This window comes from Psittacula echo, assembly GCF_963264785.1.
Source record: "Psittacula echo genome assembly, chromosome: 13".
Taxonomy (NCBI): Eukaryota; Metazoa; Chordata; class Aves; order Psittaciformes; family Psittacidae; genus Psittacula; species Psittacula echo.
This window is the reverse complement of record NC_137749.1, coordinates 15063998-15133847: the sequence shown is the minus strand read 5'-3', so window position 1 is coordinate 15133847 and position 69850 is coordinate 15063998. Positions and strand designations below refer to the sequence as shown.

At 55.1% G+C, this 69850-nt stretch overlaps 4 protein-coding genes across 4 annotated transcripts; 2 read left to right on the top strand and 2 right to left on the bottom strand.

Annotated features, from left to right (window-relative positions):
* Positions 1-28922: 28922 nt before the first annotated feature.
* On the top strand, positions 28923-31308 carry PLA2G3 (phospholipase A2 group III; the record flags this gene model as incomplete). Its single annotated transcript, XM_080628377.1, is given in 13 exon segments — positions 28923-28931; positions 29030-29135; positions 29138-29205; positions 29209-29232; positions 29234-29330; positions 29418-29769; positions 29903-30189; positions 30192-30235; positions 30239-30282; positions 30519-30607; positions 30610-30637; positions 30772-30906; positions 31104-31308. Coding segments are annotated over 13 exon segments (1488 nt in total).
* Positions 31309-32384: 1076 nt separating this feature from the next.
* On the bottom strand, positions 32385-41964 carry INPP5J (inositol polyphosphate-5-phosphatase J; the record flags this gene model as incomplete). Its single annotated transcript, XM_080628881.1, has 12 exons — positions 32385-33005; positions 33138-33242; positions 33477-33569; positions 34016-34153; positions 35719-35908; positions 36246-36355; positions 36742-36853; positions 37409-37584; positions 37655-37771; positions 38551-38659; positions 40177-40287; positions 41210-41964. The coding sequence occupies 12 exons, from the start codon at positions 41962-41964 to the stop codon at positions 32385-32387; spliced, it is 2637 nt and encodes an 878-aa protein (XP_080485007.1).
* Positions 41965-44729: 2765 nt separating this feature from the next.
* Positions 44730-45873, top strand: SELENOM (selenoprotein M; the record flags this gene model as incomplete). Its single annotated transcript, XM_080628834.1, has 5 exons — positions 44730-44843; positions 44921-44956; positions 45042-45076; positions 45491-45569; positions 45661-45873. The coding sequence occupies 5 exons, from the start codon at positions 44730-44732 to the stop codon at positions 45871-45873; spliced, it is 477 nt and encodes a 158-aa protein (XP_080484960.1).
* A 1731-nt stretch (positions 45874-47604) lies between these two features.
* On the bottom strand, positions 47605-69201 carry SMTN (smoothelin). The gene is made up of 21 exons (XM_080628799.1): positions 69074-69201; positions 64100-64260; positions 63766-63859; positions 63590-63668; positions 63159-63496; positions 61347-61449; positions 60867-61117; positions 60693-60756; positions 59300-59398; positions 58466-58810; positions 57374-57468; positions 53987-54145; positions 53822-53897; positions 53380-53544; positions 52768-52830; positions 52568-52631; positions 52081-52251; positions 51882-52005; positions 51658-51809; positions 50222-50393; positions 47605-47734 (listed from the first exon to the last, which is right to left on the bottom strand). The coding sequence occupies exons 1-20, from the start codon at positions 69122-69124 to the stop codon at positions 50249-50251; spliced, it is 2799 nt and encodes a 932-aa protein (XP_080484925.1). The 5' UTR covers positions 69125-69201; the 3' UTR covers positions 47605-47734; positions 50222-50248.
* Between the last annotated feature and the right edge of the window lie 649 nt (positions 69202-69850).

The window sequence follows — 69850 nt, the reverse complement described above, 5'->3', positions numbered from 1 at the left end:
GTGTCTATGGGTCACTGTGGAGGACACAGCATGGCATCAGCAAGCGGTCTGGGGTGCAAGATTAAAATCACAATCCTTTTGCCCCAAGGAGCAGCTTGTTACTTCATTCTTTTCATAAGTGCCGTTTACACAGACCCCTAAGAAAAAGGGGGCGCTCTGCCTGAAAAGAGACTAGAGGGACAACACCCCCAACCCGCCAGTGGCCGCCATGCCCGTCAATCCCTCCCGGGATGACACCCCTGCCTCTACCATTGGCCACCGCTCCCGTAAATCACGCCTGAGACAGACAGACAGACACACACACACAGACACACACACACAGACACACACACACAGACACACATACACCCCCACTGCTCCCATTGTCTGCCGCGCCCAGCACCATCCTATCACCACCACCTGCAGTACTGAGTTTTGGACACAGGACATCAGCAGCACTACCAAAAAAATCCCAAACAGCATGTTTTTCTCCCCAAAAAATTCTGCAAATTCCAGCCCCCACTGCCTTGCAGATCCAGAATCTGGGGGTCTGGAGTATTTTGGGGGCACCACAGTGTGTTGAGCATCATGAAACGTTTGCAACAAGTCAGCCGAAAACCAGAAATCCCAAATTGTATTTCTATATGTTAAAAAAAAAAAACAAACACAAACCTACCAATGAAACAAAAAAACAAAACAGAGGCTTTTACTGTACAAAATAAAGTCTGTTTCTTCTGAACAGCTGAACTCTTACAAACAAGTTTTTTCCTCTTTCGTTGCAAAACTATTTTCTCACTATCATTTAACAGTTAATCACACAGGCATTTCTTTCAGGAAGAGAAAACTAAAAGAAGCTTTGCATAGGCATAACATGCTCCACAATGGACCTTATGTTGAGAATTTGTCTTTAAATCTTTCATAGAAAAAAAACAGAGAAAGAGACTGGGCACATTCTTTATATCATCTTCAAATCCCATACTACAAGCACCTTAGGAAAAACACAGACACACATCATAGACATACCTTGCGTCACAGACCATGATGGATTCCAATTCTTCCCTCTGTTTTGTCCTTCCATGGCAAAAGAAAGGGTGACCATGGTGAAATGGTGGCAGTTGACATCCAGCTGGGAGAGAAAACGTACACCAAAACCAAAACCTTTAGCATTAACCTGGGTGGGCTTCTGTCCTGGGTTCAGCTGTAGCAGTCATTTTTCCCCTTCTTAGTAGCTGGTGCAGTGCTGTGTTTTCAACTTTAGTCTGAGAACAACGCAGATAACACCAATGGTTTTAGTAGTTGCTAAGTAATGTTTACTCTGACAAAGGGCTTTTCAGTCTCATGCTCTGCCAGTGAGGAGGGGCACAGGAAGCTGGGAGGAAGCAGAGACAGGACACCTGATCCAAACTAGCCAAAGGGGTATTCCATGCCACAGCATGTCATGCCCAGGATAAAAACAGGGGGGGGGAGTTACATGGAAGGCCCAGATCACTGCTCAGGTCAGGCTGGGTATTGGTTGGTGGGTGCTGAGCAGCTGAATTGTGCATCACTTGTGTTTATTCTTTCCTTTTCCTCTTTCAGTTTTATATTCTCTCCCCTTGTTATTTGCCTTATCATTATTATTATTGGTGGTAGCAGTACTGGTTTTGTGTTATACCTTAGTTACTGGACTGTTCTTATCTCAACCCATGGCAGTTACATTCTTTTGATTCTCCTTCCCATCCCTCTAGGAAGAAGTGGGGGGGATGAGCAAGCAGTTGCATGGTTCTGAGTTACCAGCTGGGCTTAAACCACGACAGAATCTAAAGCTTCCTTTTTTAATAAAGGCTACAAATGAGCAGAAGAAAAAAGTATTTTGCACCATCTCTGGTACGGTTAATGAAAGAGAAATGGAGCAAGAAAATGGAGGGTGCGGGACCAGGGCATAAAGATGTTGGAGGGTGGATGGGGAAGGAGAAGAAGAAGGGAGAGACGAGGGCAGTGGTGGGGCACAAGACATGTGGACAGAGAGAGAAAAAGAAGAGAAGGAAGAGAACAAAGGGATTAAGAAATAAAGAAAGGGTCAGATCTGTAAGAAGTGACCAAGAAGTAAAAAATCTAAAACCAGAAACTGGCCAGAGGACAGAAACAGAGGAAGAAAGAAAAGGGTCCAGGGAGCAGGACAGAGGAGGAGAGAAAGGGAAAAAGAGAGAGCTGGCTGGACGGAAAGGCATAGCAAGGAATGAGGGGACAGGCAGCAGGCAGACAAAGAGAGACAAATAATGTGGACAGGAAACAGGACAGAGGGACAGTGAGCAGGACAGAGGTGGAGAGAAGCATCAGGGCAGAAGGAAAAGAAAGGCAAAGACAAGGACCAGGACAAGGCTATACAGAGAGATTAAAAAAAGGACAGGGAAGCAGGATAAAGTGTAATATAGGGAGCGGGACAGAGACTAGGTTAAGCCTGTCAGAGGCATCAGAACAGAAAGGTGGAGAAGGATAGGCTGCAAGACAGGGAGTTATTTCAGCAGTTACTGCTGAAGCTGCTCTTCCACGGCTGCAAGTACTTTGTGTTTTATTCTGTGCAAAATGCGCTGGGGAAGCAAGAGACTTGCAAAAACCACATTGCAAAGCACTGAGGTGAATTGATCCTCAGTCAGCCTGTGTGGTCATTTCCATGTCAGTGACAGTGCCTGGTATCCTGAACACACACAGCAGTACCTTAGTTCCAGCTGCAGAGCCCTCCTTCTCCATTCAACCGGAAGCCTCACTAAGCTTTCTGGAAATGTCTTCTCTCTGCTCCCCTGAGGAGAATAAACAATGCTCCTCCTGGTAAAGCTTCTCTTGCAAAGAACAAAACAAGCGCTCTCATCAAATACCACTGAGCGTGGAAGCATAAAACCACCCATCACCCCCTTGCAACCGGGCTGGAACATAGACTCTTGGAGTGCTGCCTGCACTGGCCAGGAGACCCTCACTCAACCCTCCCACATCTGAGCTCCTGCTCCCAATGTTACCAGGAGCATGGTGGTAACCCAGCAAGTATACAGGCACGTGCACATCAGGTACGTGATGGTAAAGCTGTAACCACGGTAACTTCACATGCACTTAACTGCACAGCAATGGTTCTTGAGAAGCTGTACCTTCTTCATAGCCTGATTGCAAGCATTCCAAAACGCCTGGGTAGGCACACAGAAAAGATACTGTGAACCTAAAACTTAACATGTTAGACACACTTCGGGAAAGTCTTGCATTTCTATCAAGTCCCCGTGGGCTTAGCAAGCCTAGAGGTAGCAGAAAAAATGACTGAAAGACGAAAGCTGAGCTCTTCAAATCATCTCCCCCCAGCTCAAACAACTCTTCTGCATTCAGATCAGCCAATCTGCATAAGTTATAATGGTACAACGGGCCACTAAAAACTACACTGAGAGCATTGGGTGGTGGGACTTTGAAACATTGGGATACACATTTACCAAAAGCCACCTGGTTGGTCATACCAGGGAATCTGCCAGCAGTGCTGGCGCACCCCAATCAGAACTTTCACATACTGTAGAGAGGCATAACATTCCTGTGGTCCACATAAAGAATCTGTTGGGGAAGACAGTCTGGGTTATTCCTGCTTCAGGTAAAGGCAAACCTACCCGTGGGATTGCTTTTGCTCACAGACCCAGATACACTTGGTGGGTAATGCGGGAAGATGGGGAAGTCTGCTGTGTACCTCAAGGGGATTTAACTTTGGGGGAAAACAGTAAATGAACTCAATTATATGCTGTTGCCTGCTATGTAATACTTCCATAGCCCATCAGCTAAATGCCCATCTCTGCCATTCTGGGCTTTGAAGAAAAGAGGTGTCCCTGCCCATGGCAGGGGGGTTGGAACGAGATCATCTTAAGGTCCTTTCCAACCCTAACTATTCTATGATTCTATATGGGCTGTCATGGTCATCAGCAGAGAATAAAGTCATAGGAAAAGCCAGCAGCAACAGCAGAACTGTCCTCAGATCACCATCAACTGACCCTGACTTCCCTCCGATTATCACCCCAACAAAGAATGAACTTTGATGAAACCAGACGAGCTCAGCAGCGACCAGACAAGTTTGACAGCGTCGTCAGCAGGCAATAACCTAATACTTTAGTCTGGGAACAGTGCTGATAAGTCACCGATGTTTTTAGTTCTTGCTGAGTAATGTTTACTCTGATCAAGGACTTTCTGGACTCATGCTCTACCAGTGAGGAGGGGAAGCCGGAAGGAAGCAGAGACGGGACACCTGACCCAAACTAGCCAAAGGGGCATTCCAAGTCACAGCACATCATGCCCAGGGTAGAAACTGAGGGCAGTTACCCAGAAGGGCAAGATTGCTGCTTGGGTTTTGCTGGGTATCGGTCTGTGGGTGGTGAGCAATTGTATTCTCTCCCCTTGTTATTTCCCTTATCATTACTATTATTGGTGGTAGCAGTAGTGGTTTGTGTTATACCTTAGTTACTGGACTGTTCTCATCTCAACCTGTGGGAGTTACATTCTTTCCATTCTGCTCCCCATCCCTCTAGGAGCAGGGGTAGAAAGAAGGGGATGGAGTGAGCGAGTGGCTGCCTAGTTCTCAGTTACTGGCTGGGCTTAAACCATGACAAGAAGACACTTCTATCTGCTCTCCTGGCCTTCTCATTTCTTCATATCCCTCTCTTCCCTGGGTCCCAAAGATGAATGACTCCAAGCGTTGGCTGATTTCTCTCTTTCCTTTTCTCTAGATCTCTGATCGTCAAGTCTTGGAGTCTAGTATGCAAAGAGAACAGTAATCAAAGGTAGCAAGTGTCTTTAGCTGAGCAGCACATCATACACATAAGCTTCTGATGACAGCAGCGCTACATGAGCCACCACCATTCCAAAGCAATTCACTTCCTTTACCTGGAGCTTTAACCCAGCAGAGCCATTTCAAACACCCTTCTTAATCAAGCTCTTCACGTCGTCCTCCAGCAGGTAGGGCACATCGTTTACACCCAGTTCCATGGGGATCTCATGGACAAGCTTCTGCTTCTTGAGTGCTTTGATCTTCTTCCTTTCCTCTGTTTCGGTAACTGTGCTGTCACCAAAACTTTTGGATGATTCTTCCTCTTTCGCATTTTCTCTATTTCCTTTGGGATCCTGTAAGAGGAAAAATACATTCTCAGGCAAGGGAACAGATTTGTGGGTTTTCCAGATTTTTTCTCAGGCCAGGGGACAAACAGGGAAAGAAGAGTTCACCTGCAGAAACTCTGTGCGAGAAACAGTGTTGTTTTCACAATATCGGGGATGGGGCTTTGCAATATTAAGACTTTGCAATAGTGGCGCCGGAGCTAAGTTACTAAGGAAATGAAACAAAGGGTTTGAAATATGATGACTTAAACAGACACACTCTGTGGTTAAAGACAATGTCATCTTTGGGCGACAGACACACTCTGTGGTTAAAAAGAATGCTACCTTTGTACAACCTATGAAACTTAGCTGGTGCAAACTGGTTCTGTAGTTAAACAGTAATTTGGGGTACCACATGTCTGCCAGAGAGTTATGAAATTGAACCATAAAAGGAGATTAATAAGAGGAAGGGGCATACGAAATAGAATAAGGGAAGGTGTGACCAGAGGCGGGACAGTTAGCACATAGATTATACATGTCAGATACGCTGTAAACCTTGGAGTCCCCAACCAATGGGAAGATTTGGGAAAAGGGAGGGAACTTGCAGACAGGATAGGAAAAAACAAATCAAAGTTCTGGCTTTGCTGTGTGTGCCTACTTGCAAGGCCTGCCTGAATCTAGAGACCGTTTCTCACAATTCAACTTCTCAGACACCAAAATCCAAGACCCATTCCCTCAGCGGGATGCTCACATGAGACTCCAGCTTCTCGCTTTCTTCCTTTTTCTGGGATTCTGCTCTGGGAGGGGCAGTTTCTGCCTGACCTTGAGACTGCTGCTTCCCTTCTCTCTGCTCTTCACTGGCATCTTCTGCACTGCTTTTCTGGGCTTGCTTCTTCTCCCTTCTCTTCCTTACCCACCTCTGTTAGGCATTCTTCTTCTCCTTTCTGGTCATCACAGGCAAGCAAAGGGGAAAACAAAACAGTTGTGCATTTTTTTAAATATAGAAATCCCATGCAAGCGTTTCACAGAATACACAATCCCCTGCAAAAAAACACGTATGTAAGAAAACCAGCACTCTCAGCGATTGCAGCCATTAGCAAGGGCCTGTGCTTGAGCTGCAACAGTAACTAAGAGTCACTTCAGCGCAGGATGCAACTCCGTGACAAAGCATGGAGCCTGCTGAACGCCTGCACAGACAACACACGGCCAGGAGCCTGTCCACAGAGCACCAGGACAACCTGGAAATGAGAGACTTCCCCAGAAAGAAGTCCTGGAACATTTTCAGTTCATCCTGAAATAACCTCCTGTGACACCACACTCATTTTCAGCCGCATGGAGTGACCAATAAGGTCATATATATTTTGAACAGTAGGGTGCTGTATGCATAGCCTGTGTACTGGGCCATCCATAGCTATCTCATATATTAAACAAACTAAGATTTAAAGTGCAATTGTAGAGCTTTAATGCGATAAAGTCCGTTTAGTTTTTAGGCAGCATAATTTTTAGATAGCATAAAATTAGGTGAACAAGCCTTAGATCAACTGCTCCTAGATCTAAAGCCTTCACCTCGATGACCACAGCAAATTAGCAGCACAGTAAATAAATATTCTGCCCACTCTCAACAGACTGAGACTTGAAATGACTTGGCATAAAACAGAGAAGCCCTAAAGCCACCCACTCTGGTAACTCGATGCATCTCCTGCTACAAGCACCTTGCAACACAGATGGAATTCTGGATCAGCTCCCTCACAACGCTGTCTCTGTATCTAGAATAGTAATCATTCATGAAGAAACCTAATGACTTTATTACAGCAAGGCAGGTGTCCAAACAGTGGGAAACCAGGAGAGCAGCAGCAGCAACTGAAATCCCTGCTGACAATCTCAACAGAAAAGCTGTGATTAGCTGGGGTCCACCAGTGCACAACACATTGAGGTCTATTTGCAGAACAAAAGGAGGGCAATGAGCCCTGCCCCTGCTGCAGACCTCACTGATTTCATGGAGAGAGAATTTCAGTCTCCAGATCTTTCAGCATTTTAAAGCTACGGTGATCAGTCTCATTTCCAAAATAACTGCAATCTTAGAATGGAAGCAAGAAACAGGAAACTCCTTGGCTAGTTTCTAAATGGGTATTTTCATCTTCGCCCCTTTCCCTATGAATGAAGGTGCAGCGTGAATTAAGGACCTGTCAGGTGACTCCCCCAGTTTCTTTACTTCTCTCAGTACCGAGCACGACACGCTGTGGTATGTAGGGAATACTCCTTTGGCTAGCTCAGGTCCAGTGTCCTGTCTCTGATACAGGGGGCTTGATATGAGAAACGCTAGCACCAGGAAGTCTGTGGAATTTAGGGGTCCCACTAAACATGAATTGTCTTCTACATCCTCCTTATCAGTTAACCATTCTTCTCCTTCTCCTCACCACATCTACATATCAGTTGCTCATCAGTTAATCCAAAGACAGACAGATATGGCTGGTTTCAGCTACTTGCGTAATCACTGGGGCATCCAGATGTGATAAAGGTGAAAAGTTTAAGAAGAGGAAGACTCGTTTACTTCATCCTGAAGACCCCTGCCCACAAGAGGAAGACTCATTTACTTCATCCTGAGACCCTCACCCATGACCTCGGGGAGGCACTGCGCATGTGCAAAGGACTTTTTAGCTCATTATAATACGAAGCGGGGATAGATCATGAATATGTATAGGCGTGTAACTTTGGAGGATAAATGTAGCGGGAAAACGACACTGAGGTGTGCATACTTTGGAGGAGCGATCCCGATGCACCTCAGCGCTGAATAAAAGCATACCTACTTTACAACTTTAACAAGTTGTGGAGTCAAGCCGCGTATCAATTTGGCGAGCCAGGCAGGAGATCGTCTGTTCGACTGCAGGATCGGCTGAGGGGCGGATATCCTAGGCACCCCAGGCCACTTGCCTGGAGGAGCTCCGCTTCTTGCCCGCTCACTGCAGGAACAGACAACAACCTGTGCAGGCTGCGGAAAACGGTATGCTTAGAATCTGTAATTTTTGGGGCCTATAGGTCATAATTTGGGGGCCTATAAGTCGTACGCGTGGCCCGGGGCTGCTGGTAAGGCGTGCAGAGACGTCTGGCGCACAGCGAAGTTCCCCTTGGTAGGTAGGGCTTGCAAGCAAGGGGCTCGTCGACCGATAGAGCGGCTGCTAGCGATCCTGAGAGCGGATCGGGCGAGTCCGGGTTTTCGCTGCATCCCAAGTTTTGGGAGCCAGGACGGACCTGCTAAGGGAAGCAGGTGAAGGGTAGGCGAACCCACCAGGTCTCCGCTGCATCTCAAGTTTTGGGAGCCAGGACGGACCTGCTACCGTAGAAGCAGGAGAAGGGTAAGCGGAACCACAGTGTGAGTGTGTGGGATCCCGTGTGTAAGTGTTTGTGCGTGATTGAGACGTAGCATAGCTACGAAGCGAGTGTGAAGTCCTAATCCGCGGTTCCGTGTCTCCGCGAGGAGAGCGGCCGGAGACGGACGAAGCGTCTATGTTTGTCTGCCCTGTGTGTCTTGTCTGTGTCAGTCCTGTAAGCAGCATAGCAGCCGGAGCTGCCCTGGGTGTCAGCACAAGCCGGAGCTGCCCAAAACTGTCCTGTGTGGTTTTTTCTGTGTGTGTAGCAGCCGGAGTTGCCGGAAGTGCCCTGTGTGTTTTGTTTGTGTGTAACATAGCAACCGGAGCAGCCGGAGCTGCCCTGTGTGTCGTGCGTCAGTTCCGTCAGCAACATAGCAGCCGGAGCTGCCGGAGCCGTCCTGTGTGTCTTGTCTGTGTGTAACCATTAAGCGGCATAGAAAGTGGGGGAGGGTCCGGCTACCCCTCCCGCAGTGGATAGCTTTACGCCAAATAGTAGAACTCGAGCCTTTAATAAGATCTGCAGAATGTGCATCTAGATACAAGAACGAGGGGTTTCCCTGTGTGCCCTGTGGGAGTGTAACTGTATATTACAGGTGGTATTTCACGTGAATATTGTGGCAGTACTCTCGGTGTAAATTCCACTTTTACAGCCACTCAGGGTACCAGTGGGGGGGAAATTATAGTCTCCCAATCGGTTATTCTTTGGGACCAGAAATAAAACGATTACTTTGTGGAGTAAGCCACAAAGTCCCGGAGGACCTCCGGGAAGTTAGAAAGGGAAAACCTGGGAAAGGTTTTGTAAAAAAAAAAAAAAGTATCAGAGAAATTTAAGGAGGCGTGGTTAAAAAGAGGAAGATAAAATGGGAACAAACCAAAGTAAGGAAATATTAAGAAAAAGCCCCTTAGGGTGTATTTTGGTACATTGGAAAGAAATTACAGGACCTGGGGGCACGGAAAACAAGAGAACCCTAATTAAGTACTGTAATCAATGGTGGCCTCTCTATAAATTAGAAGATGGGGCAAAGTGGCCACTTAATGGGACATTGGACTATAATACTATGTTACAACTAATGTTATTTTTAAGGAGGGAAGGGAAGTGGGATGAAGTATCATATGCAGATATGTTCTTCACTCTCCGAAACCACACAGAATGGCAAAGAGCCTGTGGAATGATACCGCCCCAGGATCCCTTGGTGATGGCCCTGGAAAGGGATGGGAGAGGAAATAGAAACAAGCCCAAACGATGTTGTTCATCATGCGATATTGGTCAAAGGTGCACTAAACAGGATAAAATTCACCAAGATACAGAGCAGGAATTAGTAGATATATTCAAACCCCCACCAAAAAGACGGGAGAGTATGGATTCGGATGATGCTGTTACTTCTCCAGGCAGTCCGGTCGCCTCGCGAACCCGGCAGAAGCCTGTCCTGCAGGCACCTCTTAGAGAGGCAATAGGACCTGAAGGAACCACAATGCTAATTAGAGTACCCTTTTCTACCCTGGATCTAGAAGCATGGAAAAAGGTTGCAAAAGATTACCGTAATGACCCTGTCGGTGTTACAAGGCATTTGCAATTTCTAGTGAAACAACACAATCCAGATTGGAATGACATACAGTTGCTGCTAGAAGCAATGACAGAAACGGAGAAACAATTAATATTAAAAACAGCAGGGGATCTAGCTGAGGACTACTATCGAGCGAAACGACAGGATGTAAAGGAATTTTTTCCGCTCCAAGATCCTAAGTGGGACCCAAATCGATCAGCAGAGCGGGAAAAACTACAGGCATACCAAGAATGGATTGTTAAAGGGGTAGAAAGGGCCATCCCGAAAACTATAAATTGGTCAGTCTTGTATGAGGTAAAACAGGGCCCCTCAGAATCGCCATCCGAATTCCTAGATCGCTTAAGGGAAACAATGTGCCGTAATACACCACTAGATCCGGGCTCAGAGGTGGGAATACAGCAATTAGTGTCTCTCTTTTTGGGACAATCTACGGGGGATATTAGGAAAAAACTTCAAAAACTACGACCAACAGAGGGAAGAAATTTAGAAGTTCTCTTGGATGAAGCATGGCGAGTATTTAGTAATCGAGAGGAAAGTTACAAACAAGGAATGCGGAGATTAGTGGCAGTGGTGGAAGAAGGGGGAAGAAGGGAACAAAAACAAGGGCCTCGACTAGGCAAAGATCAGTGTGCATTGTGCAAGAAATTTGGACATTGGAAAAGTGAGTGTCCGGAAAATAAAAGAAACTGCCGTACAAACAGAATCAGAAAGGGGAGAATGATTGCACATGTGAAAGAAGAATGACGGGAACCGGGGGAATCTTCCCTAGCAGATCCACTGGTTATAATGAAGCTAGGGGATGAAGAGGAAGTGGAATTTTTGATTGACACGGGCGCAACATATTCGGTTTTAAATAAAGCCCTGATACCTTTAGGGAATGAATATATTACTGTAAAAGGGGCAACTGGCCAAAGTGAAAAGGCGTATTTTTGTAAACCATTAAAATACCAATTAGGGAAACAATGGGGCATTCACAAATTTTTATATATGCCCAACTCCCCAAAAGCCCTCTTGGGAAGGGATTTATTAGAACAATTGGGAGCAGTTATCACCTTCAATGAAGGTGATATCACCTTAAAGGTAAATGACCAGCAATACATAGAAGTACTAAGTTTAACTTTAGTTACACACCAAACAGAGGAAAAGATTAGAGAGGATGTATTAGACCAAGTATTTCCAGGTGTATGGGCTACAGATATACCTGGAAAAGCCAAAAATGCACCCCCGATACAGGTCAAGCTCAAGAAAGGGAAACAGGCAGTTAGGATCAAACAATACCCTTTGAAAAAGGAAGACAGGGAAGGAATCTGCCCTATAATTGAAAACTTCTTGCAGATAGGGCTATTAAAGGAGTGTCAGTCTGATTTTAACACCCCTATTTTACCAGTCCGTAAACCTGACGGGACATATCGGATAGTACAGGACTTAAGAGCTGTCAACAAAGTAACCGAAGATCTTTACCCTGTGGTAGCAAATCCATATACCTTGTTAACATGCCTAGCACCAGAGCTAACTTGGTTTACTGTTTTAGATTTGAAAGATGCCTTCTTTTGCCTCCCTCTCCACGAAGCCAGCCAGAAAATCTTTGCATTTGAATGGGAAAATCCTAGGAGTGGACGCAGAACTCACCTCACATGGACGGTGCTGCCTCAGGGATTCAAAAACAGCCCCACTCTGTTTGGAGAACAACTGGCAAAAGATCTAGAATCCTGGGAGGCCCCACCTGAAGAAGGAAAACTATTGCAGTACGTAGATGACATCTTAATCGCTACCCAAACAGAAACAGCCTGTGTGGCTTGGACGGTAAGCCTTTTAAACTTTTTGGGACTTCAGGGATACAGAGTATCCAAGAAAAAGGCCCAAATAGTGAAACAAAAGGTAATTTATTTGGGCTATGAGATAAGTGCTGGACAGCGAACTTTGGGGCGGAGCCGTAAAGAGGCAATATGACAGACCCCAAAACCTCAGACAATAAAAGAACTACGAACCTTCCTGGGAATGACAGGATGGTGTAGGCTGTGGATTTACAACTATGGGTTACATGTAAAGCCTCTATATGCACTCATTGCTGATGGTAATAGAGATCTTCAATGGACAAAAGAGGCTACTCAAGCCTTCAACCAACTAAAGAATGCTCTCATGTCAGCTCCGGCCCTAGGACTTCCAGACGTGAGTAAACCATTCTTTTTGTTTTCTCACGAGAAACAGGGAATTGCCTTGGGAACACTAGCTCAGGACTTGGGCCCATATCGGCGAGCAGTTGCTTATTTTTCTAAGCAATTGGACTCTACAGCTAAAGGGTGGCCTGGATGCCTTAGAGCAGTGGCGGCAGTTGTGCTGAATGTCCAAGAAGCACGCAAATTCACCCTGGGCCAGAAAATAACAGTGTTAGTGTCCCATACAGTGTCTGCAGTACTGGAAGTAAAAGGCGGACATTGGCTCTCCCATCAGAGGTTCCTGAGATATCAAGCCATCATGGTGGAACAAGATGATATAGAAATAGTAACAACTAACATTGTCAATCCAGCTTCTTTTCTCAGCAGAAACGAAGGAGAACCTATACATCATGACTGTCTGAAAACCATTGAGGACACATACTCCAGCCGTCCAGACCTGAAAGATACCCCTTTGGACAACGCAGAAACCTGGTTTACTGATGGAAGCAGCTATGTCATCAGTGGGAAACGACACGCTGGATATGCGATCACCACTTGCAGAGAAGTAATAGAATCTGGACCACTACCAATGAACACTTCCGCACAAAAGGCAGAACTGATCGCACTAATTAGAGCTTTAGAACTAGCAAAAGGAAAGGATATAAACATCTATACAGACTCAAGATACGCATTTGGAGTTGTGCATGCACATGGAGCCATCTGGAAAGAAAGAGGACTGTTGAATTCGCATGGAAAAAACATCAAACATGCACAAGAGATAGTGAGATTGTTGGAAGCAGTCCAGCTACCTGAGAGGGTAGCAATTATGCACATTAAGGCACACCAGAAGGTGAGTTCGAAGCAGGAAGAAGGAAATGAGCTGGCGGACAGAGAGGCAAAAGAAGCAGCAAAAGGAGAGGTAATTATTGAAGGAGCCCTAATTTCTGATGGGAAAATTCCTTTGGAAGGTAAGCCAAATTACAGTAAGGAGGATCAGAAACTAATTACAGATCAGGATGGAATACTAAATAAGGAGGGGTGGGCTCACACACCGGAAGGGAAAATAGTTGTCCCCTCTTCTTTGTTATGGGCATTAGTAAGAAATGAGCATCAGAAAACACACTGGGGAGTGGATGCCTTACATAAGTATCTACTAAACAAAATCATGGCTAGAAATTTGTATGCTACCATTCAACAAGTAACTCAACAATGTGACCTTTGCCTTCAAACAAACCCCAAAAATACCCCCAAACTTAAAATAGGTCAAATTGGAAGAGGTAATGGACCAGGTCAACAATGGCAGATCGACTTCACAGAACTGCCACGAAAAGGGGGGTATAGACATTTGTTAGTCCTAACAGACACCTTTTCAGGTTGGCCAGAAGCCTTTCCAACAAGAAGTGCAAAGGCTCGGGAGGTAACTAAGATATTGTTACAGGAGATAATACCGCGATACGGAGTTCCAGCCACTATATCTTCAGACAGAGGACCACATTTTATTTCAAATGTGGTACAACAAATTAACAAACATTTAGGTATCGATTGGCAACTTCATACTCCCTACCACCCTCAGTCAAGTGGTCAGGTGGAGAAAATGAACCATTTAATTAAACAACAAATTGTGAAATTGGGTCAGGAGGCCAGTCTACCTTGGCCCCAGGCACTTCCATTAGCTTTGCTGAGAATTCGAACTAAACCAAGAACTCGAGAAGGATTAAGTCCTTTCGAAATTCTGTATGGAAGACCATATGGGGTTCAACAGGGAACGTCTCCCCAAGTGGGAGAAGAAACTATGAATAACTATGTAATAGAGCTAGGAAAACAACTCAGAAAAATTGAAAAACATGTGGCTGGAACTCGAAGCAGAGGACTGGATAGTCCCGTACATAACATACAACCTGGAGACTATGTGTATATAAAATCTTTCAGACCCACGGGGGAATTAGATCTCGAGCCAAGGTGGAAAGGGCCATTCCAAGTATTACTCACAGCTTTCACAGCTATCAAAATTAAAGAACAAAACGCCTGGATTCATCATACTCGAGTCAAGAAGGCTCCAAAGGCACCTTGGAAAATCACATCAAGTGGTAATAACGGACTGAAACTAAAATTAACTTGTGAAAAATAGAGTGTTCTATGGATGTTAGCATAATGTTATGATTGTAATCAGAATATACACCTGGGTATCACTTAAAATGAAATTGCTGTTTATATTAACCCCTTATATCCATACCATGGTCCAAGCCATAGAAAAAGAAACATCAATACTGGGGTCAAATACGAATATTTGGCTCACATGGGCAAACAAAACGGGGGTTACTGATTTCTGTTTGACCTTGGCACGGGTGGGAAACCCTTTTCAAACATGCTTAATTGGTGTACCATACCTGAGTCCCTTTGATTTTCAGGGATGGGTAAGGGATGACTCGATTCTAAATTTTACCAAGGTGACCGAAACGGTCAAAAGGGTTCGAGGAACCAGTTGGACAGTTGCGTCAGCCCAAACGGGTGGAATAATAAAATACTTAAACCATTCCACTATCCCAATGCAAGAACTCCAACTCCTGGGATCTGACAGAACCAATCAGAGCTGCATAACTTTTAGTACATGGTCAAACGAAGTCCCTGAGACTAAGGTAACTAGCGGGAAGACATGGTATCATAATATAACCGCTTACTGCTCAGGATCATCTCCAGTGTTACGATACAATGATGAAGTACCCAAAGCTCTACCCCCAGGATATTTCTTGATATGTGGAGACCGTGCATGGCCAGGAATTCCTTCCAAACCTTTTGGGGGACCATGTTATCTAGGTAAATTGTCCCTGTTTGCAGCCTCCAAAAGACATTTAGTCCAAGACATAAAAAGCAGCCTCCGTAGAGATAAACGATCCATTGAGCAATTAGGCCCGAATTGTGACTCTACTTTAAACCTTTGGAACCACACAGCAAGATTTTTGGCAGCATTATTTGTACCAAATTTAGCTGCCGGAAAAGCACTGGCAGACATACATCACTTAGCATGCTGGGCAGCTAAACAGTTAAATATAACTTCAGACGTGATATCCTCACTTGCCACAGACCTAGATAGTGTGAGACACGCATCTTTACAAAATCGAGCAGCAATTGATTTCTTATTATTAGCCCATGGACATGGGTGTGAGGATTTCGAAGGTATGTGCTGCATGAACTTATCTGACCATTCTGAATCAATTCATGCTAAGCTACGAAAATTACAGGAAAATATGCAAGAGCTTAGAATTGTTGGAGGCGGACTGGATAAATGGCTAAATAGCCTAGGAATTACTGGATGGTTCAAAGACATACTTAAGCAAGGTCTTCTAATCTTAGTGATAGTATTATTCATTTTAATGATTTTACCGTGTGTAATACAATATATATTGAAGCTATTCCATAAATCAATAGAAGGAACATGGATAGCTCTGTCATAAATAATAATCATAAAATAGTAAAAGAATTTACTCACTTTATAGAAAAGGGGGGACTGATACAGGGGGCTTGATATGAGAAACGCTAGCACCAGGAAGTCTGTGGAATTTAGGGGTCCCACTAAACATGAATTGTCTTCTACATCCTCCTTATCAGTTAACCATTCTTCTCCTTCTCCTCACCACATCTACATATCAGTTGCTCATCAGTTAATCCAAAGACAGACAGATATGGCTGGTTTCAGCTACTTGCGTAATCACTGGGGCATCCAGATGTGATAAAGGTGAAAAGTTTAAGAAGAGGAAGACTCGTTTACTTCATCCTGAAGACCCCTGCCCACAAGAGGAAGACTCATTTACTTCATCCTGAGACCCTCACCCATGACCTCGGGGAGGCACTGCGCATGTGCAAAGGGCTTTTTAGCTCATTATAATACGAAGCGGGGATAGATCATGAATATGTATAGGCGTGTAACTTTGGAGGATAAATGTAGCGGGAAAACGACACTGAGGTGTGCATACTTTGAAGGAGCGATCCCGATGCACCTCAGCGCTGAATAAAAGCATACCTACTTTACAACTTTAACAAGTTGTGGAGTCAAGCCGCGTATCATCTCTGCTCCCCCCTGGCTACTTGTGCCCCTCCTCACCGGCAGAGCACGAGGGACCGAAAAGTCCTTGATCGGGTGTGATAAACACATAAATGTATTGGCTTTCGCAAATCATAAGTGTTGTTATGTGGATATAACTGTATGAGTTCGCAAAGCTTGCTAAAGACACAAGATTAGACAACAAGTTGAAAATGTCCAGAACTCTTGAGCAAAATGGAGTCACACACCAAAAGAATTTGTAAAGGTAAAAGAAAAGGGGGGGGGCTTCATATGAGAAAAGCTAGTACCTGGCAAACACAGGGTTAAAGTACTTTTAGCTTAACTTAGGTCGAAGATAAAGAACAATGTTTATGTTGTAAGCCTGCGGAATTTAGTGGCCCCACTAAACACGAGTAAATTATTTCACACCATCCTTCTACTTATCAGTTAGTTTAGACAGTGCCTCCCGAACATCTGCTAGCTTGGGATACTCCTTGTCTGCCCATCCTGCAATAAATTTTGCAGGAAGGTCACACTGTTTCTAAATCTTTGCCAGCTAACAGAAAAATTATGGATATGGCTGGTTTCAGCTAGTTTTGTGATTACTGGGGCATCCAACTGTGCCAAAGGTAAAAAGTACACCATGAGGAAGACTGCTTACTTCATCTTGAAGACCCCTGCCCGCATGAGGAAGACTGCTTACTTCATCCTCAAGACCCCTGCCCCCAATCACCAGAGAGCAGTGCACAGACGCCAAGAGGAGGAGATTTATGATAATAAGTTCCTGGAGCTAGTTATAATATTCCCTGCCTATACGCGGGAATTATGAATATGTATATGGCTAATGCAATAGTGAAAGCATACAAACCTGTAACAAATGCTAATCAGTGCGCTTCTGGCTACGGTAACGTGCCCAGCGCTGTTGCTTTATTGACTATGTCCCTCAATAAAACCCTGTTATCTCTATTAAGAGGAGTGAGCTCGTATTTCACATCGGGGTAGCCGAGCAACAACTGAAACATAGGCGCGTTGCCAGCATTACTCTTAGCGTAAAGGTGAAACACAGCGCTGCACCAGATCCTAGGAAGAGAATTAACTGCTACAGCTGAAACCAGGGCAAGGTGAGAGAGACAAGCACAGTGCAGGGCACAGGATGCCGGGCCAGGAGCCTCCGAGGCGCCTGAGATTCATCAAAGGAGATTACGGGAGAATCAAGCGCACTGGGGTCTCCTGACCCGGCTCGTCTCCGGCAGACAGCAACCCTGCCGCTCCGGGCGCTGTGAAGCTTCCCGCGCCGGGCGGCCAGCGGGCAGGAGACGCCCCTCTGCACCCGCCCAAGTGACGGGCGGGCGGGCTCGCCCGCCTCCCCGATAACCCCGGACCCCCGGTGGGCTCGGATCTCACCTGCTACTGCCGCTGCCGGGACCTGGACCATGCCCGCCGCCATGCTGCTCCCGGGCGCTGCGCATGGGGCACACCGAAAATGCTCGCCGAAGGGACCAGAACAGGTGCACGCACACAAAGCTGCGGCCAAGAGCACCCCGGTGTTCCACCGCGCACTCGCCGACACGCTGAAGGCAGCAGCGACCATACGGCACCAACCCGCAAGATACAGCCACCACTTCCGGCGAACAGCCGCGGGGACAAAGGGAGCGCCACGGCTCAGGCGCGGAGCCCGGGCTGCAGTACTGAACTCCGGACACAGATGGCAGCAGCGAGCGGCGCCCGGCGCATCGCACGCACCCCCATCACCACCACCTGCAGTACCGAATTCTGGACAAAAGACGGCAGCACCGAACGGCGCCCGGCGTCACACGACACACCCCCGAACCTGTTGTACCGAGTTTCGTGAGGATATTCCCCCCTCAGGCACCCTCCCCTGCCTCAACCCTTGTAGACTCAGAATCAGGGGGTTTGGTGTATTTTGGGGCCACCACAGCGGCTCAGGCTCCACAAGCACAGCCCGTCATGCAAAGGTCTTTTTGGAAGAATCAGGCTCAAATGACACCATTACCCCCCTTTCTCCGGAGGACTCCCCCATCCTCTACTCACTTGCTCCTCTGCCAAATCATTGCCAAGCACCAGCTTTCTGTCCTGCTGGCACCTTGGGCTTAGCAGCAAGGGCTGGATGTTTGCAGCCCCAACTGGCTGAGCAGCCCCAACTGGCTGAGCAGCCCCAACTTTCTCAGCCAGACTCCATATGGGAGGTGCTCCAACCCCTGATCATCCTTGTGGCCTCCTCTGGACTTGCTCCAACAGCTCCATGGCCTTCTTGTGTTGAGGACACCAGAAATGCACATAGTGCTGCAAGTGAGGTCTCATGAGAGCAGAGTAGAGGGGCAAGATCACCTCCTTTGACCTGCTGGTCATGCTCCTTTTGATGCAGCCCAGAACACAGCTGATTTCTGGGCTGCAAGCGCACACTGCAGCCGGCTCATGTTCAGTTTCTCATCAATCAACACCCCAAAGTCCTTCTCTGCAGGGCTGCTCTGAATCTCTTCTCTGCCCAACCTGTAGCTGTGCCTGGGATTGCCCTGACCCAAGCGTAGGACCTTGCACTTGGCTTGTTGAACTTCATGAGGTTGGCATTGGCCACCTCTCAAGTGTGTCAAGGTCCCTCTGGATCCCATCCCTTCCCTCTGGTGTATCAACCAAACCACACAACTTAGTGTCATTGGCAATCTTGCTGAGGGTGCATCAATCCCACTGTCCATGTCACTGACAAAGATGTTGAACAAGACCGGCCCCAACACCAACCCCTGAGGGACACCACTCATTACCCATCTCCGGACATCGAGCCATTGACTACAACTCTTTGCCAGCCAGTTCTTTATCCACTGAGTGGCCCATCCATCAAATTGATGTCTCTCCAGTTTAGGGACAAGGATGTCATGTGGGACAGTGTCGAACACTTTGCACAAGTCCAGGTAGATGACGTCAACTACTTTGCCCCTGTCCATGAGTTTCGTAGCCCCATCATAGAAGGCCACCAAATTGGTCAGGCAGGATTTCCACTTAGTGAAGCCATGTTGGTTGTCACCAGCCATCTCATTGTTTTTCGTGTGCCTTAGCATGCTTTCTAGGAGAATCTGCTCCAAGATTTTTCTAGGCATTAAGGGGAGACTGACTGGTCTATAGTTTCCTTGGACTTCCATTTCACTCTTCTTGAAAATGTGGGTTATATTTCCCTTTATCCAGTTGTTGGGAGCTTCACCTGATATCACCATGGCACGACTGCCATGGTTTTTCAAATATGATGAACAGGCATGGATTTAATGGATGGACTACTCGATGGATAAGGCATAGGCTGGATGGTCCAAGATTTGTGGTCAACAGATTGATGTTCAAGTAGAGATCAGTGACATGTTCCTCAGGGGTCAGTGTTGGGGCTGATCCTGTTCAACATCTTTGTTGGTAACATGGACAGGGGGATCAAGCACCCTCAGCAAGTTTGTTGATGACTCCAGGCTGTGTGGTGCAGTCGACACGTTGGAGGGAAGGGATCAGATCCAAAGGGATCTGGGCAAGCTGGAGAGGTGGGACTGTGTGAACCTTATGCTCAACAAGGCCAACTGCAAGGTCCTGCCCCTGGGCTAGGGCAGTCCCAAGCAGACACAGGCTGGGGGAGACTGGGTGGAGCCACCCTGAGGAGAAGGACTTGGGGGTGCTGGGTGAGGGGAAGCTTCCCCATGACCAGTGGGGGGAATGCCAGTGTGCGCTTGAGCCCAGAACCACCCTCCGTGTGCTGGGCTGCACCCCTAGACCGTGAGCAGCAGCTCAGGGAGGGGATCCTGCCCCTCTGCTGTGCTCTTGGGAGACACCCCCAGCAGTCCTGGTCCAGCTCTGAGGCAACAGCACAAGAGGGACGTGGAGCTGTTGGAGTGAGTGCAGAGGAGGCCACGGAGCTGCTGCGAGGGCTGGAGCAGCTCTGCTCTGGAGCCAGGCTGAGAGAGCTGGGCTGGGTCAGCCTGGAGAAGAGAAGGCTCCTGAAGGGGAGACCTGAGAGCAGCTCCAGTGCCTAAAGGGGCTGCAGGAAACCTGGAGAGGGGCTTGGGACAAGGGCCTGTAGGGACAGGCCAAGGGGAATGGCTTTAACCTGCCAGAGGGGAGGTTGAGAAGTGGTGACTGTCAGCCCCAGAGGGTGAGAGGTTATAGGATGACTGTGCATGCTGTGTGACCACAGTGGTAAAGGCAGCACAAGGCCTGAGCTTGTGAAGCTGTCCTGGCCCTCCAAGTTGACTGACATGAACACCAGGATGAATTGAAGCATGTTGGATGTACCGTAACTACTCAAAATAAACACAAGCCACCTTCTGCCCACCACCATCAGGTATACTCCAGTAGCAAATTTCTGGAAGAGCGGATGGATTTGCTGATTAATTCAGTATATTTCTAGGCCAGGTTGACTCCCCGTCCATGGGCTCCCTCTGCTGCTCATGAAACTTTGGTGCTACTGCAGTCCCACCATCCCTGACAGGATGCTGTCTTTGGCCAGGGACAAAGAAGCTCCTGAGTCCTGCTTCTCTTCACACAGTACCTCGTGTCAGCAATGTTGGCTTATCTGTAGGCCCTGGGGCTCCCTCCATGAATTGCTGTTCCGTGTTCCTGACCTGCTCTGTCACTGCTGACACTCTTTAACACCCTTGCACACAGCTGGCCTCATCCTGCTGCTGGTAAACGTCTGCAGCGTCTTCTTTAGAGGCTCTGTGTTGTGGCTCTTCCTGAGGCTCAGCCTCTGTAGAAATTGCTGTAGAAATTTTGTGCCTGTGTGTTTGTGTGTATCTGCCTTTTTTCAAGACTGGACCTGCAATGGAATCTGCATTGGACTGAGCCAGGAGAAGCCCAGGGTCTGGTTGCATCAGACTCAGCTCTAGCAGGAATGAGAAATCCCTTGGGGCCCAAGGTCAACTGAATTTGGCTACTTCGTTTACCAAAACTGGGGAAACTGGCTTTACCAGGAGATGTAGGTGTTCAAAGAAGAAACCTCAAACTTTTAGGCTTGTTCTGCACTCTCTGAGCCATGCAATGATGTCGATTTGAGTGGCTGTGGTTCAGGGCAGAGAGGCTGCAGCCCAGCCAGCAGAAGGACCCTATGGGGCTGCTGTGTTCTATGTGGAGCTGGCTGCACGGCTGGCCCTGGCTTTGCCCATGCTAGGTGTGGGGGTTGGGATGCATCAAAACTGTCAGAGGCCACGGGAAGGAGGAACTACAGCAGGCAATGAGGAGTGACCCGTCCCTGACTGGTACTTGGAAGGTGTTGGAACTGGCAAGGAATAAGGATATCAGAACTGGATAGAGGATGTTGATCAGAAAAATCAGATAGACCTTTTGCCGGAAGTCATAAATGTAACCACAAGGCAGACACAGATGTGCCTGGCTAATTGCTTGGAAGCATATAAATATCATGTAACCCTTGTAATAAATGGTCCAGCTTGTACTCTACCTCTAGGTCCGTGCCTTCCATCCTCTCAAATGACGCCTGAATAGGGACTAGATGGAGAGCCGTGACTCGGCAACTGATGAGGAAGCCCAGCCAAACCCTGAAAGAGCTGCGCAGCAATTGAATACTACCTCTGATTGAGGTAAGCAGCTGGGAACATGGGAAACTCAGTATCCTCAGAGCACAAATCAGTGTTCAAAGTGCTAGTAAAATTCCTAGAGAAGAAGGGGGTTACTTGTGAATGAAGACAGACTGAAAGACTTGTTAATATGGGTCTCGACCTGTGCTCCTGAGGCAGCATCAACTAATATTTATCAGAAGGGAATATGGGACAAGATTGGGGTCTGCTTGTGGGATGCAGCCACAAGGGATGACGCAGTAGCCCCCAAATTGCTGGCTGTATGACGCTCAGTCTATGAGGCACTTGACAGGGCAGCACAGGAGGCATCGGCATCATCAGCCCCTCCTGTCCCAACAAACAACACTCCAGACCCTCTTGACCTGGGGCTAGTAGACCCAGAAACTGAGCCAGATCTATTCCTGCCTGATCCTGGCATTGGCTGTCGTGAGACACAAGCTTTGCCGGTGCTCACGCACCCTCCCGCAGATACTGACCAGTAGGAAGATATCCGCCAGCAGGCTGCGGCAGCAAATGAGCCAGGAAAAGATGACCCTTTTGATCCCGGACCAATCGACCCTGACAGAGAACCCGACCTCTACCCCTCTGACCCGCATGATATGTGGAAAAACATTAAAAAAGAAGCGAAAAATCAAGGTGATGTAAACCTGCCCCAAAAACTGAATGCTCCACATCCCGTCCGTTATGAGGCGAACCGCGGGCTGGACGGCGGGGAGGAAAACGGCACTTCCGCGGGACCGGGCGGAGGCTGCGGCGGCGGCGGCTCCCCTCCGACCGAGGGGCTGCACCTGGTGGCAGCGGTGGGATAAGGAGCTGCAGAGCACGGGCGCGCCGCCTACCACCTCCCCGCTGCCGCGATCTCGCTCACTCGCACGGCGGCGGCAGCAGCAGGCTCCGGGCAAGCTCCCCCCATTGTCTGCCCGCGGGCGGAGGGCTGTGATACTCGCCCGCCCCTCGCCTTTGTGTGTTCCGGCGGGCACGGGTTGGCGCTGCGCCCGCCAAGATGCGAGCTGCGGAGCGGGGGGGGATCCACTCCTCCCGATGAGAGGCGGGAAGAAACCCAGCCTCTGTCCCGGAGGTTTTTCACCCACAGCAATGGTCTGTTAACAGATAACGAGTCAGTCAAACATGCTACCCTTCGAAATAGAGCTGCCATAGATTTTTTGCTATTAGCTCAGGGACATGGTTGTAAAGACTTTGATGAGATGTGTTGCATGAACCTCTCTGATCATTCCGAATCTGTCCATGAAGCAATTCAAAACCTAAAGGACAGAGTTCAGAAGTTGTGAGTGGACAATAGCTGGAAATAGCTAGAAAGTTTGCCGTCAGGATGGGGCATCAGTGCATAGTTGAAAGACATTATTAAAATTGCAGTAGCCTGTGTAAAAATCTTTTTATATATTTTAATCACAGTTCCTTGTTTAATTGCTTGTATAAATCGTTTGATCACTAAGTCTATTAACAATGTTTTGTTAGTTTATAAAGAAGGGGGAGATGTGGGGAATGCTGCACAAGAAGCTGCGCCAGTAGACCTGGACGAGAGCCTGGACATCTGGACTCTTATCAGCCACAAACCTTGGAAGAAGTGAATGGGACAAGTCGGGAAGAACATTGGGTGGAACCAAAGAAAGAGCATCAAGGTAATTTCTGAGGACTGTAAATTTGGAAACAGGAGGATGCTTAAGACAAGATAAAGAAAGTGTAGTCAAGGGGAAGTGGAAGTGACGATGTAACAAGAAGTGATAGCAAAGAACTATGTTTAGAAATAATTACTCAAGCAAAGGCACGTGGACAGTAATGTGATTGGCTGAAAGAGTGCGTGATCAATAAGATTGTTTCGTGATGGAAAAGTACCAAAGGAACTAACCGCTACTAACCACTAGGCAGAATACTATAAAAGCCTGTAAGCTCACTCAATAGGGGATTTCGTTTGTAGCTAGAAACAGAGTCCGTGCCTCAGTTGCCACAAGATCAGGCCTGGCAGGGGTGCCGTCCCATATAAAGGGCGTCCTGTGTGAGTAGGGACCTTAGGCATGTTTATCCCTAATAACACTATAATAATAAATAAACAAGGATTGCATTCTCGAAGGTCAATGCATGCTTTTCAACCGAGCTGTGACGACAAAGTAAATTTTTGGAACCTGGATGAAAATATAGATGCTTCATTTTTAGCTTGCAGAGTAGCTAGCGCTCAAGCTTTAGCAACATTGAATAAGTTAGGATGTTGGCTTGCTAAACAAACTAATGCTACAGCATCTGCTCTCTCTGCTTCGCTCACCGATGTCGACTCTATTAGGCATGCAACTTTGCAAAATAGGGCAGCAATCGATTTTCTCCTCTTAGCACATGGACATGGGTGTGAAATTTTGGAAGGAATGTGTTGCATGAATTTATCAGACCATTCAGAATCCATACATGAAAGTATCCGCAAGTTGAAAGACAGTATGACGAAGTTAAGGGAAGATGATGCAGGGGGTATAGCTGGGTGGCTATTGACTTTGGTTAAAGGACGATTGATCTTCTTGCTTGCCCTCTTTTCCATCATATGTGTTGTACTTTGTTACAATGCATGCAGCAAAAGTTATCCCAAGCTTTTGAGAGACATGTCTATACTGCATTGATAAAAGAAGAAGGGGGAACTGTGGGGGCTGAAATGCATCAAAACTGTCAGAGACCATGGGAAGGAGGAACTACAGCAGGCAATTAAGAGTGACCCATCCCTGACTAGTACTTGGAAGATGTTGGAACTGGCAAGGAATAACGATGTCAGAACTGGATAGAGGATGTTGATAAGAAAAATCAGATAGACCTTTTGCCCGAAGTCGTAAATGTAACTGCAAGGCAGATTGGCTAATTGCTTGGAAGCATATAAATATCGTGTAATCCTTGTAATAAACGATTCAGCTTGTACTCTGCCTCTGGGTCCATGCCTTCCATCCTCACACTAGGAGTAATGCAGACATATGTGCTGTAACTTTTTTAGCCTTTTTCTGCTAGATGTATTATTATACATCTAGTACAATACAACACTTCCTGCTGTAGGCACCTAAAACTGCCAATCAGCTGTAGAAGCTCACAGTCAGATCCAATATACACAATGCTAAGCAAACCGGAAGCATACAGGAATTTTTTCTCTTGTCAATCTGCTTTGGCCCCTTCATCTTATTTCCAAAGAGATGAAAATACCAGTACACAGTTTACCTTGGACACCAAAAGAGAGGAGACTGTGCTTTCTAGAAAGCACATGGGCCAGGTGGTGCAGGCAGACTATGCCTGTCTTTATGCAAGGTGGGCTGAGCACCTATGGACACTAGTGTAACCCTAGCCTGAAATGGAACCAGGGCTGCAGGGCAGGGACAAGCCAAGTCCACCACCCTAGTCTCTAGTCCCAGGTGGCAGCCAGGAAGCAGATAGATGCAACAAAAGCAGCAGAAGAGCCTAACTCCCACCACATCCCAGTGCCACCAGCTGACGGAAAGACTGAGCTCTGCTCCTGTCAGCGAGGCACCCCAATACAGCAGGCCACGGCAGGGACACTGAAGGCACTCCTGGCTGCTGTGTGCTTAAGAAGAAGCCTGACAGGGTGGGCCAAGTGTGGGGTCTTGTGCCCCGTGAAGGAGGGAACATAGGCGTGACAAAGATGTGACATGGGCCAGGACTTAACCCAGGTTCTCCTAGGCAGAGGTGCATGGCAGATGTGGTAGCACATTGGTGGAAGATGTGTTCACTGCTGGCTGGGGAATGTCATTGCACTGTGTCCCAGAAGGGGATGGAGGGATTTGTGGGTGCATGACACAGTCCACACAAGCCCTCAAGTCTCCCCTGGCTCTGCAAACTGATTGAATTTATAACCTCAGCTCAGATGTGAAGTAACTGCACCATCCCTTTGCTTGCTCCAGCTGTTGTTCTGGCTTCCAACCTTTGCAAGAGATTTGGTTGTGTAAAGTTGTTTCTCTGCTCTGCCTTCTGTGTCCAGAATACCCTGTGGTTATCCTCCTTTTTATGTCCACAAAGCTGCCAGTTCCAGATCAGAGCAGTGGAAACCAGAAAGGCTTTTATCCAGCACTACAGGAATTCCTTATGCAATGCCACCATGGATATCCCACATGAAGGGCAGTGTCCCATGCATGGGACATGCAATGTCTTGAGCCACTTATACATTTACATGTTTACATGTTTATATGTTAACATGTTCACATGCAGGACCTAGCTGGGGTCATCCAGGGATCTCCAGAGCCAGCTCCCCTCCCTGCTTGTACTGCAAAAAGCTTGGGCTTCTCAGGGACTGTCCAAGACAGGGTAACAGCCTCTTCTCCAGAGAGGGGAGAGCTGTGCCCCACACCCACTGGAGCAGGATGCAGTTGGCAGGATGCAGGGTACACCCTCACACATTTTCATGTCCACAGGAGACATGGACGAGGCCCCAGGACTAGCAGTCACCCACAGTCAGGACATCCAGCCCCTCCCTGCAGGACATCCACACAAAAAGCATCACTCCAATGCCCATGCTGGCCTGGAAGTGCAAAGGGAAGGAATGAGCCCTGCCATGACCCAAAGTTCAAGGCAGATAAGCTCACATTTCTCCTGCCCCTCCTGCAGCCCAAGGAAGCCCAGCGGCAGCCCAGACCAGCTCAATATCCTTCACTAGTCTCGCTACAGTATGGGATGTCTTTCTTGCACTGGAGACCCCCAAATGGGACACGGCATGCAGAGCAGAGCGTGCAAATCACTTCACCAGCCCATCCCTGCACACCTGCCAACCCAGCACAGGACCTGCCTGCCAGCCTCACCACACAAGACCGTGGCTGCCAGCACTCCCCTACTCAGTGGTGCCTCAGGAGCTGTGTCAACTCCTTGGCCTCTCAGCCCAGTGCTGACCTTGCCTGTGACCTTGGATAATGCCAGTGGAGCTGGTGCAGGCCTGTGCAGGGCTCAGACCTGCACCTGCTGGCCAGACCCCAGCCTCCCCCCAGCAGTCAGCAGCAGGGCAGCAGTTGCCTGCTTAGACACTGGGGTGCTTTGTGGCGTGAGGCTAGCCACGTCCCTCCCCACCTGCTTGGGGGATAAAGGCTGGAACCCCGGGCATCCTGCCTTATCTTCCATTATGCTCCAGACAAACCCAAACTGGGTCCTGGGTTGCTGACACACTCACACACTTGGCAGCCAAGACTTCAGTGTGCTCTCAGTGTGGGGCTATCCCCGTGGGGCCACTGCAGGACTGCAAGCACAAGCCAGGCATGAGACAGCCCTGGGGCACACTGGGGGTGCAGGGGACAGGAGCACAGTGCAGGGTGGCAGAGCCCTCAGCAGGAGAGCTCTGTGGTTCCTGGTGGTGTAAATGAAAGCTGATTCCACTGGCACAGGGTATCCCCTTGCAGAGCCCTCCCCAGCACCAGCATGCCAACCACATCCCACTTGGTGAAGACAGCCTCCAGGGTGGAAAGGTCCTTCCGTGGGACAGGGGACATGCGAGCCTAGAGGTGGCCCACCAGGTGACACAGCATCTGGGAGGCCTTTGCAACACCTTGGGCCATGTCATGTGTGGCACACAGCAGCTATATCACTGTTGCAGTGGACTTTGTACTTGTCTGTGGCATTGGCCTCTGTCCATGCTGTTATGGAAATCCTGATAAAGTGAGATAAGGTTCTGCTGCCAAACCCTGGCTGCCAGCCCCTGGCTGCCCTGCAGCACTCATAGGAGCATGGAGCTCTGCAAACCGTCCCATCAGAGCATAACCCTGCTCAAGTACTTAAAACACAGGCTGGCTCCAGAAGCAAGAGCTGCACTGGAGGAATCATGGTGGCTCTTTCTGACTCATCCTTCTCTTTCCAGCCCCTTCTCAGCTCCAGTTGGCAGAGATGAAGCTGGACCTCAGTGCGTCACTTCCCTGGGGCAGAGCAAACATCCCTGTGGGATGCAGCAGAAATGCAGTGGGATGGGGATTCCTGAACCCACTGGCCACCCTGCTCAACCCTCTCCTGGGGCACAAGGGGAGTGTGGGGCGGTGTGTGTGTGTGAGCACTGCCCTGCAGCCCAGCCACGCTCCTCAGGTATTTCCAGGAGATCACTGTTCCCAGATGGAAAACGTACCAGCATAGTCTGAGCCACCAGCTAGAAAGCAGCTCAGTAGGGATGGATCTTGGGATCCTGCTGGGCACTGGTTGAGCAGGATCCAGGGATGTATCCTCACAGCAGAGGCCATCAGTGGCCCCAGCTGCAGCAGGACAAGCACTACCAACCTCTGGGAGGGGAAAAGGGAACAGTGGGTCGCTGTGTCCTCTCCAGTCTGTGCCAGCTCACCCAGGCAAGACACAGACTTGTGTGTCCAGCAAAGGGCCATGGTGGTGGAAAGGGACTGGAGTAGCTGAAGAGGCTGTGAGAGCTGGGTCTGTTCAGCCTGGAGCAGAGGAAATTTAGGGAGAAGCTATTAACATATAGAAATGCCTGCAGGGAAGGTGCAAAGAGGACAGAGCTCTTCTGGGCCCCTCACTACAAGAGAGACATTGAGGTGCTGGAGTGGGTCCAGAAAAGGGCAACGGAGCTGGTGCAGGGCCTGGAGCACAGTGTGATGGGGAAGGGCTGAGGGACCGGGGGGGTTTAGCCTGGAGAAGAGAAGGCTCAGGGGGACCTTGTCGCTCTCTGCAATAACCTGAAAGGAAGATGAAACCAGGAAGTGACTGGTCTCTTTTCCCAAGGAACAAGTGATAGGACGAGGAAATGGCCTCAAGCTGCACCAGGGGAGGTTTAGACTGGATATTGGGAACAATTCCTTTCCCAAAGGGTGCTCAGGCACTGGACCAGGATGCCCATGGCAGTGATGGAGTCACTGTTCCTGAAGTGTTCAAAAATGTGCTGCTGAGGTCCTTAGTGACATGGTTTAGTGGTGGACTTGGCAGTGCCTAGGTAAAGGTACTTGTGTACACCCGCACACACACCGCTGCCCCAGCGCGTACGCCCCTGCATCCTCCCGGGGGTTCTGCCCCACAAAACTGACCCGGGGGTGTCCGGAAGCGGGGTGCACAGGGAGGAGGGTACCTCCTGCATCCCGCTCCTCCCGTTCACCTCCCACGGGGTGGGACGGGGCCGGCGCGGACCAGTCAGCGCTGTGTCCGCCGGCCGGCTGGCGCGCATTTAAAGGCGGGGGCGGTGCATGAGGGTGGTGCGCGCCGCAGGGTGTGAGTGCGCGCGGCGCTGGCCTGCGTGGTGGCGGCCGCGAGTGCCTGGCCCGGCCGTGCCGTGTGCGCGCGGTGGGCGCAGGCTGCGTGCCGCGTGCCCTTCCTGAGCCGCAGAGGTCCCGGCCCGGCCGCGCTGGTGGAGAGCGCCTGGGCTGGGCGCGGCCGCCTCCGTGCCTGCTGGGTCCACCGCGACCTGCGCCCGACGCCCGCCCGCCTGATGTCCCCGGTGCTGCACTGAGGAGGGACCTCACTGCGCTCTAACGGCGCCGCGCCTCCTGTACCGAACCCCTCGCCGCCGGCAAAACCGCCGCGGCGGGGCTGGACGTTTCCTGACACGCTGTGGTGCGGCGCCGGTGACTCGGCGGGGAATGCTCGCGAGCTGGGTACTGAGTGGGGAGGGCGAGGAGGGAGCAGCGGTCGGGCGCACCCCACCCTCCCGGCGGGGCTGTCCTCACCGACGCTGCCCGTAGGTCTTTTCCGCGGCCCCGACCGATGCTGTCGTGAGTACGACCAGTGCTCGGCGCAGATCACGGCGCTGCAGTTTAGCTACGGCATCCGCAACTACCGCCTGCACACCATATCCCACTGCGAATGCGACGCCAGATGCCCCGGGGGCCGGGGCCGGGGGTCACACACAGACACCCCCCGGGGCCGCCGAGCTGCTCACTGCCTCGGTGTGCCCCACAGATTCCGGCAGTGCCTGCTGGACCTCAACGACCCTATCTCCAACATCATCGGAGTCACCTTTTTCAACCTGCTGGAGATGCCGTGCTTCGTGCTGGAGAAGAGCAAGGAGTGCATCCAGTGGCACTGGTGGGGAGGATGAGTGCTCCGGTGCTGTAGCCCCTTGGCGGAGTATCTGCTGCAGCAGCTCTGGGCATGTCCTGCCCTGCTGCCACCGGCTTGGCTGCGGCAGAGTGGGTGTACAGGGCCTTATGGCATGTGATGTCCCCAGGTGTGAGCGTTATGGTGTAGTACCCCTGGCCAGGATGGTGCAGCAGTGTCAGAACGACTACAGCCTGCCCACAGAGGTGACTGGCAGCCCTGCTGTGTACCCCTCAGGCAAGGGAGGGGAGTTCTCAAGAGTAGGGCGCAAGAGCTTCCCACAGCAGCTGAGTCAAACCCCTCGGCTCTACCAGGCACAGAGACCTGCTACAGCCCAGCAGCCACAGGGACCACGTACCTTGTCCCCCGCATCTGCCAGCGACAAGGCTGAGCCCACAAGCAGGCATGCAGCAGCACACAGGGGCTGGAGCCTATGCCCCCAACAGCAATGACCATGTTGGAATAGGACCTTGCTGGAGGAAGGCAAGTGCCTGGAGGAACACTGAAAGGGTCTGGGGACTCAGCACACCCTACCTGCCCTCAGGATGGCAGCATCCAATCCAGCCCAGCTGTGGAGTGGTGCAGAGCCTCCTGATGACTGTTGCGGCAGGGCACAGACAGCAGCAGGGTGAGCAGGTGCTGGGGGTAGAGCATGAGTCACAGCTGGGGTGTCCTAAGGTCTCAGCCCATGATGGTTGTGTGCTGGGGGTGCCCCTCACTGCCCTGCTGTCCTCAGGCCTGGGCAGGGTGTGCAAGAGCTACAAGCACTTGGATAAGTGTGAGCACCAGATCGTACCCAGCAAGGTGAAATACCAGCTGCACAACATGGAAACCCAATGTTCTTCCACTGCAACTGCACTTGCAGGTGTGTGTCCAGGAGGAAAAGGCAGGGCTCTTCCCACCATCACAGGGCACTATGTGCAGATACTTTGGGGTCAGGCAAGGTGGGCTATCCAACCTGGCCAGCAGCTGCTGACTGCTGCCCTGCTGTGCTGACAGGTTGGCATGGTTCCTGCACAGGATGAGGGACCTCAGTGACATGGAGCTGGCTTTCCTGGCAAACCGCATTACCACAGACTGCTTTGTTCTAGAGCCACCCACTGACTGCAGCCTGAATGAGGGCTCACAACACAAGTAAGTGTGAAGGGTCACAGGAACATAGCCTGCGGGGGCAGCAGGGATGTCCTGGCAGGGCTGGGTGCTGTCCTGCCCACTTGGCATGAAGCTGGCATTGCAAGCACTGTCCTCTACTGTGCCATGAGTAAGGCTGGAGTGGAAAGGAATGGATGTGAGTGGCAGTGTTACACTGATGCTCACTGATGCTTCTTCAGCAGCCGTATTGGAGCAGCCCGGGCTGTGCTACCACCTGCACGTCATCTCAAAAAGACCCTGAGATGCTGGGATTCTTTGCATGTGAACTCCAGGGCCAAGCATCCAGACTGGAAGACACAGTACAGTGGTGTCACTCTCTATGAGCAATGCCTTTGGATGGCCTTGGAGCAGAAGCCTCATGCTCAGCCTCACACCATGCCCTGATGATGCCTGAGAAGTACTGCTTCCTGTGGGGAGGAAAATGTCCTGTGCTGCAGCCATGAGGTGAAGCTACTCAATTTCTGGTTCTTGAGACAAAGGATATCACTAAGTGCAACTGCTGGAGTGACTGCATGGAGCTGGGGGGTGCCACAGCTGGAGCAGGTGCAAGCAGATGGACTGAGAAGCCTCTCAAGATGATGGGGTCGTGTATCCAGCAATGGCGGCCATCCATGAGCATCAAAGCAGGCAGAAAGGAAGAGCAGGGCTTGGGAAAGTGGAACCCCATCCTCTTTAGTCCCTGTTGTGCTCTGGGGCACACAGGTTCCCCCAGGCATGGGGGACAGCACTGCTCCCAACCTGGGTTTGTGCCTCTTCAGCTGGGACAGCTGAGCATTGTGGTGTGATCCAACCCCCTTCGCCAGCCAGGGTGGGATGGACACTGGTGGACTGGGCTGGCTCTAGGGAGAGGGTCAGGCCCTGTGTGCAGAAGATATATAAATACAGGATGGTCTGAGTGTGGTGTGTGGTGCCAGGGCCAAGCCTGCTGCCCCCCCTGCACATGCTGTGGTCTCCACAGCAGGGGCCGATCCTGCCGCCTCTGTAGTAAGCACAGTGCAGCAGGAGTGGGCAGGATGGTTTATTTTGTTGCTTGCACTATGTCCAGGCTGAGGCACAGTGGTAGCAGCAGGGAAGGAGCAAGCTTTGATCTAAGGGGTACCCTGGGGCAGTCCTTGCTCTATGCCCATCACCATTGCTACCACAGCCCTGTGCTCCTGTCCCACCTCATGTGTGAAGCCAGCACTCCTCCCATAGGACCAAAGGGTCTTGCACTTTGAATCTCAAGTGGACTCTCCCCCCACACCATACTAGACTAGCCTTGCCTTCCCCTGTACCACATCCCAGCTCTATCAGGCCCTGGACAGCAGCTCAGGCTGGGAGGACTAGGGGGAGGCCTCTATCACAGTAGTGAGAAATCACTGCAATAAATAAGGGGGAAGAGGGATGTCTCAGCAGGCAAGTGGCAGAGGAAAGCACACAGCAAGCACACTACAGGGAGGAAGGAGACAAGGGGCACTGTATCAGCGGCCCACAGCACAGCTATGGCTGTCCAGTTCCTGGGGGCTGCTCCCCTCCTTTGGGGAGGTGCTGCAGCCAGGGGGGCTGGTGGGACTCATCCTCTGGCTAGGGTAGCCCTGGTCTGTGCTCTCCCTCCGCCGTCCCAGAGCTTGGTCAATCATCTCGAGGCGGAGTGCAGGCAGCAGGCCCAGGTTCCTGGGGTCAGCCCTGGCCAAGGGGTTGTCAGCAGAGACACGCCAGGGGCCACCTTGCTCCCGCACAGTCTGGTAGAAGGAGCTGCCCTCCTGGCTGCTGGCTGTTCGCCCTGGCTCCTTGGCTTTCACTCCACGGCACCCCAGCTCCTCCTGGGGCAGGTGGATGGTGGGGATGTCCCCAGGGAGGCCACAGCGGCTCTGGGGTGAGGGGCTGCGGCTTGTACCCCTGTCCCGGCTTGATGGCCGCAGGATGAGGCCCTGGAACTTGGCTAGGCTGGGGCTTCGGCTCCGGTGCCGTTTCATCTTGCCTGGGCTGGGGCTACGGGACTTGGGGGCCAGCAGGACAAGTGTGCTGTCATCCTCGTCTTCTGAGCTGCTGCCCGAGCTGTCTGTGGGGCTGCTGCCCTCCTCTGACCTGGGCAGGGAGATCTGCACCCCTGCATCAGCGCTGCTGGCTGATCTGGGGCACCAAAGCCACTGTCCTCCTCCAGCCAAGCACCCTTATACACATAACCCCCTGCCTCCCTCCACCCCTCACCCTTGCCTTTTGCCCATGCTGACCTGGAAGGGCTCAGTCACACCAGCAATGCTGCTGGAGGTGTTGCTGTAGTATCCAAGGATGTACTCGCCCTTCCCCTTGGGCAGCGCCTCCTCTGAGAACATCACCTGTAGCCCAGAGAGAGCTGATGGGCACCAAGGCTTGGCACAGGGATGCCTGCTCCCACCTCCAGCCCCAGCCCAGAGCCAACATCCCTTACTACAGCACAGTAGACCTGCCTAAGGCTCAGCACAGAGTAGTAAGGAGGTGCCCCCTTGTCCCATCAGGAGCATAAAGAGGTCCCTGTCCCCCCATGATGGGACACATGTGCCCAGCAGGACAGCAGGGCTGGCCCAGCTCACCTGTGCACATGGTTGCTTCTCCAAGCAGCGCTCACCATCATCGCTCCTAGCCCAGACATAGGACACGTAATCCTTAGGGTGTCGAAAGCCCACCTGTGTGCATGTACACGGGAGAACACCAGTGCACAGGAACATAAGCCTTACTCGGCACCATCACCTCCCACCCTGCCTTAGCTTGCCTCACACTCAGCCCCCTCTCCTCACACAGCAAAACCAAGAGCTGCCTTGCACCCACTCAGCAGTGCCCTGGCCCCCCAGCTTCCAAGGAGTGCCAGGCTTTGGACACTGTGGGGCCCACCAAGCAGGAGGAGGAGGGAACTACTGGATCTGAACCTCCTGAAGCAGGGCCAAATCCTGCTCCTAATGCTGCTATCCAAATCCTGGATAATTGCCAGGGCTTCCCCAGGGAAAGGAAAGCACAGAGCAGAGGCCCATGCCATGCACCAGTGCCCACCATTTGGGGGTAGCTCAGAAGGAACCCCACAGTGCTGTGCAGTGCACCCCACTCCCTTCAGTCCCAGCAGCACCCAAGCCCCTACCCGGTAGAGTCCTATCCAGTCCCACGAGCTCCGGTGGAAGCCAGCAGCCATCTTGTACCTGACAACTGCTTGCTCAGGCCTGCTCCATTCATCAGCCACAAAAATCTCAACCGGGGGCTTGTCTGTCTTGGAAGCAAACTGCAAGAGAGATGTACACCTCTGTGACTGGAAAAATCTTGGAGCAGATTCTCCTGGAAGGCATGCTAAGGCACATGAACAGCAACAAGGCGGTTGGTGACAGCCAGCATGGCTTCATTAAGGGGAAATCCTGCCTGACCAATTTGGTGGCCTTCTATGATGGGGCTACAGAACTGATGGATAGGGGCAAAGTAGTTGACATCATCTACCTGGATTTGTGCAAAGCCTTCGACACTGTCCTGCACGACATCCTTGTCTCTAAACTGGAGAGACATCAATTTGACGGGTGGACCACTCGGTGGATAAAGAACTGGCTGGATGGCCACAAGCAAAGAGTTGTGCTCAATGGCTCGATGTCCGTCTGGAGATGGGTAATGAGTGGTGTCCCTCAGGGGTTGGTGTTGGGGCCGGTCTTGTTCAACATCTTTGTCAGTGACATGGACAGTGGGATTGATGCACCCTCAGCAAGATTGCCAATGACACTAAGTTGTGTGGTTTGGTTGATACACCAGAGGGAAGGGATGGGATCCAGAGGGACCTTGACACACTTGAGAGGTGGCCAATGCCAACCTTATGAAGTTTAACCATGCCAAGTGCAAGGTCCTACGCTTGGGTCAGGGCAATCCCAGGCACAGCTACAGGTTGGGCAGAGAAGAGATTCAGAGCAGCCCTGCAGAGAAGGACTTGGGGGTGTTGGTGGATGAGAAAATGAACATGAGCCGGCTGCAGTGTGCGCTCGCAGCCCAGAAAGCCAACCGTATCCTGGGCTGCATCAAGAGGAGCGTGACCAGCAGGTCGAAGGAGGTGATCCTGCCCCTCTACTCTGCTCTCATGAGACCTCACTTGCAGCACTATGTGCATTTCTGGTGTTCCCAATACAAGAAGGCCATGGAGCTGTTGGAGCAAGTCCAGAGGAGGCCACAAGGATGATCAGGGGTTGGAGCACCTCCCATATGGAGTCTGGCTGAGAAAGTTGGGGCTGCTCAGCCTGGAGAAGAGAAGCTGCGTGGAGACCTCAGAGCAGCCTTCCAGTATCTGAAGGGGACCTACAAGGATGCTGGAGAAGGACTCTTCATCAGGGATTGCACTGATAGGGCAAGGGGTAATGGGTTCAAACTTAGACAGGGGAAGTTCAGGTTGGATGTAAGAAAGAAGTTCTTTACTGTGAGGGTGGTGAGGCACTAGCAGAGGTTGCCCAAAGTGGTAAATGCTCCATCCCTGCCAGTGCCCAAGGCCAGATTGGACAGAGTCTTGGGCAACATAAGTTTAGTGTGAGGTGTCCCTGCCCATGGCAAGGGGGCTGGAACTAGATGATTTTAAGGTCCTTTCCAACCCTAACTATTCTGTGTTTCTATGATACACAGTAAGGACATGCCAAAGAACAGTACCTGCTGCCCGGGGCACCTGTCTAGCAGCCCCAGCCATGGTGACAGCTTACCAAAAAAAGTAAGCCCCACGCACCCCATCATAAGCTGCACACACTAGCTGTGTGTCTCACCCCTGAAGCCCCTGACTGTGTGCTCACTGGCCCTGGATGGTGCTCACCGGCCTTGGATGGTGCTCACCTGCACTGCAAAGATGGCAGCTACTGGCTTGTGGTCGCTGACTGTGTACTCCATGTGGCTGCAGTAGCACAGCTGGCTCACTGAGAGGACACCCCGGCTGGGCCGGTGCCCACCCGTGCCAAGCCCCACACTGGGAGATTTGATCTTCCAGAGGATGCGGTCAGTCCAGGCAGGTTTCCGCTTCTTGGCACTGCAGGGCACAGAGGGGCATCTCTTGCCTGGCAGGGGCCAGTGGGCTCCACCCCAAACTGCCTCCCCCGGTACTACCGCACGCACAGGCAGGGGACGCAGCTCATCTTGGCACACAGCTCAGTGCAGCTGCAGGGACAGACCTGCGCTGGCACCAGCACAACAGTTGTGTCTCAGCTTGCCAGCCCCAGCCTACCCCCCTCCCCCTATCCATCTGCACCAGCATCAGCCCCTGCCCCACCAGCACGTGCCCTGGCTGGCATCCGTGCCCCACCTGCATCCCTCAGCCATGCCACCTGCTCCCAGGCCCAGCACATACCTGAGCTCTTCAATCCTACCTGCTGTCATATTTGTTGGTGCCTACATCAAACTTGAAAGTGGGTGGGAAGTTCAGGGGGCCCTCCTGAAAACCACTGAGGACAGGCCAGGTGCTTTTGGCAATATTCAGCTGTGGAAAAGAGAACAGGAGCACACCAGCCCCTATGGCCAGACCCCTCCACAAGCCCAGCAATACATCTCCACCCCTAGCAGTCATCCCTGCCCCATTGCTGCCAGCCCCACACACACAGTTCTCAGGGTTTGTCCATGCCATGCAAGCAGCAAGTCTGTAGGCCCTCAGCTCTTCCTAGCATACTGCTAAAGGAAGCATGTGCCCAGCTCCCATAAAGACCATTCTGGGACTGTGTTGCCCTTTCCCCACAGAACCAGGGCCTTTTGTGTCCCATGAGCAGTAAGGGCACATGCCCTACCAAAACTGCCCATGCAGCTGTGGGACAAGAGCCAAGTGCCACCTGGGGCCTGGCTGAGGCTCTGCAGTGTGCCCATTCTTCTCACCTGATCCTTCTCCCATAGCTGGCTCAGGATGTTGCTGTCAATGGCATACTTCACAAAGCGGATGTCAAGGCTCTCGATGCGGAAGTTGAGGTCCCCAAACCAGAATACGAGACTGTGGGTAGGAGGACGGCAATAGGCTGGAAGGGCTGAGACTATCGATGCTGGCAGGGGAGAAATATCCTGTGGGCAGCCTCAGCCTGTAGCACAGGTGCTCCCAAGAGCACCAGTACAGGTCAGCAGTTGGCCGACAGCTTGGCCAGCAGTCAGGCCTGTCAGGGTTACCCAGGCAGGGCCAAGAACCATCAACTAACAGGCCCACCTTCCCTGAGCATTGATGGTGGAAATTTCCACAGCAAATCACCTACTGAGTTGGAATGCGTAGCCAAGACACTGGGTCAGAGCCAGGCCCTCCACTCACCACTTCCAAACTCCAACAGTACCAGTATGGCAGGGAGCTGCTTCATGCCTGGATGTGCTCCAGGGTAGACCAAGGATCTCTCTTAACACCTACCCCAACATATTGGGCTGCTGCTGGGCCATGGGACAGTTTTGCTGCCCTGCAGGCAAAACCCTATCGCCAAGCTGTGCTGGGATTGAGGGAGTCAAGGATAGGGGCTGGCATTAGAGCCCTGGCCCAGACTGGGGAGCAAAGTGGTGGGGTACGCACTCATGGTCCAGGATGCCGCTGGCCACACGCCCCTCGAACTGTTGCATGTGCAGTATGGTGGCAAAGTCCTCCTTGCGCTGCTCTGCCTTCTCCAGATGTGCTGGCAGGTGGCAGTTCAGGAAGCAGACCATGTGGCCGAAGATGGAGAGACGAACACTCACCCCACCCTTGTTGCCCTGCACCAAGAGGATGCTGTGACTCCTTGGGAAGCCAGCCCCTCACCACCTCCCCTAGGGCTACACTCACCCAGTAGCCTCCCAGCCCTGTCCTCGTGCAGTCTGTCTGGATGTCCTGCAGGAAGGGGAGGTGGTAGTACTTGGCAAATACCAGTAGGATCACACCTTGCATCCGAACAGTGCTGACCTGGAATGGGGGCAGAGGCTGAAGCAGGAGGGTAGAAACAGCAGAGCCTGTAGGGGCAGGGACAGCTTCCCCCACCTCCAGGCCATAGGAGAAGCACCTCCATCCTTTGCATGCTCCCCATCTTGCAGATGACTAATAGCACATTTTATTCAGAGATTACTAACACCCTCCTGAATAGAATCAGGTTTGGGTTGAAGGGACCTTAAAGCTCCTAGAGTTCCAGCCCCCCGCCATGGGCAGGGACACCTTCCACTAGAGCAGGTTGCTCCAAGACCCATCTAACCTGGCCTTGAACACTGCCAAGGATGGGGCAGCCACAGCTTCTCTTGACAACCTGTTCCATACTGACAGCTGAGATAAGCCCAGCAACGCCAAGGCCCACATATGCTCTGGGGCAAGCACCCTGGGGAGTTGAACGTGCCCTGGGACCTGCAGGCTGCTGCCAGAAGCAACGGCTTGTTCCCACATAAACTTCCTTGCCTTGGTGCGATGAAGCAGGCAGCAAGTATCTCCAAAGCCCCACAGGGGAAGCCTAAGATGCAGGAAAGGGAGCAGGGTGGCAAAAGCTAGACAGCACACTGGTTGAGACACACCTCTAGCCCTCAGGTTAGCCCCCACATGCTGCTTGGATAGCTGCAGGCTGTCGTGCCACCAGTTTGTGCCTTCCCACCGCAACTCCTCCCTCCATCCCTGCAGTCCAACTCTCCCTATCTGTGGTGTACCTGCCTGGCAGGCAGGGAGGGAACATCAGCTGCCCAGCCCCTTTGGGAACTCCTTACCAGGACAAAGTGGAAGGGGCTCAGCACATCCATGAAGAGCTCACTCCACTGATCTGTGAAGAGGGCATCCTTCAGGCGCTTGTTTATCTTAGAGTTCACCTCTTGCAGCCTGGGAGGAAAGGGACAGGTCCCATAGCCACACCAGGAAAGCGTTTATGTCCAAGCTAGCAGGAGCTCCTTAGGAGAGGTGCCAAAGCATAGTGCTGTGGAGCAGGACCAGGGCAGGAAGGGCAGTTCAAGGGAGGACCCTGGGTTTAGAGCACAAGCCAGGCATATCCTTGCTACAGCAATGCTAGGCCATGTGTTAGCAGAAGGCATAAGTGGCCCTGAATCTATGAGAAGCCTTGGCACTTTCTAAGGCAGGAGCAGTTCAGCTGCACAGAGCTGGGCACCAGTCTAAAGCTTATCTCTAGGTGCAAGAGGGCTTATGGGACATTTCAGCTGTATTGGTCTTTACAGAGAAGCCAAGTCTCACCAGTACTTCAGCACAGGGTGTCCAGATGCATCCTAGCCACCAAGCTCAGAGCAGCAGCAAACAGAAAGTTAATTAGTGTCCTCCTGGCTCAGCAATTAGTGAAGAGGGGGAAGTAGAATGCTCCCAGTGAATGGCAGAACCAGGAAATGTCTTGCCCAGAAATATCAAGTGCTCAGGGCACAGAGGCATGGGTCAGAGGAAGGACACAGCCAGGGAGAAACAGGACACCCTGCCCCAGCCAGGACACTGTCCCAGCATGTCTCTTGCTGTCAGCTACACCCCTACCCCATCCATCCATGCTTCAATCTACCTCCACAGCCCCAAACTGCTGGCCTGCAAGGCCAAAGGGACCAGGAGACCAGCTCCAACACAGCATCATAGCTCTGGCAGACTCAGCCCTACACTGCCCCTTCCCTGGAGCACAGAGAATCAGGAAGTCCCTGGGAGCCTCCTTGAGGCAAATCCAGCTCTTCCACCTCACACACACAGGCAGAAGCAGCATCTAACTCCCTGTGCAAAGGCAGCATGTCTCTAGTCTTAGCAGGAATCCACACGCCACAGGAATCCACACGCCACAGCAAACCTTGAGGGACCAGTGTGCCCTCAGACTCTGGCCTCGCCAGCCGTGCCAATAAAACCTTGCCACACTAACATGGCACTGCCTTGTCCAAAGTTAAGTGTTGCAAGGGGCACAGAGCCAATCCATCTGTGAGAGAATGGCAAATTTGTGCCCTTGAGGCCTGCATACCATGGGCAAAAGATGAGATGAAGAAAATACTCCCAGAGGACTCCAACAGGCAAGTTGAATGCCTCTGCAGACCTGACCTCAGGGCTGCCAGGGCTCATAGCAAGAGCAGCACTGCCAAGGCCCCAGCTCTGTGCAGCACAGCCAGCTCCAGCCCCTTTGGGGGTTCAAGGCTACCTGAGATTCAAGGGTTCCAGTTCCTCTTAGCATTTCCATTTTTCTGGGACCTGACTCTCCATCACCTTTTCTGATATTTTGATGCCCACAATGCACACCTCTCCCTGCTCACTGTGCCCCAGGGGGGCTGGGTTGCAGCTCTTCCATTCCCCACCCCACAGGGCTATGGCAATCCCCCAGAAAGGGATGTGGTGCAGCAGGGGAGGGGCCCTGCACCTCACCCTCTTACCCAATGGCAATCACATCCGCATCGTTTGTCTCGCCTGTGTTGAGGTGCAGCAGGGATGTCACATCATTCGGGGGCATAGCTGTGCCCACATTCCAGGTAACCACTGTGATGCTTGGAAGGACAAAGGAAGAACAGACTAAGACTGGGGTTCAGAAGTGTTTCCTGTTCCCCTCACCCCAGTTCAATCCCCAGCTCCATCAAGGAAGCTCTCTGCCCACAGCAGAAATGGCCACAGCTGAAACTCAGCCAGGGCATATACAGGAGATGGGTCCTTTCCTCTGAATTGCCCCATGATCTCCATCTCGGTGCAAGGCAAGCCCCACTATAACCCCGGCCCCTGTGAGATTCTAGAAACCAACACAAAAGACCTCTTGCTTTCATCACCACCGAATGACACAGGCAGGCTAGCACAGCAGGCAGCCTGCAAGGCAGGGTCTCCCTGGAAAACCGCTTCCCCTCCCTAGAAATCACACATCTCTGGGGCTCCTGGGGAAAAGAACCGTCTCAGCCTGACTCTGCCCAAGAGCTCAGCCAGTCCCAAAGGCCAGGGCACCACACGTGACAGCAGCGCTGTGAGCCCTGCAGCAGTGTCCTTCATCAGTGCAAAGCCACCATCAGTCTCAATACGAGTGCTGTTATGCAGCACGCACTAGCAGCCTGCAGGCTCTTCCAGCAGCACTAGGTGAAGTCTTCAGTCACAGTGAGAATGTTTCAACAGCAAGGGAGGGTAGTGCCACATCGTTTCCAGAGCTCCAGGACAGTGGGGGCAGACGATACCCACTCCACAGCCTGTGACATGCCACCCCATGCACACTGCTTGCACGGACAGTAAGCACTGAGCATCCTTCCCCCCAGCTAAACCCATGTGTTCACAGCTCCTCATCCCAGTCTCCTCCACGTGAACACCATTTACAGTGGGAAGAAAGGGGTGACTCCAGCCCCACAGGAGGCTGCACTTGCTGTTCCACAGCACTGGCAGCTTCCGCCCAGCATTGCTCCCGCTGCTTGTCCCCCCGCAGCAACACCTGCTCACCGGAACGAACTGTCCTCCTGGCTCCTTCCCGAGCAGCCGAGTGCGTCAGAGGAATCAGCAGCACTTGGCTGGCCAAGGGACCTCCCGAAGAGGGAGAGCTCCTCTGGCTCCGGTTTGGAGGCAGCAGATGGCTTGGACAGGCCCACCCGCCCGCTGGCGAGGAACTCGCTGGAGACGGCTTTGGGCAGCCCGGCGGCCCGCGGCGAGGAGCCCGCCCAAGCGGAGATGTGGTCGCTGGACTCGGCCTTGGGGAGCATCTCCCTCCGCTCGGCGGGCGGCAGCTTCCCGGGCACAGCATGCTCCAGGGAACCGAGCTCGGGGAAGGCGGGCGCTACGGGGGACTGCACGCCGGGCCGGGCCGGGGGGGCGCTAGGGCTGGGGGGCAGCAAGGCCGGCAGCGGGAAGGTGTGGGGTCCGCCGGGCCCCTCGGGCTGCGCCCTGCCGACCTCCAGCAGCAGGGACTGGGCGGCCCTGCCCGGGACCCGTTCCTCAGGACCGCAGCGTTGCACTCCGCCGGGCCGCGGGCAGCCATACGGGAAGGGGTCGCAGGCGGCGTCCGACCGAGAGCTCCGGCGGGCAGCCGGGACACCGCCGCCGCCAGGGAAAGGCGCCGCCGGGGCCGAGCCGCCGGAGCCGAAAGGCGCCGGCCGCGCTGGGGGGGCGGAGGCGGGCGAGGGACCCCACGAGGGGCCGGGCCAGGGCCCCAAGGCGGCGGCCGAGCCGTGATCCGCGCTGCCGCGCTGGGCCGGCTCCATGGAGAGGAACAGCCCGAGCGAGCGGCACCGGCCCCCGGCCCGGGCCCGGCCCCGCCGCGCCCCGTGATGTCAGCTCCGCGCACCTGCGCGAGCCTTAAAGGCGCAGGAGCCGCAAAAGTGACACTGAAACTGCCCAGCGCGCACCTGCCCACGTGACGGCCCGGGCCCCGCCCTCCGCCGGCGCGTGCACGACTGGGCTCGCGCGTGCATACCTGCCCTCGTGCGCACCTGCCCTCCCACACGCGCATTTTCTGTGTGCATCGCACCCGTGTGCAGGCGTGCGCTGCGGCGGGTGTGTCTGTGTCCACGCACACAACTGGAGCTGTGGGAGGTGCCGTGCATGCACCTGCAGCCGTGCAGGTCCCTGCAGGTCACGCAGTGCCTTACGTGCACAAGTTTGCATTGGTGGGCGTGAGAGCACATGAGGCTGCTTCGGGTGTGCATATGCACTTGTATGCACCCAAAGGAGGCGGGGGACCTGGTGACAGAGGGCATGGAGAGGGCAGAGGTCCCAGACACCTCCATACCATCAAGACCAGCCTTCAGGAGCCGCAGAGCCTGGGAAAGGCTGGAGCACCATGTGGAAGAGGATCTTGCTGGAGGACAGGTCCCTGAGCCCTAGTGGGATGGACCCATGAGTGCTGAAGGAACTGGCTCCTGTCATTGCGAGGCCACTCCCAATAACCTGTGATCAACTGTGGCAACTGGGAGAGGACTGGAGGAAAACAAATGTCACTTCTGTCTTCAGGAAGGGCACAAAAGAGGAAAAGGGAACTACAGCCCAGTCAGCCTCACCTCCATTTCTGGAAAGGTGGTGGAACAGCAAGTTCTGGGAACCACTGCCAGGCACCTGGAGGAGTCAGCATGGCTTCACTGAAGTTCTGCTTGACCAGCCTGACCACCTTCTGTGATGGAGTGGCCCTGCAGATGAAGGGAAAGCAGTGGACATTGTCTACCTAGACTTCAGGCAGGTGTTTGACACTATCTTACATCAGATCTTCCTGGAGAAGCTGTTGATGTACAGGCTGGATGAGCAGAGGTTGAGGTGGACTGAAAACTGGCTTGGTGGCTGGATGCAGAGGGTGGTGGTCAGCAGCACAAGGCCTAGTTGGAGGCCAGTTAAGTAGTAGTGCACCCCAGGGATCAGTAACCTGTATGATGGAACAGAATGCACCCTCAGCAAGTCTGCAGATGACACCAGACTGGAAGGTTCATAAACCAGGGGATCATGCATCCATCCAGAGAGACCTGGACAAGCTGGAGAAATAGGCTGGCAGAAACCTTAAGAAGTTCAACAAATGAGAGTGCAAAGTCCTGCTTATGGGGAGGAACAACCCCAGGCACCAGGACGTGCTGGGGGGCACCTGCCTGGAAACCAGTTCTGCAGAAAAGGCTTTGGAAAGATTATGTGGTAGAGACCACGCTGACAATGAGTTCAGTGTGTTCTTGAGGCAAAGAAGGTGAATGATGGCCTCCTGGGCTGCATCAGGGGTGTTGTCAGCAGGTCAAGGGAGGTTGAGGAGGCACTGGTGAAGCCACCCCTGGAGTGCTGAGTCCACTGCTGGGCTCCCAAGAGAAAGTCCAAGAGACATGAGCATACCAGAGGGAGTCTAATGAAGGCCTTCAAAGATAATGGACTGGAGCAGTTATCATGTGAGGAGAGACTGGGAGAGCTGGGACTGTGTGGCCTGGAGCAGAGAAAGCTCTAGGGGATCTCATCAATCTACGTAAATACCTGAAGGCAAGAGGATGGAGCCTGGCTCTTCTCAGTGGTGCCTAGTGGCAGGACCAGAGGCACTGGTCCAAACCAGACCACAGGAGGTTCCATCTGCATGTCAGGAAACACTTTTTTCCTGTGAGGTGACCAAGCCCTGGCACCAGCTGCCCAGGCAAGTTGTACAGTCTCCATCCCTGCAGAAACTTAACAGCTAACTGGACAGTGACCTTGGGCAACCAGCCTTGGGTGGGCTTGCTTGAGCAGGGGCTTGGACCCCAACAGCCTCCAACCTCAAGCAGCCACAGTATGCATGTGTGCATGCAGCTGAGAGTGTGTGTAGAGCTTTGGGAGTATGCACATGCTGCTGCATTTGTGACTGCATGTGCTGGTGTGTTTCTGCCTGTTTGCAGCTGTGTGTGCAGTTGCATCTATGCACTGGTGTATGGACTATGTGTAGCTGTACATAGCTGTGCATGCAGCTGTGCATGTGTGCTCCCAGCTGTGTGTGCAGAGGGGTGCAAGTGTGCACAGCTGTGTGCATGTGTGCATACACGGTCAGACATGCATGCATACCCCTTTGTGCTGCACATCGTGTGTGTCTGCAATGTCTGCACATGCATACTGTGTTTGCACTGCGTGTGTGCTGGGGTGCAGTCTGTATGTGCATCCAGAGTTTTTGATGCGCGTTTGTGGTGTGCAGTGTGCACGTGTTCACATGGGTGCGTGGCTGCAGTGTGCACATCCAAGTTTGTGGTGCAGGTGTGTTTGTGGTGGTGTGTGTGTGGCTGTGTGTAGGAGGTGTGGGTATGCGCAGTGTGGGTGTTTAGGAGGTGTTCGGGCGTATTTAGGGGGTGATGAGGAGCGTTTCCACGTGTTTACGGTGTGCATACGTGTGTACACGCTTGTATCTGCGCTGCGCATCCGTGGTGGGCGGGTGCTGTCCGCCCGTGCAGCGTGTGTCGTACTGCGGCTGCTCGACGTGCGCGTGCTCGAGTCCGTCGGGGCGGGACCCCAAATTCGCGCGGAGGCCGTGACGTGGCGTTGCGGGATGCTGCGGGTGCTGCCGCTGCTGCTGGTGTCGGTGCTGGCGGCGGGGCTCGGCTCGGGACCCCCCCGGCACCGAGGGGCTGAACTGCGGGACCTGGCCCGGGGCAAGGTGGAGGTAAGCGCAGGGCTGGGCGGAGGGTGCGGGGACACCGTGGGACGCCGGCGGCGGTGACGGGGTGTCTCGTCCTCCAGACCTGCGGCGGGTGACGGCTGAACCGCCTGAGGGAGGTAGGTGCCGCCGGGTGAGGGATGGAGATGGGGTCCGGGGCCGCCCCACCGCTGAGCGGGGCTGGGCCACCCGCTGTGCTCGCAGGTGAAGGCGTTCGTCACCCAGGACATTCCTCTCTAGTACCCGCTGGCGGAAGCGAGCATCGATCGGTGCGGCTGCGGCCCGGAGCGGGCCTCTGCTGGGATGGATGCTTCCATGGGATGGAGTGGGGTGGGACGGGATGGGATGGGGGTAAAGGATAGAACACGACTAAACTGAGTGGGATGAGCTGGAGGACAGCACAGGACTCAGTGGAGGACAGTATGAGGGGTGGGATGGAGGACGGGGTTGTATAACGGGTGGAGGACAGGATGGTTGAGCAGTGGGATGAGATACAGTGGGACAGAGTGGGGTGGCATGCGGTGAAGGATGTGGTGGGATGGAATGGAGGATGGGATGGGAGGGAATGGGATGTGACGGAAAGCAGGATGGGGTGGGGGGGAAGGGCTGTATGGGCCTGCCCAGTACTGTTGGCTCCTTAACACACCATTCAGCCATAACCTGGAGATGAAGCATCTGCCTGGTGCTGACCCTGAGCTTGTGCTCCTCAGCCACCGGTACGAAGAGCTAGAGGTTAGTGGTCAGTGTGGCACTTGCTGCCACAGCAGGGTTTGGGTGGAAGGTGCCCCACAGGCACTGGGCTGCAACCCCTGCGTGTGTGCAGAGAATCCCCCTAAGCGACATGACCCGGGAGGAGATCAATCAGCTGGTGCAGGAGCTCGGCTTCTACCGCAAGGAGACACCTGATGCCCCTGTGCCTGAGGAGTTCCAGTTTGCGCCTGCCAGGCCTCTGCCCACACTGCCACCTCCCCAAACTCCCACTGTTGATGGCAGGACCCCACCCAAACATAATGAGGGGGAACACCCAGACCTCTAGCGAAGGGTGCTGCAGCTGGGAGAAGTCCTGCAGCCAGTCCCCAGTGTGCAGGGATAAGGACATCACAGCAGCTGGGGATGGTGCCGCAGGGTGGCAGAGGTGCTCCTGTTGTTACTTGGTGCTGTGTAGCCTCTGCCCCAAGGACTCCTTGAGCTGCCCCAGCCTTTATCAGGGGTTTCATGGGCATTATGGCCCTCTCAGGGGTCCTGTGTACCCGTTGCTGCCCTCCTTCCCCTGCAGCCCAGCATTCCCAGACAGGAATGCTGCTGTGCTCCTTCTCAGTGCCGTGAGGTTTAGCTGACTCCTGGTGTTGGGCAGCAATATCCTACCTGCGTGGGACAGAATGAAACCCTCAGCAGAAAGCCCCAGGTGCTGAGGGTCGATGTGCTGAGTCCTGGAGGTGGGAAAGCTGTCCCCAGAGGGGTTATGGCTTTATGCTCCAGCAGGGTTGTCTTGTATAGAGCCCCCAGTAAAGCCTTTGTGTCCAATCGCCTGCAGTGTGTCATCTTTCCAGGGAGGGCTCAGTGGGGTGCATCTTGCAGTGCCAGGAGGAGCTGGGTGCCCCGGAAGCAGGAGGGGGCAGCAGTGTCACAGCAGTTTGTCACTGGCAAGCTGACAAACCGACAAACCATCCCATGGAATAGCCTTGCTGTTCCTGTGCCGCTCCCCCCTCAGTGTGATGTATGGATGGGGCTTGGGATGAGCTGCTCTCATGGGGCACATGGGGACAGGTACGAGCCCATTAGTGGATCTTGCAGCGCTGGAAACCAGCAGCTCTTGATCAGTGTGGGATGCTGATGGTGCCACTGGGCTCTGGGCATCATCCCTGAGCAGGAGGGACAGCATGTGCCCTGCATCCCCCTGGGCTGGGTGAGCAGGGGGCCCATAGGCAAAGAGGTCTGTCACAGCAGGCTGCCAGTGCTGGTGGCACAAAGCAGCAGTGTGGCCAGGAACAAGGACCTGAGGAAGAGGTGTCACCCTATAGAATAAACCTTTATTGCCTGGCTGGTTTTGGAACGTGTCAACACAGGTGTAGAGATAGTGATGGAAGGGCAAGCAGTGCGGAGCACATGGTGCCCTGAGCTGGGGAGGAAAGCAGGGGCTGCTGTTCTGGCTTGCTTCTTGGGCCCCTTGCTCCCCTGGGACCTCTCAACCCCCCTGCCCACTCCCCAGCACATGGGTACTGAAGCCCCCCCAGTATAGAAGCATCCCAGAGTGCACATGTATGGTGGGAGGCAGAGCTTCAGCACAGGGCCGTGGAGCTGGCCACAGCAAGGTGGTACCAGGCAGGGCCTATGGTGGACAGAGAAGCTTCCTCACAGGGGGCCAAGGAGAACCACTCTCAGCTGTGCTGCCTGAAGGATACACCAAGGTAAGGCCATGCAGCCGCTGATCACTGCCAGCCCCAAGCCTGAGGGCGCAGGAGTGCCTGAGCCTCCCTGGGGATGTAGGGGTGCTGCTCACAGGCCAAACAACTCCTGGAGAACAAATAACTTAACACACTGGTGTGTGGGAAGCAAGCCAAGCTGGGGAGCATCCTGGCAGTGCCTGCCTTGCCCTGCCCACGTGGTCATCCCACAGCTGGACAGGGCAGAGGGGGCTCCGGCAAGTCGGAGGCATAGGGGTGCCCTGTGGCAGAGCCCTCCCCCCCACTGGCCTTCCTGGGGCAGGCAGCTCCTTGAGAGCAGGGGGTGGCAGGCAGGGCAGGCTCTAGCACTCTTTCTGCCGCATGCGCAACTCGTGACGACGCAGGTGGTTGTACAGGGACTGCACATAGGTGAAGACACACTTGGCATCCGGCTTCTTCCCCATGATCATCATGTCTTCCACGTCCACCAGGGGCACGCAGTCCACCAGCATCCTGTAGAAGTGCAGCACTCAGCATGGCACCGGGTGGGCTGCCCCACAGTAAGGGCTGGAACAGGTGACCCACACCCCAGGGGCTGCTGGTGCTGGGCACTGCTGCCCTCAGCCCCACTCAGCTCCTGTCCACCCCTCTGTATCCACACTTCTGCTGCTCCTGGCACTGCAGAAAGCGTATGCTGTCCGCAAGAGGGACTGCCTGCATACTTGTCTGCACTCCTTGTGCGCTCTACCCTGGCTCTTGCTGCTGGCAGTCACCCCCTGCTCAGGCTGTGCCCACCCTCTTCCTCCTCCAGCTGATGCTGGTGCATTGTAAGAGACCTGCTTGTCTGTGCTGTGCCCCCACCTGAAATCCCACTGGCTGGTCCAGCAAAAGCAGGATGGAGTTTTGTCACATGCTGCCCATCACTCCTTCTCCAAGCCCTGGCCCAGCTGTCCTCCATCATTTCAGCTCTACCAGCCTGGTCCTTCCTCCATCCTGGACTGGAGCCTGAGAGGCTGCCTACCCCAGGCACAGCACACCACCACCAGTGGGATTGGTACAGTTTCAACCAGCTCAGCACTGGTCTGTGTCTACCACTTCCCAGGCCAGACTCCCAGACCAGACCCAGTGCTGGGGTCTGTGCAGAGCATCTATAGCTGCCTCTCCATCCCTACAGCCTCCAGGCTCTGCCACAGTCCTTCAGTGGGATGATAACCTTGCCCCAGCTCCACAGGCTACCAGTATGGCTGGGGTAGTCATGGCGAAGAGGCAGGCAGGCAGGGCATGAAGGGGAAGTGGCCACCTCTGTTTTCTCCTTTCTGCTGGGTGGGTAAAGCAGCAACCCTGTCACTGCTGCCACCACCCTGGCCCTGCACCTCTGACCAGGCAACTGGGCAGGGGCCAGCACCTACCTGGGGACAGACTGCCGGAGCACCCCAGGGTGCTGCTACTGCCAATAGCTGACCTAGCCAGGAGTGCCCATGGCAGAGGCTATGCTGGTGGTGCTGCTAAGGCTAGGTTCAGTTGGTCTGGCCCTGGGACCACCCTCCAGTGGGGGCACTGGGCTCTAAACACAAGGAGGGTCCAAACCCCATGCTGCCACCCACCACCGCCCCCACACCCAGGCTACTGTATCTCCTGGTGGAATCCTCAGTCCCTCAGCACAACACAATCCAGCAGGCACAGCTGAGGAGGGAGCCTCAGATGGTGCCAGCACCCTGGGGAGCACCAGGGCCAAGGAGAGGGAGAGTCCCCAACCCAGGGCTCTACTAGGACCCTCGGGCTGTGCCCCACTGCCCCAGCTTTCCCACAGGACCTCTGATGTGCTAGAGTCGATGGGCTCCAAGCCCACAGCTTGGCTAGCACTGGTCCCACCTCCTGATGTGGTCTCAGGGGAGAACATAGAGGGTGGCATGCTCAGGGCCTTGGAAAAGCCCCCACCTAAGCTCCAGTGGCCCCCCTCACTACCTCCAGCCCTGGCTCAGGGGTGATAGCAAATCAATGGCAGTGCAAGGAGCACAACTCTGCCCTTATAAAGCCATTGTTTGGGACGTGGTGCGCCAGTGCTGCACATAGCCCAGGGGAGCAGCTGCTCCAGCACAGCTGGGATGCCCCTTAAGACAAGCACAAACACTGCAAGACGAGGCAGGACCCAAGCCTTGAGTCACACTTTCCAGGCTTCCCACTCTTGCCCATATATGAGCAGGCAGCACTGTGCAGGCCACGCATCATGGCGCATGCCTGGCCCTGCACCCACGGGGCAGCCCCTGCACATCCCAGGTGGGGGGAAGGAGTCGGCATGTGCTAGCAGCAATACTAGGGCACATCGGGGGGGTCTACCCACACCAGGCACCACTGCTGCAGAGCACCCCACACGGCATCCCAGCTGCTAATGCCCTGCATCAGGCTTGGCCAATGGGGAGGGAAGAGCCATGGTTAGAGTCAAGGGCAGTTTAGACTGGATATTAGGAACAATTTCTTCCTCGAGAGGGTGGTCAGGCATTGCAAAAGGCTGCCCAGGGCAGTGCTGGAGTCACCATCTTTGGAAGTGTTCATAAACCATGTAGATGAGGCCCTTAATGATGTTACTTAGTGGTGGCTTTGGCAGCACTGAGGTAAAGGTTGGACTTGACGATCTTAAAGGTCTTTTCCAACCTGGTTGATTCTATGATTCTACAGCAGCTCTGTTCCCACTAGCACCCTCTCCATGGCTGGAGACCCAACAGGCCCTCAGGGTGACATGTGTCATGTTCTGTCCCATGTGTGTTCCCATCATCCTTTCCCCTTCCCAAATCCCATGGGTGCTGTATTGTAGGGCTAGAGGACAGCCAGCAGCCTCCATTCCTCTCTCGTGGCCAGAGTTTAGCTTTGCTGGCCAACACTGCCAGGACTTGCCCCTTGCCCATGGGCAGCCCCCAGCCTCTTCCCCAGCCATGGTAGCCACTCCCTGGGCCAAGCCATGGCAGTGGGCGCAGGCAGGTATGTGGAGGAGAAGGTTCTCACCATCGCTCCCGGGGGGGTGGAAATGGGCTACGACTTTTTGGTTTTTACCAGCCCCTTCTGGACCAGGCAGCGATAGAATTCCTGAATGTATGTGTACACACACTTCCAATCTGGCTCGCGCATCCGGACCATGTCCTCCACGTCCAGCAACTGTGGACAGTCCGCGTGCTTCCTGGGGGCAGGGAGAGAGAGGGGCAAGCCAGTGACCGCAGCCCAGTCGAGGAGGGGAGGAAGAGAGAAAACAAGAGACACAGATCAATGCAGTTCCCATCCCTCCCCCGGGCAGATGCTGCTCTGCTCCCACATGCTCTGGGGGTGCGCAATGCAGAGGCAGGAGGGCTCCAGGCACCGCTGCGCCAAGGCCATTCAGTGAGATTGGGGGGGGCACAAGCAAGGGATGGGGAAGGCAGGTGAGTGGCGTGGAGAGGCGTGAGGTCCAGAGATAAAGACAGATGGAGAAGAAGAAGGAGTGGTGTTCTGGTGCGCCAGGTGCTCGGGGAGCGGGTTCCAGAGCAGAGTGGCACTCTATATAGCCTCTATATAGCCATCCACTGGGAGGATGGGGGGCCAAGGCCAGCCCTCCTGTCCAGCTCCACTTGGAACCGCGCAGCACAGCCCTGGTGCAGGAAGCTCGGGAGAAGATGCTCACAAGAGCTGGAGGAGGAGGAAGGATGAGAGGCCACCTGGCTTCCAGGCTGGAGCGATCGATGGCTCTCTCAAGTCTACACACCGGTTTCCCGATTAAGACAAAAAGTCTATCACCAGGAGCACCAAGTGTCAGGCACCTGGCCCTCTTCTCGCTCTCCTGAATGGCATCATGGCACCCAGAGAGTTCACAGGAGATCCCTCCCAGCTCATGTCACAACGCCAGGTACTGGCCAGGATGGGACTCTGCCTGGCCCTGCCCCTGGGCAGGGTGCTGGAGTGGAGGAGTGGGTGGGAGAGAGACAGAAGGAAGGAGAGAGGGGCTGACTGCCAGCCCTTCAGCTGGATGAGCTCCCATCTCTCAGCACCCAGGAAAACCAGAAGCAAAAGGGGAAGAGACTGGAGAAGCTGCAACAGTGTTTTGAGCCCCGATGACTGTGAAAGAAGGCACCTGGTATGGACAAACCCTGCTTTGCACTCCCCAGGGTCTGTGGTCCGACACCCAGCACCCTGTGATGGGATGTACTGTCTGTGGCTGGTGGGCTGGGGGGCTGCTGCCCTGCTTTTGGGTGTTCTCCCCCACACCTACTCTCACCATGCCAGACTGGGCTGCACTGACACTACTCTTCCCCCAGTGTCCGAACCTTGTTGCAGAACACGGGGGAGCAATGCTGATGGGCACCCACCTCAAGCACCATCACGCCTGCCCACGTGCCCCCTTGCCCTGGGCAGCGAGCAGGAGAGCTGCCTGAGCCACCCCAAGCCCCCATGGTGGCACAAGAGCTACATACTCTGCAGAGGAGAAGGCCACCTCAAAGTTGTGGCGACGGTTCTGGGGTGTCAGCTGACTGTAGTCAAATGCCTCAGGGAAGAAGTTGTGCACCAAGGCACAGAAGGCCATGCCATCACTCCAGCTGGATGAGAAGTTCTGGATGTCCACGTGCTGCGAGGGCAGGAGAGTTACTGAGGGGCAGAGTGACTAGCCCTGGAGATGGGGAGAGGAGGTGGTACTCACCTCATAGCCCCGGGTCTTGGCCCTGCACCAGTCCAGCAACATCTGCTTGATGCTGTTGGCATTGGGTACGCCAAAACTGGAGGAGCGCTGCACCGCAGTGCGTGCCGCTATGGGGTTTGGTGAGCTGTGGCAGAAGATGCGGAGTGTTAACCACACAGTGCCCAACATCCTGCCCAGCCTGCCCCCTGCCCAGCCTCACCTCCCACCCTCCTTCTGCAGCTTCTCCATCATGGCCTTGCGAGCCTGTGAGGCTGATGTCTTGGGCAGACTCTGAGCTTTCATCAGCTCCTTCTTCTTCTCAGCCTGGCGCCGCTCCAGTGCAGCCAGGCTGCTCTGCCTGGAGGCACTCTCATCTTCACGGTCAAAGATGCTGGGGAAGAGATAGACACAAAGATAAGGGGCCACGGGCAGCCTGGGAAATGGCCCCAGCCCATTGCTAGCCCTGGTGCTTTGAAGACCTCCACATCCCTGGAAAAGAAGAGGGGTGGCTTAAGGTCCCCAGCTGGCAGACACGTCTCCATGTACATGGACAGACCCATGGGGACCACTGGAGGAAGCAAGCATGCCACAAGGACCAGGAAGCTTTGGGGGCACCCCAGCACAGGGACACTGCAACCTTGGCAGATAGGGTTTGTACAAGCAGACTGTTCACAAGGTCCACTTGGGGCTGAGACACTACCACTCACCTGCCAGTCTTCTTGGAAGATGAGCTGTAGGATGACTTGGTTTGAACAAATGTGCTGTTGCCATCTGCAGAAAGAGAGAGGCCTTGGGCAAGAGCTGAGAGAAGCTCTGCGTGCGCCACAGGCAGGAATGGCTTGACAGCAGCAACACCCATCATTACACCCAGAGAATGCTGCAGGGAAAAGGCAGCAAAAGTTCTTACTATCCGATCTCTTCACGTAACTCGACTCCATGGTTGTGGTACGGGAGGTCTTGGTACCATTGCCTGCAAGAGAGCAATGCAATGGTGAATCAGCTGGGGCCAGGTGCAGTGGCACCCACAAACATCCACTGCTGTCAAGCACCCTGGCATCCATGTAGTGCAACAGGGAGAAGTCTCAGGGGGCAAAGCCATGGCCAGGGCAGGTAGAGGGGACACTGATGGCATATGCCCCCCAGGCAAAGCCCTGCAGCAACTGTTGGCTTGAGCCACTCAGGGACTATGAGAGTAGATGTGTAGGGTCCAGAAAACAGGTCTGAGATGCAGACAAGGCCCCTACCATGCTGACGGGTTGGAGGATTGCCTGGGAAGTCACCAGAGCAGATTCCTTAAAGACCAGGCAGCCAGAGCAAGCCAGAGGAGACACAGCAAAACTCAGCCCTGACCCATAGTCCTGCTCCCAGTGCAGTCAAGGCAGACCCAGGACAAGCAGTGGCAGTGGCACATAGGAGCTGTGATGGCAGAGCACTAGACACTCTGTGCAAGTCCCCGAGGGGCTGGCACACAGCACTGGTTGTGCTGGGTAAGTGACCCCCACACTCCCGCAGTCCGTACTAGACTGGACGAGCCGCTCGGTCTTCGTGACGGTGCTGCGTGCCGAGCCATCGGCTGACTGGGTGCTGTGCGTGGTGGTGGTCTCTGTGGTGTGCCCAGCCCTTCCTGCCATAGCCTGGCTCCTAGTCTCCTGCAGCCGCTGGTCCCGCTCCTTCTCTCGCTGGTCTGCAAATGCAGGGGGGAGATAGCATCAGCCACGAGAGGCAGGAGCACTGGGCATTGTCCCACCACACACCTGGGTCCTGCTGGCCATTGCTGGTCTAGACTGGCTTATGGGAAGGACAATGTCCTCAGCCTGGCTCAGCCAGGGGAGCAGCATAAGACCAAACATTCTCACCTGCTTCACCACAGCCAGAGAGCCCTGCACCAGCATCCCGCCAGCTCCACTGGCAATGACACCACTAGAGCCCCAACTCCTGTGGGAACCACCATCCCCATGTACCTCGCTTGCGCTGGCGCAGCTCCCGCATGGCATTTCGGATCAGTCGCCGCTCCTCAAAGTCTGTTGTCTGATCCAACTGCAAAAGAGGTGGAGGTCAGCATCACCTCTCTGCCACCAGTTCAGGGTCTCCTCACCTTCCCAGGAGCCCAGTGGTGGCAGAGGTACCATCTTATCCAGAACATCCTCATCCTCAATCCTGTTCAGTTCCTCAACGTTCAGTTTGCTTCTTCTCTCCAGCTCCCTCACTTGGACCTTCTCCATGCCGTTGGGCAGCTCTGACTCCAGCCTTGGTGCCTGGGGCTGCTCTACCATCTCTGGTTCCATCTGCAAGGACAGCACTATGCAACTGAGCCCCCACAAGATCAGCCACCCTCACTCCCTGCTGCTCAGGGTCTAAGTCCCCCATCACTCTGACACTTGCCCAGTGCCAAGGGCAGTGGGGACACTGGAGAAGACATGCCACATGTGGCATAAGAGCTCACAGCTGGTGGGATGCCACAGCTGCCTGCAGTGACCAAGGCAGACAAGAGAGCATAACACCCCTGACTGCAGCACCCCCTGGTCTGCGAGGGTCCAATCTGGCTGTCAAGATGTCTCCAAATATTCACAACGCTCCACCACCACAGGCTGCCACGGCCCTCCAGCAGACAAGGACTGACTGGGTGCTCCAGGCTGGGCAGTGCCTGGTGCCCGGGACAGGAAAGGTGCTGGCAAGGCCAGTGTGGGCCATTAGCAGCACAAGGGATTTCCAGGGAATTAAGGGACTTAGCAGACAGAAAAGCTTGTGCAGAAGATCAAGAGCCTCCCCCGCATTCCTGCCTAGAATCTAGGACAGCCTGGCCCCCACCAGAGCAAAGCCAGAACGCCAAGTCCCTTTCAGCAAGACTCCCCAGCAATGTGTGGCAGGCAGCACGCCAGGCCCGGAATAGGGCATGGAGGCTGCAGAGAGGAGATACCAGCGTAGGGGGCCAAAGCAGCCCCAACACTCACCTGGCCCCATCCTGCATTCTGCTGCCCCTGCCTGGCACCCAGCCCATGTCAAAGCCACTAGTGGGAAGTGACACTGGCCACACGCACCCATGCCACCACTCGCGCCCCACCACTGCTGCGTGGGACAGAGCAGGACAGCTGCCTGCAGCCTGGCCAGAATGCTGACAACGCAGAGCAGGCAGATGCCGTTTGTCCCCCACAGCAGCGAGCCCCAATGATGGCAGATCCCAGTGACATTACATTGCCTGTGCACCACAGCCATGGTCCCACCTCGTGCCAGGAGTGCTGCTTTGGCTTCATGCACCCCCAGGGCTGTCTGAAGCCCTGTGGGCTGGTGCCACTCCCCACCCCACCACTAGGCACTGCCATGGGGCAGGGCTGCCCGCACTCACACCACTGTTGCTCCGGGAGAGATGCAGGGCCGATTGCTGGCGCGTGCTGGAGAAAGTGGGCGGATGGGCCACGGGGCCGCTGAGCTCCTCGGTGCCCTCAAAGTGGGCGCAAGGGTCCTGTGCTTCCAGAAAGAGTGTGCTGAGGTCCTCCCCAGGGGAATCCTGCAGCCCCATCCACAGCACCAGCAGGTCGAGGCGGCGGCCCAGGCGCGCCAGCTCTGCCCGCAGCTCCCAGTGCTCTTCTTCCAGTGACCGCAGCGCCAGCACCATTGGCTGCACCCGCTGCAGCGCCTGCTCCAGCTGCCCCTCCACCACTCCCCGGAAAGCTCCCAGCTCCTGCCGCAGCTCGGCCAGCTCAGCTGCTCCGGCCTGCGCCAGCCCCTCCAGGCTGACCCCCAGCATGGCAGCAATGCTGGTGCTCAGCTGTCTTCTGCCCTTTATAGGGGCGCCAGGCGCTCCCCCCAGGCTGGAGGCTGGCCCGGCACAGGTCCGCGCCTGCTGGGCTATTCTTATCGCAGCACCCGGGGGGTCCCGCACAGGGGTGCTGAGGCAGGTGCCAGCACTTGGACATGCTTCCAGCCCTGGGACCAGGTGGTTTGGCAAGAGGGAACTTGACGAGTGCGCTCCACCTGGGGCAGCTGCCAGGGCCCTCAACACCAGCCGGCGATGGGGGGCTGTGGGGCACAGCAAGTGGGGCAGAGCCCCCAGGCAGGGTAAATCCCAGACCAGCATTCTGTTAGGTGCACTCCAGGGCTGTTAACCACCCATGCACCCTTCTGCCTGGGTGCTCTCCTACTCCTGGCCAGCATCACCCACAGAACAGTATCTCCAGTCCCAGGCTGGCACTGGTGACGGCCTTGGCTACCAGCTGTGATGTTTGGAGACTTTCCTCCCCTGTGCTGCCTGATGAACACCCCAGGGGGACCCCACATGCTGCAGCAGCACTGTCCCCAAATCCCCACAGCCCACCAGTCCCCTTCACCAAAGCCCTACCTGGCAGGGCTGCCAGCACTGCTGCGGCTGCTGCCTCCTCCTCCCTGCCCACTGGGAGCACACCTCTAGGCTGTGTCTCCTGCTAGGCAGCCAATGGGTCCCAAAGCCCCCACCCCATCGGGTGGCACAGCTAATACCTTAATAAGAAGTGACAGGCTGCTCAGGCCAAGCCTGTCCAAGCACATCAGCACAGGGCAGCCATCCTTCCTGCAGGCAGCAGGACCTGCTGGCTCGTACAGGCAGTACTCGAGGGCAGCCCTGCCAGGTTGTGGGCACTGCCTGCTTCATAAGGTGAGCCAGTGGTGCCATGGCCACCAGCAGTGCTGTGCCTGCAGAGGCAGCCAGCTGAGCCGGGTGCTCGCAGGGCCAAGAGCAAGGCAGTGCCGCACTTGACATCCCAGCTCCTGCCAAGGCTGCGTGCACAAGTGCCTCGCATTACCCTAGATGGGCAGGAGCAGATAAAAGCACTTGAAGGGCTGTGTGTGCAGGGCTGCCTCCTGTGCACATCCGGCTCCCCCCTGCCAGCACATGGGAAGGGGCCACATCCTGCTCTGCCCCAAATACAGCAGAGGGTTGGTTTGTTTTTTCCAGTCGCACCCAAGAATCCCTCCCAGGCCAGGACTGCTGCTCCGCTGTTGGGATTGCCAAGTGGGAGAAGGCAGGACCCCAGCCTGCAGCTCCAGGGTCGATCAGATACCCTTGGGCAGGCTTCACAGCCAAAGTCCATTCTCAAGAAGGAAGACAAGAAAGAAGGGTTGTGATGGGTTTTTCCCTGAGCTCCTGCACTGTAAAAGGTATTTCAAATGGAAGGAGACCCACAAAAGGCCCCCAGCCCACCTCCCCCACACTCTCAAGTGTTTGTACACACAGTGGCACAGTCCAGCATGCAGGGGGCTCCCACACCTGGGCCTGGGCATCCACATAGAGATCCCCAGCCTCTCTTTGTTGAAAACAAAGAAAGAAAAAGCAAATAGCAAACCCGCAACCTTCACAAACACCCCACTCCCACCCCCTCCAAAAAAAAAACCCACTCAAAGAAACAGACAGAGGCTGCAGACTGTACTGTCAGCACCAACCCACCTGCCCCAGGCATTGTTCCCCACCCCAGGTCAGGAGCTCCCAGGTCATGCTCAAGTGGGACATGGCCCCATGGTACCCAGCTCTTCTGTGCACTCACCTTGGTGACATTGCTGCTGATGTTGCAGATACTGCTGACACTGCTGGGGATGGTGGTGATGCGGATGGGGGTGCTCCGCAGCCCCAGGGTCACCTCTGCAAGGGGAGCAAGAGGCACATGGGGTTTGCCCCAGCTCGGCAGGCTCAGCCCTGTATCCGAGAAGTGTCTCCAGCCGGATTGCCGGCCTGTCGCACGCATCCTGCCTCAACGATGGCACTGAGCTCTGCGCCAAAGGGGAAGGGCTCTGGGCACAGCCACGGGATGGGGCAGCCAGAACGCCCTCAGCACCGTGGCTCATCCTCCTCCCCAAGGGAGGGCACTTTCAAGCAACATGCCATCTGAAGCCAAGACACCCCAGTGTGAGGGACTGCCCCAGCAGAATCCTGAGCCAGTCACATCTGTGAGCCGGCAGCGCTGGATCGGGGCAGGGCATGAACAGTGCAGCACGGTGGGGATGGGGACAGGCTGCAAGGCCAGATGGCTGCCCAGTATTGAGATACCATGAGCAGGCTGAGCATCCCTGCCAAGGGGTGCAGGCTGTCAGGCACACTTCTGCCACAGCCTCTGCTCATCTGGCAGTGCCCATGCTCAGTCACCAGCACCCAAATGCCATTGTTGCTGCTGTTTTTCAGTGATCCCTGGCCAGTCCACCACTACCCACTGCTGCCCACCTGCATGGTGGTTTCCACCTGCACACTTACTGGTGTCCACCACCCAGTCAGTGCCCATCTGCTGACTTGCATCCATTTATTACCTGCACTGCCCAGCTGTGCACATCATGTCAGGAGCACTCTCCCATGGTGCTCATGGCCTTGCCAGCACCCACCTGCCCGCTGGTGCTCATTGCCCCCATGGTGACTGATGGGTGCCCACCTCTCCCAGTCCCACCTCCCTGAGTGATGCCAACTTAGGCCCATCATCCTTACAGTACCCATTTTCCCATCCCATCTTCACCATGGGTGCTCTCTGCCCTTGCCACCCATCTTCCACAGTCTTCTGATGGATGCCACATGTCTGTGCTACCCATCATCCTCATCCCATCCCTGATGGCTGCCCCTGCCCTTGTCACCCAACTTCCTGCACGATGCCCACCTGCCCGCTGGCTGCCAGGAGTGGCCAGGACACGGGGTGTGAAGGGCTTCACGCGCCCATCCTTGATCTCGATAGTGAAGTAGGTCTTCATGCCGTCGAGGCCAGGGTTGGGATCGGCGGCGACTGAGGCCGAACGCTGCTCTGTGCCTTCTCTGCCGCAGCCCCGTGTGTTTTGAGCGGGCCCTGGCGTGGCCGTGCGGGGCCCCCGCTGCCATTGGCCGGGCCTGGCCCGTCCCCCCGCTCCCCCCGCGGCACTGGGGGCCGGCTCCGCGCCGGCGGGGATGAAGCGCTGGGCGCGCTCCCGCACGGAGGCAGCCCGCAGCGGCGGCGCGGCAGGGCTCGGCTCTGCGGGGACGGGAGTGGGGGAGTCACCGGGCCTGCAGCAACGGGCGGGTGTCCCTGCCACCCGTGATGCATTCGCTGACACCATGCATGTAAGCTCCCCGGGGTACCCTCCAGGAAGCATGCACACCCCTTGTCCTGGGGTGCCCCACACCCCCCCCCTCCGGTGCCCTGCCATGCAGGAAGCACACAGTGCATGCTGCCCTCCAGAGACCCCACCACACATGCAACACTTTCGGTTGCTGCCCCCCTGGGGTGGTTGCAGCCCCCTGAAGCTTCTGTGCCATCCTGTCCCCATCCAGCCCCCCTTCTGCTGGGGCCTGGCTGCTTGCGCACATGGGTGGGGAGGAATAAATGCTGGGCAGGGAGCAGGAAAGCAGGAGCGCAGTCATCCAGCATCCTGACACCATGAAGCTCTATGCCTGTCCAGGCTCCACGATGGACCTCCCACCACTGTGAAGCAATGCGGAGGCAGCTGCTGTAGGAGCTTACCTGTGCGGCCAAGCAGGCGCAGGGAGGAGGATGTCTGCTCCCACTGGTGAGTGTTCAGGCGAGCCGTGGTCCCTGCCATGTCCTGGGTTGGCACTGCCACTTTGGAAGGGACAAACCAGACATGCAAGGTTCAGGACAAGGGGAGCAGAGGGTGAGCACAGCACAGGGTCATCTTGCCACCCCTGCCCACCCCTCTGCCAAGCGCAGCACCCTGTGGATCCCTCCCTGTCACCTCACACTCTCTGGAGCATAGTGTCGAACTCTGGCAGCACTCACAGGCTGCCATGCACCCCAGGCAGCTGGCTGTGCCCTGCAGCACCAAGCGACACCGTGGAGCAGGGCAAACCAGAGACTGGGGTACCCGCACCCTGTCGACAGGAATGGTACCCGGAGTCTTTGCCAAAACACTGCAATCACCCCTGCGCCCACAAGACACTGGCACAGCATAGCCAGCCTGGCAATCGCTTCTGGAGAGTAGGAGTAGGTAGTGTCCCAGTCCCCACCCAGGGAGCCTCTGGGGTGCAGAGTAGGCACTGAACAGGCAGCACTCTGGCCTGGGACCAGAGTCACTCATGCCAAAGTCCTGCATGGACAAGGGCTCAGCCTTTCCCCAGCACCCAGGTTTTAGCCCCTAGTTAGGCAGGGGATGTGTGTGTTAGGTCCTGCATGCTTCCTTCCACCCCAGGGTTGTGCCACACTGCAGCCCACCACCCCCAACATCACTCCAGAGTTTTGCCTTCCCAGAAGCCAGCAGCTCCTTGGGGCTTCTTGGAGGGATAGGACCTCTGCCTGCAAGGGTGACTCTGAGGAGGATGCCTGACCCTGATCCCTGGGGGCAGAGAGCTGCTTTCTGGATTTTTTTCCTATTTCCTCCTGGCACAGCTGTGGGGACAGTTTTCCCAGCAGTAGGGAAAGGGCAGCTGCTGGCCCCACAACCTGTCAAGGCTGTGGGGAGGACCCAGATGGTGCTGGGTGCTGGCTGGACCAGCGAGTGCAGCCTCAGGGGGGGTCAGGGCCAGCCGGGACACGGCTCCTGGCCTTATTGGGTCAAAGAATGTAAAAGGCCGGAGTTTGCTGCCTGCACAGATTCCCTTTCATGGCCCTGCTGCCGCCTGGCCTGGAGCTGGGGAACGGGTAAACAGCCCGCCCAGCACCATGCTGAGGCAGGCACTGCCACTGCAACCTGGGGGACAAATGACCCCTGGCTGGGGATGGCCCTTTGTTGGGCCACATCCTGCCCTCACATTCCTGCTCCAGACTGCATAGACTTCAGTCAGGTCCCCAAGGCTGATGCCCTTCCTGGCACCATCAGGATACATGTGCTGCAGGGCAGGGGGGCAAAGCAGGACTGGGGCAGAGCCCCAGTTCTCCCTCCCCATGGAACTGCACTTACCCGATGACTGCTCCCTGCACCTCCCAGCCAGCCCTGGCACATGGCCATGCACAGTGGTACCAAGCTGCAGGGAGAGAAACAGGCAGAGCAGTCAGCATACACCATCAAGCCTTCACCCACAGGACTGCTGGCCCCTGGCAGTGATGGCCTCAGCCCGCGCTGCCATGTCTGTACCTGGCTGCCAGCACTAGGCTGGCTGGGAGGGGGCTGCTCCACCTGGTGCTTTTGCTGCTCGCTAGGCTCCTGGGTGGTGGCAGGGTTGCCTGGGCTCCCGTCCTTCCAGGCTGCCTGGTGCCCATTGGGTTGGGCAGTGCCTGGGGAGCACAGCTGACCCTGCTTTGGGTCCTTGCTAGCATCTTTGAGCTGTGGAACAGGCTCTGGGGCCAGCTGCAGCTCCAAGAGCACAAGGGTCCCCGAAACTGCAGCTGTGGGAGACAGAAAAGGTTGTGCATGGGGGGAAGCCTGCCACTGCCTGCAGAGCATCCCTGCTCCTTCAGCCACACCAGACACCTGGCTTCCAGGCCTGCACCTTTGGGAGATGCTGCGCCACCCTCTCCACCCTCCCACCCCTGCCCACAGCTCATCCTGGCATTGCTCTGGCTCTGGACATTGCACCCAGATGGGGTTTTGCCACCAGCATTCATGGGAACTCACCCTGGGTACTGGGTTTCTGGGAGTCTCCTGCCTGCCAGCTGTGTAGCTCCTGCATCACAGCTGGGATGCATTCCTGGTTCACCATGTCATCTTGCTCACGGGCCTGGGGAGAACAGAGGCTGAGAGCGGGGCCAGCCTCACTCCACTCTCTGACCAGATCACCCTGTCCTACCCTGCCACAGGCTGTGGTCTCTTCCCACACTGTGCAGGCAGGGACCTGGGTGCTGCCAGGGATGGACAAGCCAGCTCCTGCACAGGGGTCACTGCAGGAGGTTGGCAGGAGGGCAAGTGTCCCCACACCCTTCTGCCTCCACCAGGTAGGGAGGCGGATGCTGTGTCTATCAAAGCGGGGGGCCAAACCCTGCTCACCCTGGGGCTCCTGGCACTCCTCTGTGTGGGGCTGATGAGCACCAGGGCATGGAGCAATGAGCTGGCTCTTGCATCCGTCCCTCTGTGGCCCCTACCAGAACTACACCAGTCTTGTCCAGCATGGATGCCAGGAGGTGGGAAAGAAAGGACAGCCCCTGCCCAGTACCCCCTTGTCCCTTCCTGCCCCCAGCCCACACTCTGTGGGACAGGGAGCACCCAGTTTTACATCACCCTGTCTCTGCATGCGGCACTGGCAGTGCTGGTGAACAATAGGATGCTCTTAGTGCAGGACCACACACAGGTTACAAGGGTGTCCCTGACATACGCCTGAGCAGAGCCAGGATGTCCTGATGTCACCAGCTAGGGCATAGGGTGCCAGTCCTGGCTGTGCCAGAGCTTCTGGGATCCTCATGGGCTCCAGGGAGGGGGAGGCGGAGAGGGACCCATACCCTGAGGGGGCACAGGGAAACCAGGACTCCAACGCAGGTGCCACTGCAGGGAAATGGCCTTGGGTTTGGAGTGACCAGCCAGACAGTGGGACAACCATGCTGGCTGTTCGGGGGATGTCCCAGTACAGCCAGACATGGGGACAGCATGCTAGCACATCTGGATGGGGAAGGCAGACAGTGCTAAAAGGTGGCACAGGGCCACGTCCCCCATGCAGCCTTGTCCCATGGCCACATGGCAGGCAGAGCAGGAAGCTAGGCTCTCAACGGAGGCAGATGCAGGGACCCATGCCTTCCCACTTGTCTATGGTTACAACCACTGTTTCTCCCTTCACCACCCTCTCCCCCAGAGGGCAGCCCTGCATCACTCTCTCCCCCAAAGGGCAACGCTGCATGATGTCTCTGCAGAGACTACCTACTGCCATGAGACCTGCAGTCTTATGACCTCGCAGGGTCACCGTCGCCATGCAGAAAACTCAGGCTGCGCCCATTCCTTCCAGTCCTGCCCACCAGCTCATCCCTCCCCCGTACAGAGAGCTCCACAATGGCTGGTGAGCACCAGCCTTGCTCCAGTGAGCCCCAGCCCAACAAGGGCCAGTGGGAAAAACCCACATGGAAGGGTGCTGAGGGATCAAGGCTTATGCCTGCACCAGAAAACTGATGCAGGCAGGATGAGCAGTGCACCAGGCACAGTGCAGGGCCCCACAGACCTCTTGCCTGCAGCACTTGTACCCAGGCTGCATCCTCAGGGAGGAGCCCAGGGGCACCCAGGTGGAAACCCCTATCACCAGCTCACCACTGCTGGGGGCACACTGACATAGCACAGCCCACCCATGTCCCCATACCCCCAGAGACTCCACCTGCCCCAGTATTCCTGGGTGGGTGAACCCAGCATGACCAGGGGCTTGTGTCCCAGGTAGGCTGACATAGGAACTCAAGGGAAGGGCAGGCAGGTCTTCAGTGGTCCTGCTTCCCCAGCAGCACCATGCTCACTCACCGCTGAGCTGCTGGGCTCCTGGGCAGTGGGCTGCCCTGCAGTCTCTCCATGGCCGCTCTCCTCCGGCCCAGCCAGCGCTGGTGGCTCTGCAACATCCTGCTGGCTGCTCTCCCTGTTCCTGTCTGTGTCCAAGGGCTCAGCACTGGCCTCACCACAGCTCTCCTTGCACTCTGCCAGGGCTGGCAGCTCGATGTCACTCCTCTGGCTGCTCTTCTCCCTCCCAGCCAGGGCTGGTGTTTCAGCATCATCCCTCCGACTGCTTTTCACATCCCCAGGCACAGTGCAGGACTCACGGCCGTCCCTCTGGGTGCTCTGTGCATTCCCAGCCAGGGTTGCAGCTGGGTAGCAGCAAAGGCAGTGTTTAGGAAGGAGCTGTCGATGTCATGGGCTCTCCAAGGTAGCGGCTCCAGGACATGGGGATGATGCCTCACCTTCGATCTCCTCAGCCCGTAGCTTGCGTATGGCAGCTCGGATCAGCTTGCGCTCCTCGTACTCACCTGCTGCCCGCAGCTGCAGGAGGGAAAGACATGTGAGAGAAGCAGGGTCAGCCCCAGCACACACATGGACGGCCCTGGCACACAGATGCCCCCAGCACAGGGACACTCACCAGTTTTGTCAGCTCTTCCACATCAGTGATGGCTTCAAGCTGCCGGGACAAGGTGGCCAGGGCCACCTGCTGCTCCTCCTCCAGGTGCCGGGACCTGTGTGGAATAACAGGGGCTGGTGGGAGCTGCTGTGGGTGTTCGAAGTAAGCCCCCTCACAGGCAGCCAGCAAACTGAGGTAATGCCCCCCTGACACGCCAAGCCACTTGTCACCGGCTGCTCTCATCATAATGTCCACCCAAATCTGTCCAAGCCACAGTGTGGCTGGACACTGAAGCCATCATCCTGTGGGACAGAGGCAGGGGGTGAATGGGAGCCCGGTCCCAGTCCAGACTCACCGTGGCCAGTTCTCCTTGTTGTCCTGCTGGTGGCTGCCACGCTCTGGGCGGAATCGCTTGGATGCCAGAGCCTCTTCATCCCGCTCCAGCTCCTGCCGCTGCAGTTCCCTGATGGCCGAGCGGATGCGGCGCCGCTCAGCTAGGTCCAGCGTTGTCTCCAGCTGGGTGTGACAGGTCCGGGCTCAGCACCGGCTCTCCCTGCCCTGGCTCAACTGTGGTGCCACCCACGCTGCCACATCCATACAATGGGGCCATCTGTCTGTCTGGGCCCACACATGTGCTGCTGGCACTATTTGGCCCCAGGGGAAGCAGGGCAGGATGGTGGGACCAACCGTGGCAAGGAGAGGCTGCCAGGTGGGCAAGGGTGGGTTCCCTGCAGCCCTACCCCACATGCCATCAGCACAGGGACAAGCACTCCTATCCATGCCAGCCACTCCAGCAGCAGGGAGAACACACAGCAGTCTGTTCCACTCCCACCCCCTTGGCCCTCACAAGGTGCTGGTTGGGGATGTCTCAGCACCGTACAGAGGAGGGGTTTCCCCCATCCCCCTGCAGCCCTCTCCCATACCCTCACTAGGGGATGGCAGGCAGCTCTCGAAGCCAAACCTGTAAGCAGAATCTGTCCAAAATCAAAGTCCAGTCCTTTGTATGTGGGAAGCATAGCCTCAACCTCACCACACCCCCTCCATGAAAATCTTACGGGTGCTCCTTAGGCCACCGAAGACCACTCACCAGGACTTGGCAGGGGCACCCAGAGCCCCAGGCCTGCCACTGGCTCAAGTGCTTTGAGGGGGGCCACGCTGAAGTGGGAGCGGAAGGCTGGATCCACAAGGAAAGGCCAACCAGGGCAGGCACAGGCCCACTGTCCTCCCACTGTCCTGCTGCGAGACATCAGGACTGAGCCAGTGCCGAGAGCCCAGGAGGCAATTTCCCCGCAGAGCTCATTCAAAATAAACCCTGTGACCCACAGCAGCTGCTGCCGGCGTCAAGCCCTGGCATTCTGGGAGCAGCCACAGCTGCATCACAGGACAAGAGCATCAGGCCCCTTCCTTCCCCTCCCACAGGCCACTGCCAGGCCACCCATCCAGGCTCTTCAGGTTGTGCTGCAGCAGGAATCAACACTGGTCCCTCAGCCAGACCCAGTCAGAGCAGCGCTGAGGGCCCCAAACTACTGCCCACACAGAGAAACCACCCTGCACAGAGGCCCCAGCAAAGCCACAGCCCTTCATGCTCCTTGCTTGGGGTCTGGGGACCAGAGGAGGATATTTCCATCCCAGTGAAACCAGCAGGTATGGAGCTGCCACGTACCACCACAGTGGCAGCCAAAATTGTGCTCTTCCAGCCCCTACCAGTCTTGAGGCCCAGCCAGGAGCATTATCCTTCCCCAGCTGCAAAGACTCCAGCAGGATGCTTCGCAGTTTGGACTGTCACCTCTAGGGCATCTCCCCTCAGCCAGCCTGGTGCTGAAGATGCACCTAACCCTGGGGACAGTCACTTGAAGCTAGGGTGCTCCCTTCCACCCTGGCAGCCCCTGCCATGCTGGCTCCCAGTGCCGTTCCTCCCAGCACACTGCAGCCACTTGTTGAATCCCATAGGAGCCAGATTATACGCCTCTGGGCTGGAGCTGGGGCCTGCAGCCCTCCATGCTCTTATCTGGAGGTGGCACCTCTGGTGGTGCAAGGGCAGGGAAGTGGCTGGGAAGAGCAGGAGCCACAGTACTGCCAGGACAGGGGAATGTCAGGGAGGAAACCAGCACCTCAGTCTACAGGGCCTCCCATTTCCCGTCTGTGCCTGCCCTGCCTGGCCTTGGGGATGCTGCTGCAGGCAGACTGTTTGCCTTTCCCCCTGCAGCTCCAGCTGAAGCCCAGCTCTGCTGTTCACAAGGTGGCAGCAGTGGGCTGGGGGAGTGATGGAATATAGTCCAGCTCAAACCGAGGGGCTGGAGGTGTTAGCCCGGTGGCAAGCACAGCTCACTGCATCCATGCAAAGACCCTGAGGACAGAAAAACTCCTTCACCACATACCAAGAGGCCAAGCCCCTGGCCATTGCCTAGCTAAGGTGCTGGCTGTGTATGGCTCTGCCCCAGCAGCTGGGTCAGGGAGATAGGGGGAAACAGGAGCTGCTGCAGGAGCTAGGAGTGTTGGAACGGCAGGATGTGATAGAACATAAGTCCCATGCACCCCAGAGCAGGGAGCATTCTGGCACCTGTGTGCTGCATGACACCTGCCTGCTAGCTCCAGGGTCAGCTCTGCCTGAGAGGCTCCAGCTGGGATCTGACCTGCACCCGGGTCCTGGAAGGATTCTTGCAGGAAAAATAGTGGCAGGACAGGAGAAAGAGCCTTGTCTCCAGCCCACGTCAGCATGGAGCCGGGATGAGGCAAATGAGTGGCTTTTGAGGTTCCACGGCCAGCAGCAAGGAGGAACGTGCCGGAAACCACAGCCGGAGACAGGGATGGGAAAGGGCTGAGGGGCCCATCCCTGCCAGCACAGGCAGGCCCAGGGATTGGTACATGCCAGGGCCCCACCAGCCCTGCCCAGCCAGCAGCAAATTAATGGTTATGAGCAAACGCCCACCTCGGCACACACACAAAGCAGCTTTGTAAAAAGGGTGCTGGCAATGCACTCTTGAGCTGCTTTCCTGATGATACCCAAGCACAGCAGTGTTGAGAGTCCCAGCACAGTAAGCAGCTCCTCAGGTAGTAGCCCTGCATCCACCTGGCTCCCCAGAGCAGCTGGGTACAGAGCACTCGGGAGGCTGGAGCCCAGCCACAAGGAAACTGCTCAGGGGATAGGACCTCAAGCACCTCCTGCAGCCCCAAGCTTTGCTGTCACCTTTGGAAGGAGCCATGGAGTGTAGCTGCCTCCCAGGCAGAGGAGAACAGGAAGGACAGACAGGCAATGGGTATGTGGCAGGGATACAACACCCCTCGGGGCCATTGAAACCTTTCCCAAAGGCCACTGGCTGCAAGAAGGGGACCTTATGGCCACAACTTTTCTCCAGCCTGCCCTGCCTCTGCCTGCAAGGGCATTTGCATCCTGCCTGTCTAATTAATCAGGCTGAGATCTGGAAGGACAGGGTGAGGGAAGCATTCCTCAGCGCTGGGCCAGCAGACCACAGCCTGGAGCTCAGCACAGCCCTGAGCACTCAAATAACCCCCTCCTTTCCTTCCAGACACCCAGCTAAAGCCACCCTGCAGCAGCACCCACCACATCCCCTGCAGTTCCCTCTCTAGGTTCCACAAGGCCTTGGTCATGCTGCATCACAGGTTCATCCCAACTGGCTTCCCTCCTGAACTGGAGTACCAGCAGGCAGCTGGGGAGAGAAATGCATGGATGCCTATGGAAGGGAGATGGGAGCTGGGCAGCTCCCAGCACAGCAACAGTGCCAGTACGAGGGCTGCAGGGACCTGCTTGCATTCCCCAGCCTCCTTCTTCTAGGGACCCCAGGGATATAACACACTGCTGCCAAAGTCTCACTGGCTGGGAGACAGGAGGAGAGGAAGCAATCCAGATCAGAGGGCTGGGAGAGCAGAGGAGCAAGGAGGAAGCCGTGGGAGAGGCAGTTTTCCCTTATATGGACTAATCCTCCTTCAGCTGATCAGAGCCAAAACCTAACCAGAAAGAAAAATAATTCCATCCCCACCTCACGTCAGCTTGGAGCAGGCTTTCCCCAGCCCAGGCACGGGGAAACCTGAGCAGGGTGCTCTGGGGATGCAAAGCCCCACCATGTCAAAGACAAAATCCACCTCCTTAGGCTGGCTAGAAATCAGCCACCACAGACCTGACACCCATCCCATCGCCACTCCTGGGGCTTCGTTTCAGCCCAGAGACCTCAGCTGGGACATAGCAGAGCCGGAGCACTGGTAGTATGGGGAGAAAGCCCAGACCACCTATTCCTGCTCCTCCAGGACCCCACGTTGGCCCCAACGGAGGGCAGTGGGCTCATGAACTCAGGAACAAAGGGTAGGGCTGCGCCTTGTCGCCCAGGGCAGGCTGAGGACGGTTCGTCAGGAGGATCCGGCAGCCCCCGCCCGGGGCCCAGCGCAGCTCCCGCGCACCCGGACCCTTTCCTGTTCCCGCAGACGCCCCTTCCCGGCTGACTCAGCTTCCTGCTGCCCCAGCGCCGGCCCGGGATCAGCCCCCGGGACACTCAGCAAGGCCTCGGCCATGAGCCCGCGGGGCTGGGGGGAACGGGCGGAGCTGCCCGAGGTGGGCAGCACGTTGTAAGAGATTCCCAGAACAACAGCCCTGGCTGAGCGGGTCAGAGCCCGGCGCCCAGAGTCCCACCTTCGTGCTCATCCCACTACGAGCCCACTTGGCTCCGGCAGCCGTGGGGCCAGAGCTCCGCTCCAGTCCTTGCTCCCGAAGTAAGTGAAGTGCCTCGGACGTTGTTGCAGCAGCGGCTGCACAGGAGGCGCTGCCCAGCCGTGCGGACGCAGGGCATGAGGAGCTCCTCCCGGCACCAAGCCAGGCCCGAGCACCAGAGGAACAGATTCTCGGGACAGACGGCACCGGGAGGGTGGTGAGCAGGTAGCGGAGCCGACAGCAGGAAACGTCTCAGGAGGGAGCCGCCGGCAAAGGCGATGAAGCCAACGGACAGACGGTACAGCCGGACCGCGGGTGCGAGCAAAGAGCGGAGCGTGGCCAGAGCTGCAGGGCCGGAGGCTCCGGAGTCCCCGGGGCATGGCGGCGGCTTGTGCTAGGAGCTCACTGGTGCCCAGGGCTCCAGCCCAGCCCAGCTCGGGCTCCCCTCAGGTGCTGCTGTCCGGGACCCCTCAGCACTGCGCCAGCTGACGGAAAGCGGCAACTCCACCACCCGCAGAGGCGCGGAGAGGCCCAACGCTGCCGCTGAGCCACGGGAGCCAGCGCGGCCGCCCCTCCCCCACGGCGGGTCACGGAGCCGGGGCAAGCAGAGCGACCAACGGCTGCGGGCAGCGCGCGCCGTGCCCAGGCCCAGCAGCCGCTGGGACTCACCAGCTTCCGCAGCGCCCCCTCATCCATGCCGAGCAAGCTCTCCTGGGACATCTCGCCGCCGCTGCCACGGACCGGCAGAGACAACAAAGAGTGACCCCGGCGCCGCAACACTGCACTCCCGGCCCTCCCGGCCCGCGCTCCTGGCAGCGCGGCCCCGCCCCCCCACGCGCCCGCCACCGCCCCCATTGGCTCTTCCCGCCAGGCGGGAGTCTCCGAACCAGCCACGCCCCGTCTGGCCACTCCTACGCCTCCATTAGCACCGCCCCTCCCTCCGCAGTGCGTGACGGTGCCGCCGCCGCTGCAGGGTCCTGGTGTCCGACCCGTTACCGCCGATGTGCCACGGAGTCCGGGCTGTACCTGCCCCTGCTCCCGCTTCTGCCTCAGTCACTGCTCCTGTTCCTGCTCCCACTCCTGCCCCTGCTCCTGCTTCTGCCTTAGCCCCTGCCCCAGGCCCCAGGAGAAGCTGCTGGTTTCTTCTCCCACGGAACAAGGGATGGGACAAAAGGAAACAGCTTCAAGCTGCACCAGGGAAGGCTTAGACTAAATATTAGGAAACATTTCTTCCCCAGAAGAGTCGTCAGGCATTGGAACAGGCTGCCCAGGGCAGGGCTGCAGTCACCGTCCCTGCAAGTGTTCACACACCGTGCAGATGAGGCCCTCAGTGCCATGGGTTAGTGGTGGCCTTGGCAGTGCTGGGGTAACAGCTGGACTTGATGATCTTAAAGGTCTCTTCCAACCTGACTGATTGTATGATTCTATGATGGCTTCTTCCCAAAC

Coding starts and splice junctions, on each gene's coding strand:
- SMTN (XM_080628799.1), bottom strand. CDS start 69,124: ATGTCCCAGGAGAGCTTGCTCGGCATGGATGAGGGGGCGCTGCGGAAG. Junction 54,146..57,373: donor TCAGCAGCAATGTCACCAAG/GTGAGTGCACAG, acceptor CTGTCCTTGCAG/ATGGAACCAGAGATGGTAGA. Junction 52,831..53,379: donor CGAGCGGCTCGTCCAGTCTA/GTACGGACTGCG, acceptor GCTCTCTTGCAG/GCAATGGTACCAAGACCTCC.